We start from the raw sequence: 72089 nt of genomic DNA, 5'->3' as shown, positions 1-72089 counted from the left end.
AGTCATTATTTTTATATTCGTATCGGTTTTGAACTACAAAAACTATATTCAAATAATACAAATGAAATGTAACATATACGATGGTAATAATGCAAAAATAACCTTCAAATTTGGTTTGATACAAAAAAATACTCTAAAACTTATTTATAAAAGCAACAAGAAATAACAACGAACTTTCAAAAAGAAATTATTGCAACTAACTTTTAAAAACTATCAAGAATGTATAATATAGGATGATAATAATGCTTAAAAACACCGAGTTTGGTCTGATGCGAAAAAAGTAATTTTATATGAAAGTAGAATTGCAGTAATACTTAGAGAACCTATATGTTTTTTATCTGATACAAAAGTGGTCGAAACATACTTCTAAATTGGCAAGAAATAGCAATGAACTTTTAATTCATCTTGAATAACCATTTAATAGATATATGTGAAAGATATGAATACTCAGCAGTTAAAACCATAGACCTTACTCAAACGTCCGCAAATGTCTTGAAGTAAACATTCATTTTTCCATTATTTTATCATTGTCATAAAATAAAAATAAAAAATCATCATTTGTTTAAATTGTTTTAATTCGTCTCATAATAACAAGTAAGTTGTGTGCCAATTATGTATTTTGACATTTTCAATGAGTTATGGGCAATATCTAAATCGAGCAAGCATAAATGTTTTTATATTTCTTTGATAGAGTTTTTTTTATATTTAATATTGTATGTGTGTGTGTGTGTGTGGGGGGGGGGGGGGGGTTTATGTGGTTCATTTCAAATAAACATAAATAAGTTGCTATTTTTTAAAATAAACAATTCTATTTCGCAATATAACCATAAAATAACAATGTATTTTGAAAGTGCACTGTCAAACGTTGGATTATACTTGCGTAGACCCGTTTTGCGCATGGTTAATTATATATAGATGTTTTTGGTGTCACAAGTAAAAAAGGTTTGAAGGTACTTTATGAAAATGAAGGTCGTTTAACTAATAAAACAAAAAATATTGTATACAAAGAAGTCCTTCAACGAGTATATATATATTTACCAACCTTAGTGTATTTTATACACATTTCAATAATATCAATAACCCTTATTTTTTTATAATTATTCTGCAATATCTATATACATTTATATTTTATTTATGCGTTTCCCGCGTTTAACGCGGGTCATAATTTAGTTTTTACTAAACACCAAACCTTAAACTCTAACTCCATAACCGTAACTCATAAATGCGAAACATAAAATCTATACTCTCAATAAACTATTTGCTGATACACAACATATTCTGTAATTAACATGTTTCTAAAACATAATCATTTATCGAAAGAGGACTGCTTGCTAAAATAAATAAAACGTATGTTTTTTAATTTAAAAAGACGACATTAAAATTTAAAAAAAACAATACGACTTAATATTCAAAGTTAAAAGCTAACACCATTTTTAAATTAGATGAAACAATATTAAAATATTAAAAATGAGCAATATTTGACATAATTTTATGTTTATTTTGTTACAAAGCTAACTTATATTGGATTAGATAACTTATTTTTACTAAACACCAAACCTTAAACTCTAAGTCCATAACCGTAACTCATAAATGTGAAACACAAAATATATACTCTCAAAGAAAATATTTGTTAATGCTTGGAATCGAATATGTTATCATGAAACATAAATGATATATTTTTACACAATGGATCCAACATATGAAAACACATATCTCATTCCCATACACAAAAAACGATGAATACAATAAAAAGAATACATTGTTCGTAAAAGAAAAACAAATCATTGAATTGAAACTAATCACCATTTAATTTTTAAAAGAAAATTTTAATCATCCGTCGCTTCGCGCGGGTAAACGGCTAGTGTGTGTGTGTGTGTGTGTGTGTATATATATATATATATATATATATATATATATATTGGTCCAGAATCAATCATACATGCATACAATATATAATGAAAAAAAAATAACCTAACCATAAATATATATATATATATATATATATATATATATATATATATATATATATAGGGTTAGGTTCATTTGAGACCACCTATATTTTGTGAGACCGTGAGACACATTTTTTTTTATTTTATTTATTTATTATTTATTTATTTTTTAATTTTTTTTAGTTAATTCAAGTTCCGAAAATAATACTTTAAAAAAAAGAATTTTTGGATTTTACCATTTATTTTTCATTTTAAAATTATTTTTTAGAATATGTCAGTGTAATATTCTATTAAATATTTCACGTATTTTTCAAAAAAAAATGGAATTTATTTTTATTTATTTTTATTTATTTTTACTTTTTTTTAGTTAATTCAAGTTCCGAAAATAATATTTAAAAAAAGAATTTTTAGATTTTTCCATTTATTCTGCATTTTAAAATTATTTTTTAGAACATGTCAGTATAATATTCTATTAGAATATTTCACGTATTTTTCAAAAAAAATGGAATTTATTTTTATTTTTTAGTTAATTCAAGTTCCGAAAATAATATTTAAAAAAAGAATTTTTAGATTTTTCATTTATTCTGCATTTTAAAATTATTTTTTAGAATATGTCAGTGTAATATATTATTATAATATTTCATGTATTTTTCAAAAAAAAAAAAACGGAATTTTTTTTAGTTAATTCAAGTTTCAAAAATAATATTTAAAAAAGAATTTTTGGATTTTTCCATTTATTTTGCATTTTAAAATTATTTTTAGATTTGGTCTCACGGCCTCACAAAATTAGAATGGTTTCAAATGAACTTGAACCTATATATATATATATATATATATATATATATATATATATATATATATATAGGGTTAGGTTATATTGTTTCCAGTAACTATTGTGTGCCAGAATGCACAGATCTGGACCATCGGATGAATAGAATCAACAATCATGATCTGAGGGTCTATGATATTACAATAGGGTAGCATGTATCATATAATCACACAATTTTTATCAAAATGGTATTTTGGACAATTAACTACATTTATAAAAGGAAATTTTTGGAATTTTAGGGATGATTAATTATCCTAATTTATAAAATCTGAATTTTTTAATTAATTTAATTTGAAATTTTACCGATTTTATTCTATCAGAATATTTTTTTTGTTAGAATAATACTATTTCAGCATTTTATTCTAACAGAATATTACTGAAGAAAAACAAAATTCATGAATAAGATGGTCAAATAACAAACATTCTAATATATTCTTATACATCCGAACTTAAATACAAATTCATACATATTCTTACAGACTAAAAGTCTTATACATTTTAATATAGTTATAAAAATTCTAAAAAAATATAAACAAAAATGAATAACATTCTTAAAAAAAAATAACAACATTCCGCTAGAATACTATCGTGTGCCGTGTTTTTTTCTTGAATTCTTGAATTCTGAAAGAATATTGTTGTTTTTGGATGTTGAATCTTGAAATTCTGAAAGAATATTGTTGTTTTTCTTCATTCTTTGAGAATGAAGTATCATATATCTTTTTTTCATAAGTTTCCTCATCATTTCTGCTTCATCCTAGCAACTGCACCTTAAACATACAAATAATTAATTGAAATTCTTTCAGAATACAACAAAGATATTCTTACAGAATAAACTATTCTTGCATAATGGTTTTAAATATTCTAAACAGGAATAAAAGTAATTTAATAGGATACCTATAATCAACATGAACATAAGTGGAATTATCATAAGTTCACCTTGATGTAAACCAATGACATGAATCCATGTATCTTTCAGAATGTATCTCTACATTTGTTTATTCCTTTCTCTTTCCAGCAATCCAATAAATTAAAAGAAGTTCATACAACTATGATTTAAAAAATGAAACAACATGGATGAAAAACTTGAAATTGAAATACATACATATATGTGTGGGTTTAGATCAATTTCTAAAATGTCTCAAATTTGTGAAAATCTCTTATAAACCCTTAATCAAATCTTCACCCTAACTTGATTAAAAAAATCAAATACCAATAGCAAAGATTGATGTTACTCAGGTAATTAACAAATAAGGAGTTAATAAAACAACAAAAAAACATATCAAAAGGTTTAATGAAGAAAATAAAAGAAATACTCTTTGAGGCATTTCTACAAACACCTGGCGTGCAACATAGAAATCAAAATTTCTTTCAGACCATTTTTACAACAAAGCTGCCAAATTCTCTTTGAGGTATTTCTACAAACATCCATAGATTCTTAATCAAACGAACACCTATGTAATTCTGCCAAATCAAACAAGAACAAAAAGAAAAGAAGGAGCCTTTACCTATTGATTGAATCATTGTGATTACTCTTGATTCAACAAGATCAATTTTAATTTCATTTTAAGATATCAAGAGTCTTTAAAGCTTACTATGTGCGAAAATTATGGGGATAAAAGTTGAAGAATACAAACTGAAAAGGAGGCGATTACCTGTAGTAATATCTCTTTCGATGTTTCTTTTTCTTTCGATTTGTTGCCTGCAATGGTGGATTCTGGTAGGAAAAAACTTGGTAACGTCAACATTCTTAAAAGAATTTTGATTGTAAAATAAGAAATTAGGTTTAAAAAATAGAAATTGAGTTCAAGAACATACCAGGACTAGGATGTTGGTGTACGACGGAAGCTATAAACCTATTTCAGTGATGGAATACGAAGCCGACGATGGAGAGGGAGGAAGAAGGTGATGGTCGGCTGGCAAAGGAGCGGCAGTGAAGTTGCCTGTTGAGGTGAGGGTACAGATTTTTGAAACCGATCGTTTGAAGATAAAGATGGGAAAAGAATAGGGTTTAGGAAATTAAAGAATTACCATAATTAAATATGCATAGATTACTATAATACCCTTAAATTATTTATTTAATGATTTATTATTTCCTCAATTCCTATTGGTGCATTCAGTCACACAATAGTTATCAAAAACATTTGAACCTAGCTCTCTCTCTCTCTCTCTCTCTCTATATATATATATATATATATATATATATATATATATATATATATATATATATATCCTAATAAATGAAAATGACTTTGCCACATGTCCTATTCTCATTCATTTGGACACATGACATTTTCTAGAAATTTTAAAATTTTCTATTTTCCACTTGTCATTTTATTGTATTTTTGATTTTATTAAATTAAAATCCACATTTAATATATAAGGTAATATATATGTAAGGTATTTATTAGAAAATGGTTTATATATGTAATGTATCTAATGCATTAAAGTCTCATTAATTTTAATAATTCAAAAAATTTCTTATTTTTCTTATAAATTTAAAGTTTTCAAATTGTTAAAATTTTATATTTAATTTTTTTTTAAATAAACCCATGTAATACATTAAGGGTCAAACATTATCTAGTTTTCTTGATAAAACGGCCTCTTTGCCCTTTGCCTCCATGGTCTTGGACTTATACAAATGAAATGGGCCACTATGAAATGTACTTTATTTAACCCATATATATAAATAAGAAGCGCCCACAGCAACCCAAGCACACAACTAAAACCCTCTCCCCTCGTCATCGTTACTACGTTAGTTTTTCTCTTTTGCTCAGTCAAGATGGGGAGCAATCAAGCTGCATTCTCCTTCCTCACTAATATAGTACGTGCGACCTTTGGCCTCGGCACTGCCGTCACGGTTGTGAATTCATCCCTATATACCGTCGACGGAGGCCAACGTGCCGTACTTTTCGATCGTTTTCGTGGAGTCATTGACGACACCGCCGGTGAAGGCACTCATTTCCTCATTCCATGGCTCCAAACACCCTACATATTTGATATTCGTACGAGGCCCCACACTTTCTCTTCGATCTCTGGGACCAAGGATCTACAGATGGTTAACCTAACTCTTCGGGTGCTATCTCGCCCCGACGTAAACCGATTGCCCGCTATTTTTAAGACATTAGGTCTTGAATACGACGAGAAGGTTCTTCCGTCGACCGGAAACGAAGTTTTGAAGGCTGTTGTTGCTCAATTTAACGCCGATCAGCTTCTCACCGAACGTCCGCGCGTTTCGGCTTTGGTTCGTGATACTTTAATCCGCAGAGCTAAGGATTTTAACATCGTACTTGATGACGTTGCGATTACTCACTTATCGTATGGCGCTGAGTTCTCCAAGGCCGTGGAGCAGAAGCAAGTGGCGCAGCAAGAGGCTGAAAGATCAAAGTTTGTTGTCGCTAAGGCGGAGCAGGAGCGGAGGGCTGCCATTATCAGGGCGGAAGGAGAGAGTGAATCAGCCAAGCTGATTTCTGATGCTACAGCTGCTGCTGGTATGGGATTGATCGAGCTTAGGAGAATCGAGGCATCAAGGGAGATTTCTTCAACATTAGCCAGGAGCAACAGTATCATGTACCTTCCAAACAGTGGCAGCCAAATGCTTCTAGGGCTTAATCCTTCTCGTTGAATAAGTAATTTATTATACCATTAGTTTTGTTTAATTTGCTTCTAAGATTTGCTACAATCACTATTATCAGACTACTTTTAGAGCTTGTAGGTGCATCCAATTGAAGTTTTTCTTTTGAGTTCTTTTTTCATAAGAAGTTCGAATAAAAATCTCTACGTAAATTAATGACCCATGCAGCTCCTGCAAATCCAAGCTTTACTGTTAGTATGAATGTATTTTCACTGTTATTTGTTAGTTATATTAATTATATGACATATGCTCTCGTAATTTCCGTGTTGGCTGGGGATGTTTTCACGATTTTGTTGGTATAACATTTGTGATCTATTGTTATAGATAGCTCAGTGCTCATGTAGTTCCTGATTCTTCGGTTGAAATTATGTTGAATGTTCATGGCTTGCGTTTATTGTGTGCTGAATGCTGCTCAAAGGACTTGTTTTGTTTCAAGGCTTAGTGAGTTTTCTGCCTACATGGATTGGCCTATCACTTGCGGCACACTTTAGATCTAGTCGATGCATGTCATGTTTTTTTATGAGGTAAAATCTCTCAATCTCTCTCTCTCTTTATATATATATATATATATATATATATATATATATATATATATATATATATATATATATATATACAGAATAAGATTGGACCAAAAGTCTTTTCATGTCTTCGGTCTTCATAAAAAATGATTATTTTTTAAAGCCTTCGGCTACATAAATGGCGGAGTTTGTGGCGGCAACATTGCCGCTGAAAATTGTGGGAAAAAAAATATCACATTAAGGTTAAAACTTAAAAAACGTCTTATAAAATTAAAAATTATTTTTTTTTGTCTTATGGAAAAAATAGACAAAAAAACCATTTTATGTTCTTTGTCTTTTGATAAATGAATTGTCTTTTTTTTCCTCAAATGTGTCCACAAACATAAGAGGTTAATAAGCAACTTAAAAAAAAGGGATAATGACTTGAAAGGGTAACGAACTTTTGACTTTTGTCACATTTAGTCACTAAACTTTTTTTCGTTATCTATTTGCCATTAAACTATTGAAACTGTTCATATTTTACCCTTATGACCGGCTGTTACCGGTCATAAAGGTAAAATGTGAATAGTTTCAATAGTTTAGTGGCAAATAGATAATGAAAAAAAGTTTAGTGACTAAATGTGAACAAAATCGAAAGTTCGTTTCCCTCTAAAAAGTTCAATGACTAAATGTGAACAAACTTCCTATTATATTATGTTTTAGCAAATTATTTATTTTTGTTTAATTGTAGCAACATTTGTTGATGAAGAAATCTATGAAATAAAAAAACAAAATGTAACATCCGGATTTCCAGGTATCATAATTTAAGTATTTTTCTTTTGAGTTAAGAAGAGAGACTCGACGAGTTGACGCCTCAACTCGTCGATTAAGGTCGCGACTGATGACTCGGATTAATGAATGGACTCGACGAGTCCGCATTGTTGGCAGAAACCCTAAATCTTTGGGCCCGAGCCATATTTAAAGGCACTTATGACCTTCAATTGCGACTACCTTTCCCATAAGTGAGAGCCCTAGCGAGCTTGAGTGTGTAGAGTGAAAGGAAGAGCTATCTCGAGCTTTTTGGTGTGATATATCTGGACCCTTCTAGGTCCAGAGAGCCGAGAATATGAAGCTTTAGTAGAGTAAACCTTGGGGTTCGAAGTTAGGAAGCATTTATGGGATTTTTATGATATATATAGTTATTTTCATCTTACACATAAATATGAAGTATTTTATATAAATTACATGCTATGTATGCATATTATTTGAATACTTGTTGTCTATGTTGGATGAACGATTTTATACATGTTTTAAAAGATTTAAACGGTATATTTATTTTATATCTACAAATATGTTGCGGATGAAACATGGGTAGATGAAATAGTTGGTGTGTGATGAAATAAAATGATGAGAGATAGGTGATGATAGAAAAGTGATGATAATTAGGTAAATCGATGATGATGAATATGTGATGTAGGATGAAAGGAGATACCATAACCTTAACCGACAATGTGGCGATGTAGTCATCTATCAGAGTATAGATGGCGACCACGGACTATTCTAGACAACTCAGTGGAAACACCAGCAGGCCCATAACCTGTAGGTGATGAATTACGAGTTCAGGCGATGTTGTAACTACGTATTCATGTGATGATACTCTAACCCCTTACTATGAATTACGAGTTCAGACGATGTTGTAACTACATATTCATAGGATGTCACAAATTCCGCATGTCAAACTAATGGTCATAATTCACATCAGTGAGAATGATTCATTTTTTTGTAAAACCAAACAGATTGGAAATTTTGATTTTTTATTTTGGAAAATGTCAAACCATTGGTTTTTTATTTCGGTTTTGGTTTTTTGTTTTTTTTAAATATATTTTCAGGGTTCTGTTTTTTTTTTTTTTTTTTTTTTTTTATTTCATAGATTTCTTCATCAATAAATGTTGCTACAATTTAACAAAAACAAATAATTTGCTAAAACATAATACAAGAGAAAGTTTGTTCACATTTAGTCATTGAACTTTTTAGAGGGAAACGAACTTTCGATTTTGTTTATATTTAGTCACTAAACTTTTTTTCGTTATGTATTTGCCATTGAACTATTGAAACTGTTCACATTTTACCCTTATGACCGGCAACAGCCGGTCATAAGGGTAAAATATGAACAATTTCAATAGTTCAATGGCAAATAGATAACGAAAAAAAGTTTAGTGACTAAATGTGATAAAAATCGAAAGTTCGTTACCCTTTCAAGTCATTATCCCAAAAAAACCTCATAAGTGTTAGAAAGTGTTAACCTAGATCTTTAGTTATCAAATTTCGTGATAAATATGAGTTAAGTGAATGAACCATTGTAATGGTTCATGAAAAGTTGTGTCGGTTATACCCAACCGTTAGTTTATCATATATATATATATATATATATATATATATATATATATATATATATATATATATATATATATATTAGTCATATGTATTAATATGTGGTTGTTGTACGTATTGATCATATCAATAAAAAAGTCAATTTGGTGTGTATCTTATCTTCCATTTCAATTCCTTATCTTTATCCCCAACAAAGTGGTATCAGAACCGACAATTCTAAATCAAAGATATCTCGTTTCTTTCCTTAAAGATGGCTACAAACAATAGTCTTCATCAAACCCAATTACCACGATTGAGTGGTAAAAATTATCATCACTGGAGTATCTGGATGAAGGTTCTGTATGAATCCTTGGATCTATGGAGTATTGTGGATAAAGGCATCTCTCAACCAAAGACTCCTACTGCACATCAAGAAAACGATTTAAAGGAATTAGAAAAGAAGGGCAAGAATGCGTTATTTATGATTTACCAGTCAGTTGATGATCCTATCTTTGAAAGGATATCAGGGTCAAAATATTCTAAGGAAGCCTGGGATGCATTGCATAACACATATAGGGGACAAGATAGGGTCAAAGTAGTCTGTTTGCAAACCTTGTGGTGTGAGTTTGATGGGTAAAGAATGAAAGAATCAAAAATCATAGAAGAGTTTTACAATTGGGTGATCGCCTTGATGAATCAAATGAGATTGAATGAGGAAGATATTGAAGAGAAGAGGATTGTTTAGAAGATACTACGGAGCCTCACCCGCAAATTTGAATATGTGGTTGTAGCAGTAGACGCATCAATGGATTTATCTGCTTTATCATTGGAAAATCTCTTGGGGATACTTCAATCCCATGAATTTTGCATGCAAAACTTTGATGACAGGCCTGCAGAACAAGCTTTTCACTCACAAGTCTCTACAAAGGCAAAAGGTAAGGAGCATGCAAAATCTTTAGTAGAAACTCAATGTTTCTATTGTCATAAATTTTTAAATACAATGAAATACTGCAAGAAACGAATGGAGGATGAGAATGAGGATGTCAATTTCATATGTGGGAATGAAGTCAAGGAAGATGACAAAATGTTCATGGCTATTGAAGAACTTGAGATTTTGGTTGATGATGCATAGTGCAAAGATGGTGTATGTGACGATCTTGTGAAAGAAAGCAAGAGAGTATGTGTGCCCGTGGATGATAATTTCCATGGGGAAGTTCAAAATTTTGATGTTGAATGACGGATGATGCTTGAAGTTCAAATGCTTCAAGGTGTTGAATGCTTATGTAGATAATCTAGGTTAAGGGGGTGTGTTAGAAAGTGATAACCTAGATCTTTAGTTACTTAATTTCCTGATAAATATGTCAATTAAGTGAATGAACCATTGTGATGGTTCATGAAAAGTTGTGTTGGTTATACCCAACCGTTTGTTTCTCCTGTATATATATTAGTCATATGTATTAATATGTGGTTGTTGCACGTATTGATCATATCAATAAAAAAGTCAATTTTGTGTGTATCTTATCTTCCATTTCAAATCCTTATCTTTATCCCCAACAATAAGCCTTTTATTTTGTGAAATTTATCATTGAATAACTAAAATAGAGCAAATGATGCAATCGCTGATAGAGCTACTCCAATTCATTGCGATTACTTGTGAATTTAATCTTTTTGGCCTATTACAAATTATAATGTAATATAAAGTAATTCATTGTGATGCACATTTCCGGTTTTCAAACAAGGTTGGAACTGTTGGGTTTTATTAGTATCTATACTTTCTAATGGTAGCGGAAACAATCAAAGATTTACCTAAGTGTACATGTACCATAAGATCTAAGTTTTACTAATTAAAGTAACGAAATTTAAAAATACAAAAGAAGAATATTAACATCTTGGTTTTTCTTCTTGAGATCTTGTGAATGTCAGCATTTGCAATGCTCAAGTATTGCTCCAAATTAGTTTTCAAGTTGTCAATCTGGATCGCTATTCTACCTTTGTCATTGTAACACCCAGAATCAGAAAGACTAAGAAAGAAAGGAAAACCCTAAGTCAAGGGGTCAACTTGTCGAGTCCATAGGTGAACTCGACGAGTCGGAGCGGGATCCGGGTTATGGAATAAGTGACCGACTCGATGAGTCGGCAAGTGGACTCGGCGACTCTGGTCTGATCGAGGAAAGCCCTAATCCGAGGGTTTGCACCTTATTTAAAGGACCATATGTCCTCTCCTTAGTCCCCCTTGTCGGCCAGAAGCTTCTATACACGATTCCAAACCCTAAGTTGAGTGAGAGAAGGAAGAAAGTGAGTTTGGGGCTTTTGCAAGAGGAAGATTTAGAGGATTTGACCACTAAGGAGCTGGAGGATCCAACCCTTTTGTTGTGAGCATCAGTTTGAAGTTAACAATCTGTCACCTTGCCTTTGTTGCTTCTAGATCTTCTCATGGATGATGTTTTGGGGCCATTTTGGTATGATAAGGAGCCTTTTCGAGTTAGAAGTCCAGATCCGAGGTTGCTACTTTAGATCTAGGTGTGTCTTGGCCCAGAGACCCATAAAGTATCAGTTTTTGGTGTGTTGGTAAAGCATGTTTCCCCCAAACCCTAGCCCTAGAGTGTTTTAAGCCTATAGCTCCTAGGTTTCACGTAAAGTTTGCAACTTTACATGAGGAACAGACTTTGGAAGAGTGGATCTACAAGATGAAGCCCCTGTATGGCTCGAAAAGCCACGGTATGGATTAAGAACTGAAGCTACTCGGCGAGTCACATGGGTGGACTCGGCGAGTTGGATGAAGATAGGAAGGAACTCGACGAGTTGGAAGAGCAACTTGGCGAGTCTGTTGAATATTGTCATGGACTCGGCGAGTCTGTTCTTGGACTCGACGAGTTGGATCGCAGAACCTCAACCTTTTCTGGTTAAGACTTAGATCGGCGAGTTGAGTGGTGACTCAGTGAGTTGGACAGGATGGGACTCAGAGATCGTTGAACTCGACGAGTCAGCGGGGTGACTCGGCGAGTTGAGGTGTATTGTGAGAGTTTCAGAGCATAAGGACTCGGCGAGTCAACGGGTTGACTCGGCGAGTGGAGTCAGTCAAGAAGTTTGACTTTGACCAGGACTTTGACTTTGACAATAGTGGACTTAGTTGGCTTCTAGAGTTCTGTTTGGATCTAAGTGTTATGTATATTGATATTGGTAGCTCGGGGAGCTAGTGGAGCAGCGGTTCAGAGAATTGTTGGTCAGCGGTCAGAGGGTTATCAACAAAAGTTCAGCAATGCAGGTGAGTTTCCCTTTGTGTGAATGGGTATACGACCACAATGCCGACCCATGTAGTCATGAGTAGGAAGACCCGAGGGTTAGCCCTAGGCACTGTTTGCTTGTATGATATTCAGGACCAAGGTCCAATGTCGGGCGGGTGCCCAAGGAATGGTTTGCATGATAGAGTATACTTGTTGTCTATGTGATGCATGTATGTGCCTGGTAGGGAGGTGAGTGTGGGCAAGGTCCCGTATCTCACCAATAGCAGAGTATGGACGGCGTTCCATATCTCATTAGTAGCAGAGCAGGGGCAAGGCCCGAGATAGGTATGGAGTACGTGTGGGCGGGGGCCCGTATCTCATTTACAGTAGGAGCTTGGACGAGGTTCCATGACTCGCTAGTAACAGGATAGGGGCGAGGCCCAAGACAAGCGAGGCCTTAGGACAGGAATATAATAGGGTATGTTTAGTTATGTGTTATATGCTATTTTGTATTATGTGGTTAGTGGGCGGGGCCTAGAGACAGGCGGGGCCTAAAAGAAACAGATCTGTATCCGAGCGGGGCTCAAAGCCAAGCGGGGCCTGGAGTGGTGGGGCCGTTGTAGTGGGTGGGGCCCGAAGTAGCGGGCGAGGCCCGGAATAGCGGGCGTGGCCCAGTATGTGTAGTATGTGTTTATGCAGGGTATGTGGTAGGTTGGGGGAACTCACTAAGCTTCGTGCTTACGGTTTTCAGTTTTGGTTTCAGGTACTTCCGGTAGCGGAGGGAAGAGCTCGAGGTGATCGCATGACACACACCATTGATTAGTCAGTCTGGGATGTTTTACTCTGATAATGAAAATATGTTTTGGAAATGATACTCTGAATTTATGTTATGACTTATTATATGTTTTTATGAATATGGCTTTGGTAATGATTTTAAAGAAGAAATTTTGGTACGAATTTTTGGGACGTTACAGTCACTCGAACTATTTGCAACCTTTTTACCCTTTCGTTTTGCTTGGTCTTTTCCCATGAGAAGACTAGGTCTTGGAACCTCAATAGACCATTTTTTGTTGAGGTCCACCCTAACATGTGCATATGACGATTTGCTTTGAGTGGTTTTGAATGTTTTGGTTCTTTTAGAACCACTCGTGAATGATTCCAAAAAATGGTTAAAATTTTGAAGGAGGTTGTGTGTTAAAAAATTAAATAGTTGTTGGGATTTATAATGGTTGAAAAGGGGGTAAAATAAGATTTTAATGAAAGAAAAAATGAGTAAATTTTTGAAAATAAAAGGTATATTTGTTGAATTTTTGAAATATGGAATATTCTCTCTCATCGGAAAGTCGTTACCAAGTATAGGGTTCCAAGCGGCGAGTTCAAAGCCGGTTTTTGCTGAGTCCATTTCACACCTACCGAGCTTGTGTCGAGTCCATGTTACACCCGTCGAGCTTGTCCCTAATGACCATGCTACTAGAGGTTACAATTGTCGACCCAACTAGTAACCCGACAAGAAAATAAACAAGTCTGGGTTAAGATTTCTGACCTGCTAATCTATTTATTTTATGGGTTGGATTAGATGTTTGGGTTTGCGGGTCAACCCACCAACCCGACTATATATATTATTTTAAAAAATAAATTATATTTATGAATTAATAGAATCTAGTCGATATATGACGTTAGAATTTTTTTTTTTTCAAATATGTTGCTTATTAAGTTATTATGTTAGAGTGATATTTGGTTGTTCATTTCATTCTAATCAATGTAAAATGGTAATTATTAATTAATTTACAGACACGTATAATTCGTATAAATTTAACATGTGAAAAGTTACCCAAAAATAACCCATCGACTCTTTGACCAGAAATCGACCTGCGAATCCGCAAACCGATATACTTAAACAAATTATGTGGGTTGGATTGGGTTGATGTTTTCAACCTGCCAACCCATATATTATATAGGTTGGGTTGGATGAATGTATTTTGACCTGTCAACCCGAACCCAACCCCATTGCCATGCCTACATGCTACTCAACCCTTTGGACCTATGTATGTGTCGGAATCAGAGCTTGCTTAATTCTAAGGTTGCCTTGTAATTTTTTGAAAATTATTCTTCTCCTGGTACATGGGCTCTTGTTGTAGGGATCATGTGCATGAATTGTTTAGAGTCAAACTTGTGGAAAACTTATCCTTGGATGGAAAGGTTCTAAGTTGGTATGATGAATTTGTTGTTATTAACCAAGAGAACTAGGATCTATACGAGGAATTCTGTAACAACCATGATTTATGCCAATTTAAAACTTTTTAAACATCCAAAAACCATGAATTACAAAGTGTTTTCAAAATCTTTTCATATCAGAGTTCCCAAAAATCCCAAGTCGTAAAATGTGAGGATGTGTACATCACGTCTTTGCCTTCCCGCGATCCTCAGAAGTACCTGAAACAAAACTTATAAATGTAAGCTCGAAGGCTTAGTGAGTTACTCCCAGAATACCGATACACACATACAGTCCATATACAATGACAACAAACCTAGATATTTTGGCCTGATTGAAAGAAAATGAACCATAATTTTCGATTCTAACTGCTATGTCTTTGTTTTACCAACAATTTAAACTTCTACGACAACTTTGGAATCCATATTATTTTTCGTGGTAAGGTCATATCGAAATGAAGGTCATGGCTATTGTTGAATCAACGAAGGCATACGTTTGTTTAAGGATTATTTGAACAATGTTGAAAGGATACATAATTTATATGTTGAAGAATTCATACCTAAAGAAGCAATTACACTCGGGATACAAAAGTAGATGGTAGTGAAATTGAGGAGGACATCACCCAAAAATGTTTGGAATAAATAAACTCTGGTGGGAAGCTGCCGTCTTTGCAAACTAAAAATAAAGTATTTTCAATTTATGTGTCTATGTTATTGTATTTTTTTTCTCTACCGTTTTATTTTTTATTTAAAATTAATTATAACAAAAGTATAACTTTGATCATAATTAACTTAGATTTAAAAAAACCGGATATACAAATATCCCATTAAAAAAATATGTTTGTACCGTTATTCAAATTCGCACATAATAGATCCGGTTTTCCCTACTCCAAACCCGAATAATTAAAGAACAAATTTTTCAGTATAAAAAAAAAAAAAATTGAAAAAACAAAATTTTTAATTTCCAGGTTGGATATGATATTTGTACACATCTGATGTAGACATGCACAAAAAGACCGTCTCGGGTCGGACACGAAAAAAAAAAAAAAACAAGATCGAACCGGTCTAAAATGAGATTGGACCGAAAAAAGACTAATTCTGAAAAAGACCAACATCGAACTGACCCAAAACCGTCCGGGACTGTTTCGAGACCGACCCCAACAAAGTTTATAAATATATCATTTTTATTTTTATGTTAATTACAAAAATTTTAATCACACATTATCTAACTACTTTCATTTATTTTTATTTTATTAAACTTAAATGTATCATTTTTAATAAATCTTAATATATTATTTTGATGTTAATCACATATTTGCTAATGGAAAATTTGAAAAACGAAACAAAAAAAAAACACGGAAAAACTGTGAGTCCGAACCTTCAAAGATCAAGTTCAGCTGAAGAAAAAACCAAAAACCGATCCGTAACTTGCCTTTTACAAGACCTTCACAGGGAAAAAAAACGGACCGTTTTAAAGACAAACCTGAGAGTAGAGCTGACAAAAACTGACCCAACTCACTAACCCAACCCGAACCCAACCCAAAATTAGCAGGTTGGGTTGAGATTTTCAACCCATTTATGTTAAATGGATCAACCCGTCTAACCCATTTAATTAAATAGGTTGGGTCGGGTAAAAACTATCAACCCGTTTTCAACCCACCAACCCATTTAACTTTAATTTATATTAAATATAATAATTATTAAAATATTATCATGTATTAATCTATGTATTAGTTTATAAATTACAATGTTTGTATTATTATTTATGTTTTAAAAAAATAAAATCCTAATTTCTACCTTTTTGCTTGACACCGACAACACTAACCACTCTAAAAATCTTTTAGAAATTACATATCTTTAATGTTATTTGAATAATTTCTTTATATATGTGAATTGTGATTGTGCTTTTGTCATACATTGAAATTTTATTTAAGTCTATAACTAATTTAAGTGGTGTAATCTTTAGTTAAATTATTTATTCTTTTTATTTTAAATGGGTCAAACCAAATTTAACCAATTTATTTAATTGGTTGGTTTGGGAATTACATAAACGGGTCAACCCGGTGACAACCCATTTATCTGAAAGGTTGGGTTGGGTTGGAAATATCAACCCATTTAAATAAACTGGTTGGGTTGGGTTGAAATTTTCAACCCAATTAATAAATGGATTGAACCCGAACCCAACCCAAATCGACCCATTGCCACCTCTACCTGGTAGAGAGCCCGATATAAAAGTCTCTAATTTGATGGATAGACATTTTAGGTTTTTAGCCATGGCAGTATCGGCCCAAAAGGCCCAAAACCTCGTCCAAAGGACCGTTTAAAAAATCGAAGTTGACCTTGGCCGGCAATAATCTCTTTAAAGTGCACCCGCAGCGCACGTTAGAACGGAGGAGGCTTATTTGAAATTCTCCCGTCCGGCACAAACAAACGTGACAACCTTATGTAACAACCTGGTCCCACCACAAACATTTCAAAATTCAAAAGCACCCAAAAACGAGGGAGAAATCTGTAACATTTTTTATTTATCAAGGACCTGGTTTGAAAAAATATATAACTAAATCTTCTTAAGCAAAAATCAAATCTAGAGAGAGAGAGAGATGAGAACAAAGCTGTAGATGTAGAGAGAGAGGGAGATTATATGTACAGAGAGAGAAAGCGCATGGTTGATGACGATGGACCGAGAAAAGGAAAGAGAGACGGAGCTAGAAAGTGCGATGTATACCAACTGTTTGTTGTTAGGGCTTGATCCGTCGATCATCGGAGTCGGAGCAAATAACGGTACTCCTCGGGTGGGGTTATTTCGACACTCCAACCCTAAATTGGGTGAACAGCTTCTATACTTCATATTGTCCTCTCTCAGAGGTCCAAAAGTACGCTAACAAACGTTTCTCGTTTGGTTTCTAATTACATTTCATCTACAATTACGATCTGTAGCTTTTGGTTGATCTGACATTGAGATCGATCTTTCAGGATTTTGATAGAGTGTGGCCGATTTTTGATTCTACTCAATCTCGCGATTTTCGGAAGGTAATTTTCTTTTCAATTTTACGATTCAAGCAATTTAATAGTAGGTTTGATGTTACATTTTGGGGGGGGTTTTGTTTGTTATTAGGTCGTACAAAGCATCATAAGTGAGCTTGAATCACAAGGGGCGCTTCCGAGAAGTAATTCGAGGGTTTCATCGCTGGCTACATGTTGCGGACCAAGGTCGGTTGGCTACAAAATTTCCCTTCTGTCTCTCTATGGATGTAATTATAATTTCACTACGATTTAATTGTGCTCAATACATAAGACATGATATTAACCCTTTGATTATGTGCTATTCTCCACAAAGCTTATTGAAGAAATTGAGGGGCAGGGTTAGATAAGACAGATTATGCTATATATGTTGTGACTTGTGAGCACTTGTGGCAAAAGTGTGATGTTGGATTAAGCTATTGGCATTAGTCCCTTAACCCAAAAAGTTTGAATGAATACCATATCCAGCAATATCTTGCTGTGCTTGGTTGTTGTAATCGTGTGCCTAGCCTTCCTTTCTGTAATTCATACAGAGATATTTAGAGTGGACAAAATAAAGAGCAGAGAATTGTAATCGTATGTTCTGTGGGGGTGGAAATAAATGATAATCTTGCACTAGAAATAACTGTTAGCTAACTGCTATACATCATTACAAGCAGTGCCTCTCTCTTTATAAGGTATATCTGATATTATCTTCAGTTTCTTCAGAAGTAGTTGCATGGAAGACACTCTAATATTCTCTTAATCAAACCTTATAAAGTCATATTGTGTGGGTGCTAATTCAAATTTGTTAATGTCACTTCATCTGCATGGAAAAACAAAAATAGTAATCTGATATGATTAATGATAATTGCAGATTCGTGGAACTGTTATGGCAGCTTTCTTTGCATGCTTTGAGAGAAGTTCATAGACGTACATATGCAGCTGATGTAGTCTCAAATCCACTACCCGCTTCACTAACCGATGTAGCTTTCTCACATGCAGCCACTCTTCTTCCCGTAACAAAGGTACATTATACTTACATTTTCGATCTTATTATACATAAAGTTTATCTGAAAACACCTAAATTTACCTACTTTGATGGATTTTTTTTATCAAAGGTTTGATGTTCATTTTTAGCATCCTATTTTTATACCCAATATAATTCATAAGTGAGAATGTGGTAAGTCTTAAGTTTAAGTATTATGAGGTCAATGGTAAAATAAAAGCACAATACATGGTAGAGAAATGTTAACAATATAAATTTTCAACTATCTATACAAAAGGAGACAATTTTTCATATAAATTTATCAAACGAAACGATTCGGTATGGTCAACATAAATGTTGACTTCTACTCTGTTTGTATGACCACGACCTCTTCAGCCACAATCCACCCATTACACTCCTGCTTCAAAGAAGGTGCACATCCCTTCACCAAAAATAACACAATGTAAGAAATAGCAACCATTTGCTTATATTATGGCATCTTACTTTCTTTCATTTTTAGGGTTAATGTCATAAATGCTATTTCTTGCTTTTAACCTTTTTTCAATCTCCAAGAGTATGCGCCATTTTTGCTCTTCTCTTTCCGGGGAGATTGAATTACATTATCCCCCTAGACTATTGTACATTTTACCTGTAGTCCTCGGCTAGATGAATAATTACTATAAAGTTGTCTATTTAATTATTTTTATTTTAAATAATAAAATCCCTACATATTGGCCTTTTAATCGATTTAGTCCCTATATATATTTTTTATTCAACTAAGTCCCAAAAACCGGTAATCGTATTCAATTTAACCCCTTGACCCGGTCAACAAGTCATCCAACTTTCGAAAATTACATTTTTGGCCCAAATTTCAAAATTTATTACAAATTTGGTCCAAAATTTACACTTTTGGTCCAAATTTTAATTTTTTTTTACAGATTTGGTCTAAAATCGCAGATGGGCTTAATCCATCTCTGATTTTCATGGTTATATTTGTAATTTGGATTTTCTTTTTTACTATTTGCCACAAAGTAATTAAGAAATTTAGTTATATTTGCAATTTTTTTTCTTCAATAAAATATCAGGAAACACAATTATTTAGCCGAGGGACTAAAGGTGAAATTTTACAATAGTCTAGGGGGTTATGTAATTCAATGATTCCCCGGAAAGAAAAGAGTAAATGAGCGCATACTCTTCAGCCTTCTCGTACAACCCAACCCAACCCGTCGAGCTCGCGGCCGCCGCCACCGCCTTCTGATCTTGCTTTTATCCGTTCAAATTTCTTTCAGGAGAAGCATAGTTCGAAGATATATCCGTAAAGCTCCCAGCTGTTTTGGCATCTTCTCAATCACCCAAAACGGTATATGCTTATATCTTCATGGACCTCCAATTAGTTTACATTAAGTTAATTACTCTTCTGTTGACATTAGAACATCACATCTCTCTTAATTTCATAGGCGGTTTTCGTTTAGGGTTTTGTGCATGGACCACTGTATATTTTGCTCGTTCTTTACCATTACACATATTTTGGTGCTTGTTGATTCACAATTCACAAATCTTCTCAAGTTTCTATATTTGTACTAGTTCTCACTGTCGATTTAAGTTTGTCTACAGAATTACAATCGAAATTACATATTGAGTGATTATGCTTGTTCTTGTTCTAATTGTATCACGTCGCATTTACTTTGTTCAAGATGGGGGAAGTCATGCTAGGCATGCCAGGACTTTGGGCTGATGATAATTCTGAAGCAGCTGATCATTATACAACCAAAATTGGTGGAGTTCCTGTAAGTAAATCGAATACATTAGTGGGATTCATGTGATACGACAATTTATGCTGCTATATAACAAGTCTAATGCTTTTGCAGGATTGGCCTTTTCTCCATTCGATTATAAAACCTGATCTTCTTAAGTGTGATTCATGTGGAGAGAAACTATGTCTTGTGACTCAGGTTAATGTTAATTTCAAGTCATTGATTTTTATGATCTTAGATCTTTGAATGAAATTGAAGTGGTTTATAACTGTGCTTTATTTGCTTTAATTCCCAGATTTATGCTCCTATTTCCAGTACAACAATGACAACAGAAGAGCGTGTTATTTACATATTTTCTTGCATTGCAACAGCTTGTGAAACCAAGAGGTAGTTTATACTTATACAGTTATACTGTTTTGTTAAGTAAATATTAAATAATGCACAAATCATAATTACTCAAAAATCTTTCTTCATATACAGATGGCGTGCTCTTCGTGTTCAGAGATCTTCCACTGATAAAGATTTAAACCCTTCATCCCATGATTCTGTTGCATCACCATCAACCACTAAGTTGCAAGATGATCCATGGGCATTCAATGATGAAGAAGAAGATGATGATGATGAAATAGATCTTGATGCCATATGTAAGGCCCTTAATGAAGCCACAACATTAGCTTCAGCTTCCAAAACGAAAAAGCAGAATACTTTATCTGATTCAATTGAAAACCCCTCACCTATAAGCCTAAGTAGATCCATTGATGACAAGACACCAGGTATGACTACTTTTCCGAGAAAAATGTTAAAACTTTTATATTTTGGGTAAATAAAAGAATGGTTTTATCGGTTGCAGTGCTACCATGCTTTTATATATATCCTAAGGAGGAAAATTATTTAGAGGACGCTGCTGCTCTCAATAAGAGTGAATCTAAACATAAAATCGAAGAGAAGAAAGATGATGATAATGATGAGAAAGAATCATGGATAGGGGAAAGTTATGAGTATGATAGAACCCTACATGCTGACAAAACTTATCTTAAATTCAAGAAACGATTGGATGTGTATCCAGAGCATTGTTTCAGGTGTACTTAAATTGTTATGAAAGATGATGAAAAGGGTGTTTTTTTTTTTTAATTATTATAATTGTTGAGTTTGTGTGTGTGTGTGTAGATACTCATATGGTGGGAAGCCACTTTTGGCAACTTCAGAAGCAGGGGATCCTGGAAGATGTTTGTTGTGTGGTGAAATAAGGCACTATGAAATGCAGCTTATGCCTCCATTGTTATATTTTCTACAGGAAGCATCAAAGAATCAGTCATTGGAAAATTGGGATTGGACAAGTGTAATTGTGTATACTTGTTCTAAGGTAAGTTCACTTCATACAAAGTTTCTTTACCAAATTTGTATAGAAAAGGGAGATTGAAAAAAGGTTAAAAGCAAGAAATAGCATTTATGACATTAACCCTAAAAATGAAAGAAAGTAAGATGCCATAATATAAGCAAATGGTTGCTATTTCTTACATTGTGTTATTTTTGGTGAAGGGATGTGCACCTTCTTTGAAGCAGGAGTGTAATGGGTGGATTGTGGCTGAAGAGGTCGTGGTCATACAAACAGAGTAGAAGTCAACATTTATGTTGACCATACCGAATCGTTTCGTTTGATAAATTTATATGAAAAATTGTCTCCTTTTGTATAGATAGTTGAAAATTTATATTGTTAACATTTCTCTACCATGTATTGTGCTTTTATTTTACCATTGACCTCATAATACTTAAACTTAAGACTTACCACATTCTCACTTATGAATTATATTGGGTATAAAAATAGGATGCTAAAAATGAACATCAAACCTTTGATAAAAAAAATCCATCAAAGTAGGATACGTTTTTCTTCGGTTCTTAAATTATTTTGCAGAAAGTTGTTCAATTTGGTATTATTGATCTCACAAAAGGCAAGTCTCATGTCTCTTTTAGCATATCCATTGAGTTTAATAGTTTATTGTTCATATTTGTTTTTTTTTTAAATGTTAAATCTTGTTTTAATGAATGCAAGTCAGTAGGAAGTAAATGTGCAAAAAAAGAAAAATACTAAATATGGGATGATCATGGTTATTTCAAGTCAAAATAAAATTCTAAAGTAACAAATGCTAAATTTAAAAGATAAACACTTGTAATGCATAATACATATTATACTTCCCAAATAAGTAACCAAAAACTAACCTCATCCCCAAATAAATTACATATTAACTAACATCAATAAATTATGATTATAGTGTCTTGATTTTTAATTATACATTATAGAGAGTCGGTTAATATTTAGTCATTATTTTTATATTCGTATCGATTTTGAACTACAAAAACTATATTCAAATAATACAAATGAAATGTAACATATACGATGGTAATAATGCAAAAATAAGCTTCAAATTTGGTTTGATACAAAAAAATACTCTAAAACTTATTTATAAAAGCAACAAGAAATAACAACGAACTTTCAAAAAGAAATTATTGCAACTAACTTTTAAAAACTATCAAGAATGTATAATATAGGATGATAATAATGCTTAAAAACACCGAGTTTGGTCTGATGCGAAAAAAGTAATTTTATATGAAAGTAGAATTGCAGTAATACTTAGAGAACCTATATGTTTTTTATCTGATACAAAAGTGGTCGAAACATACTTCTAAATTGGCAAGAAATAGCAATGAACTTTTAATTCATCTTGAATAACCATTTAATAGATATATGTGAAAGATATGAATACTCAGCAGTTAAAACCATAGACCTTACTCAAACGTCCGCAAATGTCTTGAGTAAACATTCATTTTTCCATTATTTTATCATTGTCATAAAATAAAAATAAAAAATCATCATTTGTTTAAATTGTTTTAATTCGTCTCATAATAACAAGTAAGTTGTGTGCCAATTATGTATTTTGACATTTTCAATGAGTTATGGGCAATATCTAAATCGAGCAAGCATAAATGTTTTTATATTTCTTTGATAGAGTTTTTTTTATATTTAATATTGTATGTGTGTGTGTGTGTGGGGGGGGGGGGGGGGGGGGGTTATGTGGTTCATTTCAAATAAACATAAATAAGTTGCTATTTTTTAAAATAAACAATTCTATTTCGCAATATAACCATAAAATAACAATGTATTTTGAAAGTGCACTGTCAAACGTTGGATTATACTTGCGTAGACCCGTTTTGCGCATGGTTAATTATATATAGATGTTTCTGGTGTCACAAGTAAAAAAGGTCTGAAGGTACTTTATGGAAATGAAGGTCGTTTAACTAATAAAACAAAAAATATTGTATACAAAGAAGTCCTTCAACGAGTATATATATATTTACCAACCTTAGTGTATTTTATACACATTTCAATAATATCAATAACCCTTATTTTTTTATAATTATTCTGCAATATCTATATACATTTATATTTTATTTATGCGTTTCCCGCGTTTAACGCGGGTCATAATTTAGTTTTTACTAAACACCAAACCTTAAACTCTAACTCCATAACCGTAACTCATAAATGCGAAACATAAAATCTATACTCTCAATAAACTATTTGCTGATACACAACATATTCTGTAATTAACATGTTTCTAAAACATAATCATTTATCGAAAGAGGACTGCTTGCTAAAATAAATAAAACGTATGTTTTTTAATTTAAAAAGACGACATTAAAATTTAAAAAAACAATACGACTTAATATTCAAAGTTAAAAGCTAACACCATTTTTAAATTAGATGAAACAATATTAAAATATTAAAAATGAGCAATATTTGACATAATTTTATGTTTATTTTGTTACAAAGCTAACTTATATTGGATTAGATAACTTATTTTTACTAAACACCAAACCTTAAACTCTAGGTCCATAACCGTAACTCATAAATGTGAAACACAAAATATATACTCTCAAAGAAAATATTTGTTAATGCTTGGAATCGAATATGTTATCATGAAACATAAATGATATATTTTTACACAATGGATCCAACATATGAAAACACATATCTCATTCCCATACACAAAAAACGATGAATACAATAAAAAGAATACATTGTTCGTAAAAGAAAAACAAATCATTGAATTGAAACTAATCACCATTTAATTTTTAAAAGAAAATTTTAATCATCCGTCGCTTCGCGCGGGTAAACGGCTAGTGTGTGTGTGTGTGTGTGTGTGTGTGTATATATATATATATATATATATATATATATATATATATATATATATATATTGGTCCAGAATCAATCATACATGCACACAATATATAATGAAAAAAAAATAACCTAACCATATATATATATATATATATATATATATATATATATATATATATATATATATATATATATATATATATATATATATATATAGGGTTAGGTTCATTTGAGACCACCTATATTTTGTGAGACCGTGAGACACATTTTTTTTATTTTTTTTATTTATTATTTATTTATTTATTAATTTTTTTTAGTTAATTCAAGTTCCGAAAATAATATTTTAAAAAAAGAATTTTTGGATTTTACCATTTATTTTTCATTTTAAAATTATTTTTTAGAATATGTCAGTGTAATATTCTATTAAATATTTCACGTATTTTTCAAAAAAAATGGAATTTATTTTTATTTTTTTTTATTTTTTTTTACTTTTTTTTAGTTAATTCAAGTTCCGAAAATAATATTTAAAAAAAGAATTTTTAGATTTTTCCATTTATTTTGCATTTTAAAATTATTTTTTAGAATATGTCAGTGTAATATTCTATTAAATATTTCACGTATTTTTCAAAAAAAAATGGAATTTATTTTTATTTATTTTTATTTATTTTTACTTTTTTTTAGTTAATTCAAGTTCCGAAAATAATATTTAAAAAAAGAATTTTTAGATTTTTCCATTTATTCTGCATTTTAAAATTATTTTTTAGAATATGTCAGTGTAATATTCTATTAGAATATTTCACGTAGTTTTCAAAAAAAATGGAATTTATTTTTATTTTTTTAGTTAATTCAAGTTCCGAAAATAATATTTAAAAAAAGAATTTTTAGATTTTTCATTTATTCTGCATTTTAAAATTATTTTTTAGAATATGTCAGTGTAATATATTATTATAATATTTCATGTATTTTTCAAAAAAAAAAACGGAATTTTTTTTAGTTAATTCAAGTTTCAAAAATAATATTTAAAAAAGAATTTTTGGATTTTTCCATTTATTTTGCATTTTAAAATTATTTTTAGATTTGGTCTCACGGCCTCACAAAATTAGAATGGTTTCAAATGAACCTGAACCTATATATATATATATATATATATATATATATATATATATATATATATATATATATATATATATATATATATATATATATATATATATATATAGGGTTAGGTTATATTGTTTCCAGTAACTATTGTGTGCCAGAATGCACAGATCTGGACCATCGGATGAATAGAATCAACAATCATGATCTGAGGGTCTATGATATTACAATAGGGTAGCATGTATCATATAATCACACAATTTTTATCAAAAGGGTATTTTGGACAATTAACTACATTTATAAAAGGAAATTTTTGGAATTTTAGGGATGATTAATTATCCTAATTTATAAAATCTGAATTTTTTAATTAATTTAATTTGAAATTTTACCGATTTTATTCTATCAGAATATTTTTTTTGTTAGAATAATACTATTTCAGCATTTTATTCTAACAGAATATTACTGAAGAAAAACAAAATTCATGAATAAGATGGTCAAATAACAAACATTCTAATATATTCTTATACATCCGAACTTAAATACAAATTCATACATATTCTTACAGACTAAAAGTCTTATACATTTTAATATAGTTATAAAAATTCTAAAAAAAATATAAACAAAAATGAATAACATTCTTAAAAAAAAATAACAACATTCCGCTAGAATACTATCGTGTGCCGTGTTTTTTTCTTGAATTCTTGAATTCTGAAAGAATATTGTTGTTTTTGGATGTTGAATCTTGAAATTCTGAAAGAATATTGTTGTTTTTCTTCATTCTTTGAGAATGAAGTATCATATATCTTTTTTTCATAAGTTTCCTCATCATTTCTGCTTCATCCTAGCAACTGCACCTTAAACATACAAATAATTAATTGAAATTCTTTCAGAATACAACAAAGATATTCTTACAGAATAAACTATTCTTGCATAATGGTTTTAAATATTCTAAACAGGAATAAAAGTAATTTAATAGGATACCTATAATCAACATGAACATAAGTGGAATTATCATAAGTTCACCTTGATGTAAACCAATGACATGAATCCATGTATCTTTCAGAATGTATCTCTACATTTGTTTATTCCTTTCTCTTTCCAGCAATCCAATAAATTAAAAGAAGTTCATACAACTATGATTTAAAAAATGAAACAACATGGATGAAAAACTTGAAATTGAAATACATACATATATGTGTGGGTTTAGATCAATTTCTAAAATGTCTCAAATTTGTGAAAATCTCTTATAAACCCTTAATCAAATCTTCACCTTAACTTGATTAAAAAAATCAAATACCAATAGCAAAGATTGATGTTACTCAGGTAATTAACAAATAAGGAGTTAATAAAACAACAAAAAACCATATCAAAAGGTTTAATGAAGAAAATAAAAGAAATACTCTTTGAGGCATTTCTACAAACACCTGGCGTGCAACATAGAAATCAAAATTTCTTTCAGACCATTTTTACAACAAAGCTGCCAAATTCTCTTTGAGGTATTTCTACAAACATCCATAGATTCTTAATCAAACGAACACCTATGTAATTCTGCCAAATCAAACAAGAACAAAAAGAAAAGAAGGAGCCTTTACCTATTGATTGAATCATTGTGATTACTCTTGATTCAACAAGATCAATTTTAATTTCATTTTAAGATATCAAGAGTCTTTAAAGCTTACTATGTGCGAAAATTATGGGGATAAAAGTTGAAGAATACAAACTGAAAAGGAGGCGATTACCTGTAGTAATATCTCTTTCGATGTTTCTTTTTCTTTCGATTTGTTGCCTGCAATGGTGGATTCTGGTAGGAAAAAACTTGGTAACGTCAACATTCTTAAAAGAATTTTGATTGTAAAATAAGAAATTAGGTTTAAAAAATAGAAATTGAGTTCAAGAACATACCAGGACTAGGATGTTGGTGTACGACGGAAGCTATAAACCTATTTCAGTGATGGAATACGAAGCCGACGATGGAGAGGGAGGAAGAAGGTGATGGTCGGCTGGCAAAGGAGCGGCAGTGAAGTTGCCTGTTGAGGTGAGGGTACAGATTTTTGAAACCGATCGTTTGAAGATAAAGATGGGAAAAGAATAGGGTTTAGGAAATTAAAGAATTACCATAATTAAATATGCATAGATTACTATAATACCCTTAAATTATTTATTTAATGATTTATTATTTCCTCAATTCCTATTGGTGCATTCAGTCACACAATAGTTATCAAAAACATTTGAACCTAGCTCTCTCTCTCTCTCTCTCTCTCTATATATATATATATATATATATATATATATATATATATATATATATATATATCCTAATAAATGAAAATGACTTTGCCACATGTCCTATTCTCATTCATTTGGACACATGACATTTTCTAGAAATTTTAAAATTTTCTATTTTCCACTTGTCATTTTATTGTATTTTTGATTTTATTAAATTAAAATCCACATTTAATATATAAGGTAATATATATGTAAGGTATTTATTAGAAAATGGTTTATATATGTAATGTATCTAATGCATTAAAGTCTCATTAATTTTAATAATTCAAAAAATTTCTTATTTTTCTTATAAATTTAAAGTTTTCAAATTGTTAAAATTTTATATTTAATTTTTTTTTAAATAAACCCATGTAATACATTAAGGGTCAAACATTATCTAGTTTTCTTGATAAAACGGCCTCTTTGCCCTTTGCCTCCATGGTCTTGGACTTATACAAATGAAATGGGCCACTATGAAATGTACTTTATTTAACCCATATATATAAATAAGAAGCGCCCACAGCAACCCAAGCACACAACTAAAACCCTCTCCCCTCGTCATCGTTACTACGTTAGTTTTTCTCTTTTGCTCAGTCAAGATGGGGAGCAATCAAGCTGCATTCTCCTTCCTCACTAATATAGTACGTGCGACCTTTGGCCTCGGCACTGCCGTCACGGTTGTGAATTCATCCCTATATACCGTCGACGGAGGCCAACGTGCCGTACTTTTCGATCGTTTTCGTGGAGTCATTGACGACACCGCCGGTGAAGGCACTCATTTCCTCATTCCATGGCTCCAAACACCCTACATATTTGATATTCGTACGAGGCCCCACACTTTCTCTTCGATCTCTGGGACCAAGGATCTACAGATGGTTAACCTAACTCTTCGGGTGCTATCTCGCCCCGACGTAAACCGATTGCCCGCTATTTTTAAGACATTAGGTCTTGAATACGACGAGAAGGTTCTTCCGTCGACCGGAAACGAAGTTTTGAAGGCTGTTGTTGCTCAATTTAACGCCGATCAGCTTCTCACCGAACGTCCGCGCGTTTCGGCTTTGGTTCGTGATACTTTAATCCGCAGAGCTAAGGATTTTAACATCGTACTTGATGACGTTGCGATTACTCACTTATCGTATGGCGCTGAGTTCTCCAAGGCCGTGGAGCAGAAGCAAGTGGCGCAGCAAGAGGCTGAAAGATCAAAGTTTGTTGTCGCTAAGGCGGAGCAGGAGCGGAGGGCTGCCATTATCAGGGCGGAAGGAGAGAGTGAATCAGCCAAGCTGATTTCTGATGCTACAGCTGCTGCTGGTATGGGATTGATCGAGCTTAGGAGAATCGAGGCATCAAGGGAGATTTCTTCAACATTAGCCAGGAGCAACAGTATCATGTACCTTCCAAACAGTGGCAGCCAAATGCTTCTAGGGCTTAATCCTTCTCGTTGAATAAGTAATTTATTATACCATTAGTTTTGTTTAATTTGCTTCTAAGATTTGCTACAATCACTATTATCAGACTACTTTTAGAGCTTGTAGGTGCATCCAATTGAAGTTTTTCTTTTGAGTTCTTTTTTCATAAGAAGTTCGAATAAAAATCTCTACGTAAATTAATGACCCATGCAGCTCCTGCAAATCCAAGCTTTACTGTTAGTATGAATGTATTTTCACTGTTATTTGTTAGTTATATTAATTATATGACATATGCTCTCGTAATTTCCGTGTTGGCTGGGGATGTTTTCACGATTTTGTTGGTATAACATTTGTGATCTATTGTTATAGATAGCTCAGTGCTCATGTAGTTCCTGATTCTTCGGTTGAAATTATGTTGAATGTTCATGGCTTGCGTTTATTGTGTGCTGAATGCTGCTCAAAGGACTTGTTTTGTTTCAAGGCTTAGTGAGTTTTCTGCCTACATGGATTGGCCTATCACTTGCGGCACACTTTAGATCTAGTCGATGCATGTCATGTTTTTTTATGAGGTAAAATCTCTCAATCTCTCTCTCTCTTTATATATATATATATATATATATATATATATATATATATATATATATATATATATATATACAGAATAAGATTGGACCAAAAGTCTTTTCATGTCTTCGGTCTTCATAAAAAATGATTATTTTTTAAAGCCTTCGGCTACATAAATGGCGGAGTTTGTGGCGGCAACATTGCCGCTGAAAATTGTGGGAAAAAAAATATCACATTAAGGTTAAAACTTAAAAAACGTCTTATAAAATTAAAAATTATTTTTTTTTGTCTTATGGAAAAAATAGACAAAAAAACCATTTTATGTTCTTTGTCTTTTGATAAATGAATTGTCTTTTTTTTCCTCAAATGTGTCCACAAACATAAGAGGTTAATAAGCAACTTAAAAAAAAAGGATAATGACTTGAAAGGGTAACGAACTTTTGACTTTTGTCACATTTAGTCACTAAACTTTTTTTCGTTATCTATTTGCCATTAAACTATTGAAACTGTTCATATTTTACCCTTATGACCGGCTGTTACCGGTCATAAAGGTAAAATGTGAATAGTTTCAATAGTTTAGTGGCAAATAGATAATGAAAAAAAGTTTAGTGACTAAATGTGAACAAAATCGAAAGTTCGTTTCCCTCTAAAAAGTTCAATGACTAAATGTGAACAAACTTCCTATTATATTATGTTTTAGCAAATTATTTATTTTTGTTTAATTGTAGCAACATTTGTTGATGAAGAAATCTATGAAATAAAAAAACAAAATGTAACATCCGGATTTCCAGGTATCATAATTTAAGTATTTTTCTTTTGAGTTAAGAAGAGAGACTCGACGAGTTGACGCCTCAACTCGTCGATTAAGGTCGCGACTGATGACTCGGATTAATGAATGGACTCGACGAGTCCGCATTGTTGGCAGAAACCCTAAATCTTTGGGCCCGAGCCATATTTAAAGGCACTTATGACCTTCAATTGCGACTACCTTTCCCATAAGTGAGAGCCCTAGCGAGCTTGAGTGTGTAGAGTGAAAGGAAGAGCTATCTCGAGCTTTTTGGTGTGATATATCTGGACCCTTCTAGGTCCAGAGAGCCGAGAATATGAAGCTTTAGTAGAGTAAACCTTGGGGTTCGAAGTTAGGAAGCATTTATGGGATTTTTATGATATATATAGTTATTTTCATCTTACACATAAATATGAAGTATTTTATATAAATTACATGCTATGTATGCATATTATTTGAATACTTGTTGTCTATGTTGGATGAACGATTTTATACATGTTTTAAAAGATTTAAACGGTATATTTATTTTATATCTACAAATATGTTGCGGATGAAACATGGGTAGATGAAATAGTTGGTGTGTGATGAAATAAAATGATGAGAGATAGGTGATGATAGAAAAGTGATGATAATTAGGTAAATCGATGATGATGAATATGTGATGTAGGATGAAAGGAGATACCATAACCTTAACCGACAATGTGGCGATGTAGTCATCTATCAGAGTATAGATGGCGACCACGGACTATTCTAGACAACTCAGTGGAAACACCAGCAGGCCCATAACCTGTAGGTGATGAATTACGAGTTCAGGCGATGTTGTAACTACGTATTCATGTGATGATACTCTAACCCCTTACTATGAATTACGAGTTCAGACGATGTTGTAACTACATATTCATAGGATGTCACAAATTCCGCATGTCAAACTAATGGTCATAATTCACATCAGTGAGAATGATTCATTTTTTTGTAAAACCAAACAGATTGGAAATTTTGATTTTTTATTTTGGAAAATGTCAAACCATTGGTTTTTTATTTCGGTTTTGGTTTTTTGTTTTTTTTAAATATATTTTCAGGGTTCTGTTTTTTTTTTTTTTTTTTTTTTTATTTCATAGATTTCTTCATCAATAAATGTTGCTACAATTTAACAAAAACAAATAATTTGCTAAAACATAATACAAGAGAAAGTTTGTTCACATTTAGTCATTGAACTTTTTAGAGGGAAACGAACTTTCGATTTTGTTTATATTTAGTCACTAAACTTTTTTTCGTTATGTATTTGCCATTGAACTATTGAAACTGTTCACATTTTACCCTTATGACCGGCAACAGCCGGTCATAAGGGTAAAATATGAACAATTTCAATAGTTCAATGGCAAATAGATAACGAAAAAAAGTTTAGTGACTAAATGTGATAAAAATCGAAAGTTCGTTACCCTTTCAAGTCATTATCCCAAAAAAACCTCATAAGTGTTAGAAAGTGTTAACCTAGATCTTTAGTTATCAAATTTCGTGATAAATATGAGTTAAGTGAATGAACCATTGTAATGGTTCATGAAAAGTTGTGTCGGTTATACCCAACCGTTAGTTTATCATATATATATATATATATATATATATATATATATATATATATATATATATATATTAGTCATATGTATTAATATGTGGTTGTTGTACGTATTGATCATATCAATAAAAAAGTCAATTTGGTGTGTATCTTATCTTCCATTTCAATTCCTTATCTTTATCCCCAACAAAGTGGTATCAGAACCGACAATTCTAAATCAAAGATATCTCGTTTCTTTCCTTAAAGATGGCTACAAACAATAGTCTTCATCAAACCCAATTACCACGATTGAGTGGTAAAAATTATCATCACTGGAGTATCTGGATGAAGGTTCTGTATGAATCCTTGGATCTATGGAGTATTGTGGATAAAGGCATCTCTCAACCAAAGACTCCTACTGCACATCAAGAAAACGATTTAAAGGAATTAGAAAAGAAGGGCAAGAATGCGTTATTTATGATTTACCAGTCAGTTGATGATCCTATCTTTGAAAGGATATCAGGGTCAAAATATTCTAAGGAAGCCTGGGATGCATTGCATAACACATATAGGGGACAAGATAGGGTCAAAGTAGTCTGTTTGCAAACCTTGTGGTGTGAGTTTGATGGGTAAAGAATGAAAGAATCAAAAATCATAGAAGAGTTTTACAATTGGGTGATCGCCTTGATGAATCAAATGAGATTGAATGAGGAAGATATTGAAGAGAAGAGGATTGTTTAGAAGATACTACGGAGCCTCACCCGCAAATTTGAATATGTGGTTGTAGCAGTAGACGCATCAATGGATTTATCTGCTTTATCATTGGAAAATCTCTTGGGGATACTTCAATCCCATGAATTTTGCATGCAAAACTTTGATGACAGGCCTGCAGAACAAGCTTTTCACTCACAAGTCTCTACAAAGGCAAAAGGTAAGGAGCATGCAAAATCTTTAGTAGAAACTCAATGTTTCTATTGTCATAAATTTTTAAATACAATGAAATACTGCAAGAAACGAATGGAGGATGAGAATGAGGATGTCAATTTCATATGTGGGAATGAAGTCAAGGAAGATGACAAAATGTTCATGGCTATTGAAGAACTTGAGATTTTGGTTGATGATGCATAGTGCAAAGATGGTGTATGTGACGATCTTGTGAAAGAAAGCAAGAGAGTATGTGTGCCCGTGGATGATAATTTCCATGGGGAAGTTCAAAATTTTGATGTTGAATGACGGATGATGCTTGAAGTTCAAATGCTTCAAGGTGTTGAATGCTTATGTAGATAATCTAGGTTAAGGGGGTGTGTTAGAAAGTGATAACCTAGATCTTTAGTTACTTAATTTCCTGATAAATATGTCAATTAAGTGAATGAACCATTGTGATGGTTCATGAAAAGTTGTGTTGGTTATACCCAACCGTTTGTTTCTCCTGTATATATATTAGTCATATGTATTAATATGTGGTTGTTGCACGTATTGATCATATCAATAAAAAAGTCAATTTTGTGTGTATCTTATCTTCCATTTCAAATCCTTATCTTTATCCCCAACAATAAGCCTTTTATTTTGTGAAATTTATCATTGAATAACTAAAATAGAGCAAATGATGCAATCGCTGATAGAGCTACTCCAATTCATTGCGATTACTTGTGAATTTAATCTTTTTGGCCTATTACAAATTATAATGTAATATAAAGTAATTCATTGTGATGCACATTTCCGGTTTTCAAACAAGGTTGGAACTGTTGGGTTTTATTAGTATCTATACTTTCTAATGGTAGCGGAAACAATCAAAGATTTACCTAAGTGTACATGTACCATAAGATCTAAGTTTTACTAATTAAAGTAACGAAATTTAAAAATACAAAAGAAGAATATTAACATCTTGGTTTTTCTTCTTGAGATCTTGTGAATGTCAGCATTTGCAATGCTCAAGTATTGCTCCAAATTAGTTTTCAAGTTGTCAATCTGGATCGCTATTCTACCTTTGTCATTGTAACACCCAGAATCAGAAAGACTAAGAAAGAAAGGAAAACCCTAAGTCAAGGGGTCAACTTGTCGAGTCCATAGGTGAACTCGACGAGTCGGAGCGGGATCCGGGTTATGGAATAAGTGACCGACTCGATGAGTCGGCAAGTGGACTCGGCGACTCTGGTCTGATCGAGGAAAGCCCTAATCCGAGGGTTTGCACCTTATTTAAAGGACCATATGTCCTCTCCTTAGTCCCCCTTGTCGGCCAGAAGCTTCTATACACGATTCCAAACCCTAAGTTGAGTGAGAGAAGGAAGAAAGTGAGTTTGGGGCTTTTGCAAGAGGAAGATTTAGAGGATTTGACCACTAAGGAGCTGGAGGATCCAACCCTTTTGTTGTGAGCATCAGTTTGAAGTTAACAATCTGTCACCTTGCCTTTGTTGCTTCTAGATCTTCTCATGGATGATGTTTTGGGGCCATTTTGGTATGATAAGGAGCCTTTTCGAGTTAGAAGTCCAGATCCGAGGTTGCTACTTTAGATCTAGGTGTGTCTTGGCCCAGAGACCCATAAAGTATCAGTTTTTGGTGTGTTGGTAAAGCATGTTTCCCCCAAACCCTAGCCCTAGAGTGTTTTAAGCCTATAGCTCCTAGGTTTCACGTAAAGTTTGCAACTTTACATGAGGAACAGACTTTGGAAGAGTGGATCTACAAGATGAAGCCCCTGTATGGCTCGAAAAGCCACGGTATGGATTAAGAACTGAAGCTACTCGGCGAGTCACATGGGTGGACTCGGCGAGTTGGATGAAGATAGGAAGGAACTCGACGAGTTGGAAGAGCAACTTGGCGAGTCTGTTGAATATTGTCATGGACTCGGCGAGTCTGTTCTTGGACTCGACGAGTTGGATCGCAGAACCTCAACCTTTTCTGGTTAAGACTTAGATCGGCGAGTTGAGTGGTGACTCAGTGAGTTGGACAGGATGGGACTCAGAGATCGTTGAACTCGACGAGTCAGCGGGGTGACTCGGCGAGTTGAGGTGTATTGTGAGAGTTTCAGAGCATAAGGACTCGGCGAGTCAACGGGTTGACTCGGCGAGTGGAGTCAGTCAAGAAGTTTGACTTTGACCAGGACTTTGACTTTGACAATAGTGGACTTAGTTGGCTTCTAGAGTTCTGTTTGGATCTAAGTGTTATGTATATTGATATTGGTAGCTCGGGGAGCTAGTGGAGCAGCGGTTCAGAGAATTGTTGGTCAGCGGTCAGAGGGTTATCAACAAAAGTTCAGCAATGCAGGTGAGTTTCCCTTTGTGTGAATGGGTATACGACCACAATGCCGACCCATGTAGTCATGAGTAGGAAGACCCGAGGGTTAGCCCTAGGCACTGTTTGCTTGTATGATATTCAGGACCAAGGTCCAATGTCGGGCGGGTGCCCAAGGAATGGTTTGCATGATAGAGTATACTTGTTGTCTATGTGATGCATGTATGTGCCTGGTAGGGAGGTGAGTGTGGGCAAGGTCCCGTATCTCACCAATAGCAGAGTATGGACGGCGTTCCATATCTCATTAGTAGCAGAGCAGGGGCAAGGCCCGAGATAGGTATGGAGTACGTGTGGGCGGGGGCCCGTATCTCATTTACAGTAGGAGCTTGGACGAGGTTCCATGACTCGCTAGTAACAGGATAGGGGCGAGGCCCAAGACAAGCGAGGCCTTAGGACAGGAATATAATAGGGTATGTTTAGTTATGTGTTATATGCTATTTTGTATTATGTGGTTAGTGGGCGGGGCCTAGAGACAGGCGGGGCCTAAAAGAAACAGATCTGTATCCGAGCGGGGCTCAAAGCCAAGCGGGGCCTGGAGTGGTGGGGCCGTTGTAGTGGGTGGGGCCCGAAGTAGCGGGCGAGGCCCGGAATAGCGGGCGTGGCCCAGTATGTGTAGTATGTGTTTATGCAGGGTATGTGGTAGGTTGGGGGAACTCACTAAGCTTCGTGCTTACGGTTTTCAGTTTTGGTTTCAGGTACTTCCGGTAGCGGAGGGAAGAGCTCGAGGTGATCGCATGACACACACCATTGATTAGTCAGTCTGGGATGTTTTACTCTGATAATGAAAATATGTTTTGGAAATGATACTCTGAATTTATGTTATGACTTATGATATGTTTTTATGAATATGGCTTTGGTAATGATTTTAAAGAAGAAATTTTGGTACGAATTTTTGGGACGTTACAGTCACTCGAACTATTTGCAACCTTTTTACCCTTTCGTTTTGCTTGGTCTTTTCCCATGAGAAGACTAGGTCTTGGAACCTCAATAGACCATTTTTTGTTGAGGTCCACCCTAACATGTGCATATGACGATTTGCTTTGAGTGGTTTTGAATGTTTTGGTTCTTTTAGAACCACTCGTGAATGATTCCAAAAAATGGTTAAAATTTTGAAGGAGGTTGTGTGTTAAAAAATTAAATAGTTGTTGGGATTTATAATGGTTGAAAAGGGGGTAAAATAAGATTTTAATGAAAGAAAAAATGAGTAAATTTTTGAAAATAAAAGGTATATTTGTTGAATTTTTGAAATATGGAATATTCTCTCTCATCGGAAAGTCGTTACCAAGTATAGGGTTCCAAGCGGCGAGTTCAAAGCCGGTTTTTGCTGAGTCCATTTCACACCTACCGAGCTTGTGTCGAGTCCATGTTACACCCGTCGAGCTTGTCCCTAATGACCATGCTACTAGAGGTTACAATTGTCGACCCAACTAGTAACCCGACAAGAAAATAAACAAGTCTGGGTTAAGATTTCTGACCTGCTAATCTATTTATTTTATGGGTTGGATTAGATGTTTGGGTTTGCGGGTCAACCCACCAACCCGACTATATATATTATTTTAAAAAATAAATTATATTTATGAATTAATAGAATCTAGTCGATATATGACGTTAGAATTTTTTTTTTTTCAAATATGTTGCTTATTAAGTTATTATGTTAGAGTGATATTTGGTTGTTCATTTCATTCTAATCAATGTAAAATGGTAATTATTAATTAATTTACAGACACGTATAATTCGTATAAATTTAACATGTGAAAAGTTACCCAAAAATAACCCATCGACTCTTTGACCAGAAATCGACCTGCGAATCCGCAAACCGATATACTTAAACAAATTATGTGGGTTGGATTGGGTTGATGTTTTCAACCTGCCAACCCATATATTATATAGGTTGGGTTGGATGAATGTATTTTGACCTGTCAACCCGAACCCAACCCCATTGCCATGCCTACATGCTACTCAACCCTTTGGACCTATGTATGTGTCGGAATCAGAGCTTGCTTAATTCTAAGGTTGCCTTGTAATTTTTTGAAAATTATTCTTCTCCTGGTACATGGGCTCTTGTTGTAGGGATCATGTGCATGAATTGTTTAGAGTCAAACTTGTGGAAAACTTATCCTTGGATGGAAAGGTTCTAAGTTGGTATGATGAATTTGTTGTTATTAACCAAGAGAACTAGGATCTATACGAGGAATTCTGTAACAACCATGATTTATGCCAATTTAAAACTTTTTAAACATCCAAAAACCATGAATTACAAAGTGTTTTCAAAATCTTTTCATATCAGAGTTCCCAAAAATCCCAAGTCGTAAAATGTGAGGATGTGTACATCACGTCTTTGCCTTCCCGCGATCCTCAGAAGTACCTGAAACAAAACTTATAAATGTAAGCTCGAAGGCTTAGTGAGTTACTCCCAGAATACCGATACACACATACAGTCCATATACAATGACAACAAACCTAGATATTTTGGCCTGATTGAAAGAAAATGAACCATAATTTTCGATTCTAACTGCTATGTCTTTGTTTTACCAACAATTTAAACTTCTACGACAACTTTGGAATCCATATTATTTTTCGTGGTAAGGTCATATCGAAATGAAGGTCATGGCTATTGTTGAATCAACGAAGGCATACGTTTGTTTAAGGATTATTTGAACAATGTTGAAAGGATACATAATTTATATGTTGAAGAATTCATACCTAAAGAAGCAATTACACTCGGGATACAAAAGTAGATGGTAGTGAAATTGAGGAGGACATCACCCAAAAATGTTTGGAATAAATAAACTCTGGTGGGAAGCTGCCGTCTTTGCAAACTAAAAATAAAGTATTTTCAATTTATGTGTCTATGTTATTGTATTTTTTTTCTCTACCGTTTTATTTTTTATTTAAAATTAATTATAACAAAAGTATAACTTTGATCATAATTAACTTAGATTTAAAAAAACCGGATATACAAATATCCCATTAAAAAAATATGTTTGTACCGTTATTCAAATTCGCACATAATAGATCCGGTTTTCCCTACTCCAAACCCGAATAATTAAAGAACAAATTTTTCAGTATAAAAAAAAAAAAAAATTGAAAAAACAAAATTTTTAATTTCCAGGTTGGATATGATATTTGTACACATCTGATGTAGACATGCACAAAAAGACCGTCTCGGGTCGGACACGAAAAAAAAAAAAAAACAAGATCGAACCGGTCTAAAATGAGATTGGACCGAAAAAAGACTAATTCTGAAAAAGACCAACATCGAACTGACCCAAAACCGTCCGGGACTGTTTCGAGACCGACCCCAACAAAGTTTATAAATATATCATTTTTATTTTTATGTTAATTACAAAAATTTTAATCACACATTATCTAACTACTTTCATTTATTTTTATTTTATTAAACTTAAATGTATCATTTTTAATAAATCTTAATATATTATTTTGATGTTAATCACATATTTGCTAATGGAAAATTTGAAAAACGAAACAAAAAAAAAACACGGAAAAACTGTGAGTCCGAACCTTCAAAGATCAAGTTCAGCTGAAGAAAAAACCAAAAACCGATCCGTAACTTGCCTTTTACAAGACCTTCACAGGGAAAAAAAACGGACCGTTTTAAAGACAAACCTGAGAGTAGAGCTGACAAAAACTGACCCAACTCACTAACCCAACCCGAACCCAACCCAAAATTAGCAGGTTGGGTTGAGATTTTCAACCCATTTATGTTAAATGGATCAACCCGTCTAACCCATTTAATTAAATAGGTTGGGTCGGGTAAAAACTATCAACCCGTTTTCAACCCACCAACCCATTTAACTTTAATTTATATTAAATATAATAATTATTAAAATATTATCATGTATTAATCTATGTATTAGTTTATAAATTACAATGTTTGTATTATTATTTATGTTTTAAAAAAATAAAATCCTAATTTCTACCTTTTTGCTTGACACCGACAACACTAACCACTCTAAAAATCTTTTAGAAATTACATATCTTTAATGTTATTTGAATAATTTCTTTATATATGTGAATTGTGATTGTGCTTTTGTCATACATTGAAATTTTATTTAAGTCTATAACTAATTTAAGTGGTGTAATCTTTAGTTAAATTATTTATTCTTTTTATTTTAAATGGGTCAAACCAAATTTAACCAATTTATTTAATTGGTTGGTTTGGGAATTACATAAACGGGTCAACCCGGTGACAACCCATTTATCTGAAAGGTTGGGTTGGGTTGGAAATATCAACCCATTTAAATAAACTGGTTGGGTTGGGTTGAAATTTTCAACCCAATTAATAAATGGATTGAACCCGAACCCAACCCAAATCGACCCATTGCCACCTTTACCTGGTAGAGAGCCCGATATAAAAGTCTCTAATTTGATGGATAGACATTTTAGGTTTTTAGCCATGGCAGTATCGGCCCAAAAGGCCCAAAACCTCGTCCAAAGGACCGTTTAAAAAATCGAAGTTGACCTTGGCCGGCAATAATCTCTTTAAAGTGCACCCGCAGCGCACGTTAGAACGGAGGAGGCTTATTTGAAATTCTCCCGTCCGGCACAAACAAACGTGACAACCTTATGTAACAACCTGGTCCCACCACAAACATTTCAAAATTCAAAAGCACCCAAAAACGAGGGAGAAATCTGTAACATTTTTTATTTATCAAGGACCTGGTTTGAAAAAATATATAACTAAATCTTCTTAAGCAAAAATCAAATCTAGAGAGAGAGAGAGATGAGAACAAAGCTGTAGATGTAGAGAGAGAGGGAGATTATATGTACAGAGAGAGAAAGCGCATGGTTGATGACGATGGACCGAGAAAAGGAAAGAGAGACGGAGCTAGAAAGTGCGATGTATACCAACTGTTTGTTGTTAGGGCTTGATCCGTCGATCATCGGAGTCGGAGCAAATAACGGTACTCCTCGGGTGGGGTTATTTCGACACTCCAACCCTAAATTGGGTGAACAGCTTCTATACTTCATATTGTCCTCTCTCAGAGGTCCAAAAGTACGCTAACAAACGTTTCTCGTTTGGTTTCTAATTACATTTCATCTACAATTACGATCTGTAGCTTTTGGTTGATCTGACATTGAGATCGATCTTTCAGGATTTTGATAGAGTGTGGCCGATTTTTGATTCTACTCAATCTCGCGATTTTCGGAAGGTAATTTTCTTTTCAATTTTACGATTCAAGCAATTTAATAGTAGGTTTGATGTTACATTTTGGGGGGGGTTTTGTTTGTTATTAGGTCGTACAAAGCATCATAAGTGAGCTTGAATCACAAGGGGCGCTTCCGAGAAGTAATTCGAGGGTTTCATCGCTGGCTACATGTTGCGGACCAAGGTCGGTTGGCTACAAAATTTCCCTTCTGTCTCTCTATGGATGTAATTATAATTTCACTACGATTTAATTGTGCTCAATACATAAGACATGATATTAACCCTTTGATTATGTGCTATTCTCCACAAAGCTTATTGAAGAAATTGAGGGGCAGGGTTAGATAAGACAGATTATGCTATATATGTTGTGACTTGTGAGCACTTGTGGCAAAAGTGTGATGTTGGATTAAGCTATTGGCATTAGTCCCTTAACCCAAAAAGTTTGAATGAATACCATATCCAGCAATATCTTGCTGTGCTTGGTTGTTGTAATCGTGTGCCTAGCCTTCCTTTCTGTAATTCATACAGAGATATTTAGAGTGGACAAAATAAAGAGCAGAGAATTGTAATCGTATGTTCTGTGGGGGTGGAAATAAATGATAATCTTGCACTAGAAATAACTGTTAGCTAACTGCTATACATCATTACAAGCAGTGCCTCTCTCTTTATAAGGTATATCTGATATTATCTTCAGTTTCTTCAGAAGTAGTTGCATGGAAGACACTCTAATATTCTCTTAATCAAACCTTATAAAGTCATATTGTGTGGGTGCTAATTCAAATTTGTTAATGTCACTTCATCTGCATGGAAAAACAAAAATAGTAATCTGATATGATTAATGATAATTGCAGATTCGTGGAACTGTTATGGCAGCTTTCTTTGCATGCTTTGAGAGAAGTTCATAGACGTACATATGCAGCTGATGTAGTCTCAAATCCACTACCCGCTTCACTAACCGATGTAGCTTTCTCACATGCAGCCACTCTTCTTCCCGTAACAAAGGTACATTATACTTACATTTTCGATCTTATTATACATAAAGTTTATCTGAAAACACCTAAATTTACCTACTTTGATGGATTTTTTTTATCAAAGGTTTGATGTTCATTTTTAGCATCCTATTTTTATACCCAATATAATTCATAAGTGAGAATGTGGTAAGTCTTAAGTTTAAGTATTATGAGGTCAATGGTAAAATAAAAGCACAATACATGGTAGAGAAATGTTAACAATATAAATTTTCAACTATCTATACAAAAGGAGACAATTTTTCATATAAATTTATCAAACGAAACGATTCGGTATGGTCAACATAAATGTTGACTTCTACTCTGTTTGTATGACCACGACCTCTTCAGCCACAATCCACCCATTACACTCCTGCTTCAAAGAAGGTGCACATCCCTTCACCAAAAATAACACAATGTAAGAAATAGCAACCATTTGCTTATATTATGGCATCTTACTTTCTTTCATTTTTAGGGTTAATGTCATAAATGCTATTTCTTGCTTTTAACCTTTTTTCAATCTCCAAGAGTATGCGCCATTTTTGCTCTTCTCTTTCCGGGGAGATTGAATTACATTATCCCCCTAGACTATTGTACATTTTACCTGTAGTCCTCGGCTAGATGAATAATTACTATAAAGTTGTCTATTTAATTATTTTTATTTTAAATAATAAAATCCCTACATATTGGCCTTTTAATCGATTTAGTCCCTATATATATTTTTTATTCAACTAAGTCCCAAAAACCGGTAATCGTATTCAATTTAACCCCTTGACCCGGTCAACAAGTCATCCAACTTTCGAAAATTACATTTTTGGCCCAAATTTCAAAATTTATTACAAATTTGGTCCAAAATTTACACTTTTGGTCCAAATTTTAATTTTTTTTTACAGATTTGGTCTAAAATCGCAGATGGGCTTAATCCATCTCTGATTTTCATGGTTATATTTGTAATTTGGATTTTCTTTTTTACTATTTGCCACAAAGTAATTAAGAAATTTAGTTATATTTGCAATTTTTTTTCTTCAATAAAATATCAGGAAACACAATTATTTAGCCGAGGGACTAAAGGTGAAATTTTACAATAGTCTAGGGGGTTATGTAATTCAATGATTCCCCGGAAAGAAAAGAGTAAATGAGCGCATACTCTTCAGCCTTCTCGTACAACCCAACCCAACCCGTCGAGCTCGCGGCCGCCGCCACCGCCTTCTGATCTTGCTTTTATCCGTTCAAATTTCTTTCAGGAGAAGCATAGTTCGAAGATATATCCGTAAAGCTCCCAGCTGTTTTGGCATCTTCTCAATCACCCAAAACGGTATATGCTTATATCTTCATGGACCTCCAATTAGTTTACATTAAGTTAATTACTCTTCTGTTGACATTAGAACATCACATCTCTCTTAATTTCATAGGCGGTTTTCGTTTAGGGTTTTGTGCATGGACCACTGTATATTTTGCTCGTTCTTTACCATTACACATATTTTGGTGCTTGTTGATTCACAATTCACAAATCTTCTCAAGTTTCTATATTTGTACTAGTTCTCACTGTCGATTTAAGTTTGTCTACAGAATTACAATCGAAATTACATATTGAGTGATTATGCTTGTTCTTGTTCTAATTGTATCACGTCGCATTTACTTTGTTCAAGATGGGGGAAGTCATGCTAGGCATGCCAGGACTTTGGGCTGATGATAATTCTGAAGCAGCTGATCATTATACAACCAAAATTGGTGGAGTTCCTGTAAGTAAATCGAATACATTAGTGGGATTCATGTGATACGACAATTTATGCTGCTATATAACAAGTCTAATGCTTTTGCAGGATTGGCCTTTTCTCCATTCGATTATAAAACCTGATCTTCTTAAGTGTGATTCATGTGGAGAGAAACTATGTCTTGTGACTCAGGTTAATGTTAATTTCAAGTCATTGATTTTTATGATCTTAGATCTTTGAATGAAATTGAAGTGGTTTATAACTGTGCTTTATTTGCTTTAATTCCCAGATTTATGCTCCTATTTCCAGTACAACAATGACAACAGAAGAGCGTGTTATTTACATATTTTCTTGCATTGCAACAGCTTGTGAAACCAAGAGGTAGTTTATACTTATACAGTTATACTGTTTTGTTAAGTAAATATTAAATAATGCACAAATCATAATTACTCAAAAATCTTTCTTCATATACAGATGGCGTGCTCTTCGTGTTCAGAGATCTTCCACTGATAAAGATTTAAACCCTTCATCCCATGATTCTGTTGCATCACCATCAACCACTAAGTTGCAAGATGATCCATGGGCATTCAATGATGAAGAAGAAGATGATGATGATGAAATAGATCTTGATGCCATATGTAAGGCCCTTAATGAAGCCACAACATTAGCTTCAGCTTCCAAAACGAAAAAGCAGAATACTTTATCTGATTCAATTGAAAACCCCTCACCTATAAGCCTAAGTAGATCCATTGATGACAAGACACCAGGTATGACTACTTTTCCGAGAAAAATGTTAAAACTTTTATATTTTGGGTAAATAAAAGAATGGTTTTATCGGTTGCAGTGCTACCATGCTTTTATATATATCCTAAGGAGGAAAATTATTTAGAGGACGCTGCTGCTCTCAATAAGAGTGAATCTAAACATAAAATCGAAGAGAAGAAAGATGATGATAATGATGAGAAAGAATCATGGATAGGGGAAAGTTATGAGTATGATAGAACCCTACATGCTGACAAAACTTATCTTAAATTCAAGAAACGATTGGATGTGTATCCAGAGCATTGTTTCAGGTGTACTTAAATTGTTATGAAAGATGATGAAAAGGGTGTTTTTTTTTTTTAATTATTATAATTGTTGAGTTTGTGTGTGTGTGTGTAGATACTCATATGGTGGGAAGCCACTTTTGGCAACTTCAGAAGCAGGGGATCCTGGAAGATGTTTGTTGTGTGGTGAAATAAGGCACTATGAAATGCAGCTTATGCCTCCATTGTTATATTTTCTACAGGAAGCATCAAAGAATCAGTCATTGGAAAATTGGGATTGGACAAGTGTAATTGTGTATACTTGTTCTAAGGTAAGTTCACTTCATACAAAGTTTCTTTACCAAATTTGTATAGAAAAGGGAGATTGAAAAAAGGTTAAAAGCAAGAAATAGCATTTATGACATTAACCCTAAAAATGAAAGAAAGTAAGATGCCATAATATAAGCAAATGGTTGCTATTTCTTACATTGTGTTATTTTTGGTGAAGGGATGTGCACCTTCTTTGAAGCAGGAGTGTAATGGGTGGATTGTGGCTGAAGAGGTCGTGGTCATACAAACAGAGTAGAAGTCAACATTTATGTTGACCATACCGAATCGTTTCGTTTGATAAATTTATATGAAAAATTGTCTCCTTTTGTATAGATAGTTGAAAATTTATATTGTTAACATTTCTCTACCATGTATTGTGCTTTTATTTTACCATTGACCTCATAATACTTAAACTTAAGACTTACCACATTCTCACTTATGAATTATATTGGGTATAAAAATAGGATGCTAAAAATGAACATCAAACCTTTGATAAAAAAAATCCATCAAAGTAGGATACGTTTTTCTTCGGTTCTTAAATTATTTTGCAGAAAGTTGTTCAATTTGGTATTATTGATCTCACAAAAGGCAAGTCTCATGTCTCTTTTAGCATATCCATTGAGTTTAATAGTTTATTGTTCATATTTGTTTTTTTTTTAAATGTTAAATCTTGTTTTAATGAATGCAAGTCAGTAGGAAGTAAATGTGCAAAAAAAGAAAAATACTAAATATGGGATGATCATGGTTATTTCAAGTCAAAATAAAATTCTAAAGTAACAAATGCTAAATTTAAAAGATAAACACTTGTAATGCATAATACATATTATACTTCCCAAATAAGTAACCAAAAACTAACCTCATCCCCAAATAAATTACATATTAACTAACATCAATAAATTATGATTATAGTGTCTTGATTTTTAATTATACATTATAGAGAGTCGGTTAATATTTAGTCATTATTTTTATATTCGTATCGATTTTGAACTACAAAAACTATATTCAAATAATACAAATGAAATGTAACATATACGATGGTAATAATGCAAAAATAAGCTTCAAATTTGGTTTGATACAAAAAAATACTCTAAAACTTATTTATAAAAGCAACAAGAAATAACAACGAACTTTCAAAAAGAAATTATTGCAACTAACTTTTAAAAACTATCAAGAATGTATAATATAGGATGATAATAATGCTTAAAAACACCGAGTTTGGTCTGATGCGAAAAAAGTAATTTTATATGAAAGTAGAATTGCAGTAATACTTAGAGAACCTATATGTTTTTTATCTGATACAAAAGTGGTCGAAACATACTTCTAAATTGGCAAGAAATAGCAATGAACTTTTAATTCATCTTGAATAACCATTTAATAGATATATGTGAAAGATATGAATACTCAGCAGTTAAAACCATAGACCTTACTCAAACGTCCGCAAATGTCTTGAGTAAACATTCATTTTTCCATTATTTTATCATTGTCATAAAATAAAAATAAAAAATCATCATTTGTTTAAATTGTTTTAATTCGTCTCATAATAACAAGTAAGTTGTGTGCCAATTATGTATTTTGACATTTTCAATGAGTTATGGGCAATATCTAAATCGAGCAAGCATAAATGTTTTTATATTTCTTTGATAGAGTTTTTTTTATATTTAATATTGTATGTGTGTGTGTGTGGGGGGGGGGGGGGGGGGGGGGGGGGGTTATGTGGTTCATTTCAAATAAACATAAATAAGTTGCTATTTTTTAAAATAAACAATTCTATTTCGCAATATAACCATAAAATAACAATGTATTTTGAAAGTGCACTGTCAAACGTTGGATTATACTTGCGTAGACCCGTTTTGCGCATGGTTAATTATATATAGATGTTTCTGGTGTCACAAGTAAAAAAGGTCTGAAGGTACTTTATGGAAATGAAGGTCGTTTAACTAATAAAACAAAAAATATTGTATACAAAGAAGTCCTTCAACGAGTATATATATATTTACCAACCTTAGTGTATTTTATACACATTTCAATAATATCAATAACCCTTATTTTTTTATAATTATTCTGCAATATCTATATACATTTATATTTTATTTATGCGTTTCCCGCGTTTAACGCGGGTCATAATTTAGTTTTTACTAAACACCAAACCTTAAACTCTAACTCCATAACCGTAACTCATAAATGCGAAACATAAAATCTATACTCTCAATAAACTATTTGCTGATACACAACATATTCTGTAATTAACATGTTTCTAAAACATAATCATTTATCGAAAGAGGACTGCTTGCTAAAATAAATAAAACGTATGTTTTTTAATTTAAAAAGACGACATTAAAATTTAAAAAAACAATACGACTTAATATTCAAAGTTAAAAGCTAACACCATTTTTAAATTAGATGAAACAATATTAAAATATTAAAAATGAGCAATATTTGACATAATTTTATGTTTATTTTGTTACAAAGCTAACTTATATTGGATTAGATAACTTATTTTTACTAAACACCAAACCTTAAACTCTAGGTCCATAACCGTAACTCATAAATGTGAAACACAAAATATATACTCTCAAAGAAAATATTTGTTAATGCTTGGAATCGAATATGTTATCATGAAACATAAATGATATATTTTTACACAATGGATCCAACATATGAAAACACATATCTCATTCCCATACACAAAAAACGATGAATACAATAAAAAGAATACATTGTTCGTAAAAGAAAAACAAATCATTGAATTGAAACTAATCACCATTTAATTTTTAAAAGAAAATTTTAATCATCCGTCGCTTCGCGCGGGTAAACGGCTAGTGTGTGTGTGTGTGTGTGTGTGTGTGTATATATATATATATATATATATATATATATATATATATATATATTGGTCCAGAATCAATCATACATGCACACAATATATAATGAAAAAAAAATAACCTAACCATATATATATATATATATATATATATATATATATATATATATATATATATATATATATATATATATATATATAGGGTTAGGTTCATTTGAGACCACCTATATTTTGTGAGACCGTGAGACACATTTTTTTTATTTTTTTTATTTATTATTTATTTATTTATTAATTTTTTTTAGTTAATTCAAGTTCCGAAAATAATATTTTAAAAAAAGAATTTTTGGATTTTACCATTTATTTTTCATTTTAAAATTATTTTTTAGAATATGTCAGTGTAATATTCTATTAAATATTTCACGTATTTTTCAAAAAAAATGGAATTTATTTTTATTTTTTTTTATTTTTTTTTACTTTTTTTTAGTTAATTCAAGTTCCGAAAATAATATTTAAAAAAAGAATTTTTAGATTTTTCCATTTATTTTGCATTTTAAAATTATTTTTTAGAATATGTCAGTGTAATATTCTATTAAATATTTCACGTATTTTTCAAAAAAAAATGGAATTTATTTTTATTTATTTTTATTTATTTTTACTTTTTTTTAGTTAATTCAAGTTCCGAAAATAATATTTAAAAAAAGAATTTTTAGATTTTTCCATTTATTCTGCATTTTAAAATTATTTTTTAGAATATGTCAGTGTAATATTCTATTAGAATATTTCACGTAGTTTTCAAAAAAAATGGAATTTATTTTTATTTTTTTAGTTAATTCAAGTTCCGAAAATAATATTTAAAAAAAGAATTTTTAGATTTTTCATTTATTCTGCATTTTAAAATTATTTTTTAGAATATGTCAGTGTAATATATTATTATAATATTTCATGTATTTTTCAAAAAAAAAAACGGAATTTTTTTTAGTTAATTCAAGTTTCAAAAATAATATTTAAAAAAGAATTTTTGGATTTTTCCATTTATTTTGCATTTTAAAATTATTTTTAGATTTGGTCTCACGGCCTCACAAAATTAGAATGGTTTCAAATGAACCTGAACCTATATATATATATATATATATATATATATATATATATATATATATATATATAGGGTTAGGTTATATTGTTTCCAGTAACTATTGTGTGCCAGAATGCACAGATCTGGACCATCGGATGAATAGAATCAACAATCATGATCTGAGGGTCTATGATATTACAATAGGGTAGCATGTATCATATAATCACACAATTTTTATCAAAAGGGTATTTTGGACAATTAACTACATTTATAAAAGGAAATTTTTGGAATTTTAGGGATGATTAATTATCCTAATTTATAAAATCTGAATTTTTTAATTAATTTAATTTGAAATTTTACCGATTTTATTCTATCAGAATATTTTTTTTGTTAGAATAATACTATTTCAGCATTTTATTCTAACAGAATATTACTGAAGAAAAACAAAATTCATGAATAAGATGGTCAAATAACAAACATTCTAATATATTCTTATACATCCGAACTTAAATACAAATTCATACATATTCTTACAGACTAAAAGTCTTATACATTTTAATATAGTTATAAAAATTCTAAAAAAAATATAAACAAAAATGAATAACATTCTTAAAAAAAAATAACAACATTCCGCTAGAATACTATCGTGTGCCGTGTTTTTTTCTTGAATTCTTGAATTCTGAAAGAATATTGTTGTTTTTGGATGTTGAATCTTGAAATTCTGAAAGAATATTGTTGTTTTTCTTCATTCTTTGAGAATGAAGTATCATATATCTTTTTTTCATAAGTTTCCTCATCATTTCTGCTTCATCCTAGCAACTGCACCTTAAACATACAAATAATTAATTGAAATTCTTTCAGAATACAACAAAGATATTCTTACAGAATAAACTATTCTTGCATAATGGTTTTAAATATTCTAAACAGGAATAAAAGTAATTTAATAGGATACCTATAATCAACATGAACATAAGTGGAATTATCATAAGTTCACCTTGATGTAAACCAATGACATGAATCCATGTATCTTTCAGAATGTATCTCTACATTTGTTTATTCCTTTCTCTTTCCAGCAATCCAATAAATTAAAAGAAGTTCATACAACTATGATTTAAAAAATGAAACAACATGGATGAAAAACTTGAAATTGAAATACATACATATATGTGTGGGTTTAGATCAATTTCTAAAATGTCTCAAATTTGTGAAAATCTCTTATAAACCCTTAATCAAATCTTCACCTTAACTTGATTAAAAAAATCAAATACCAATAGCAAAGATTGATGTTACTCAGGTAATTAACAAATAAGGAGTTAATAAAACAACAAAAAACCATATCAAAAGGTTTAATGAAGAAAATAAAAGAAATACTCTTTGAGGCATTTCTACAAACACCTGGCGTGCAACATAGAAATCAAAATTTCTTTCAGACCATTTTTACAACAAAGCTGCCAAATTCTCTTTGAGGTATTTCTACAAACATCCATAGATTCTTAATCAAACGAACACCTATGTAATTCTGCCAAATCAAACAAGAACAAAAAGAAAAGAAGGAGCCTTTACCTATTGATTGAATCATTGTGATTACTCTTGATTCAACAAGATCAATTTTAATTTCATTTTAAGATATCAAGAGTCTTTAAAGCTTACTATGTGCGAAAATTATGGGGATAAAAGTTGAAGAATACAAACTGAAAAGGAGGCGATTACCTGTAGTAATATCTCTTTCGATGTTTCTTTTTCTTTCGATTTGTTGCCTGCAATGGTGGATTCTGGTAGGAAAAAACTTGGTAACGTCAACATTCTTAAAAGAATTTTGATTGTAAAATAAGAAATTAGGTTTAAAAAATAGAAATTGAGTTCAAGAACATACCAGGACTAGGATGTTGGTGTACGACGGAAGCTATAAACCTATTTCAGTGATGGAATACGAAGCCGACGATGGAGAGGGAGGAAGAAGGTGATGGTCGGCTGGCAAAGGAGCGGCAGTGAAGTTGCCTGTTGAGGTGAGGGTACAGATTTTTGAAACCGATCGTTTGAAGATAAAGATGGGAAAAGAATAGGGTTTAGGAAATTAAAGAATTACCATAATTAAATATGCATAGATTACTATAATACCCTTAAATTATTTATTTAATGATTTATTATTTCCTCAATTCCTATTGGTGCATTCAGTCACACAATAGTTATCAAAAACATTTGAACCTAGCTCTCTCTCTCTCTCTCTCTCTCTATATATATATATATATATATATATATATATATATATATATATATCCTAATAAATGAAAATGACTTTGCCACATGTCCTATTCTCATTCATTTGGACACATGACATTTTCTAGAAATTTTAAAATTTTCTATTTTCCACTTGTCATTTTATTGTATTTTTGATTTTATTAAATTAAAATCCACATTTAATATATAAGGTAATATATATGTAAGGTATTTATTAGAAAATGGTTTATATATGTAATGTATCTAATGCATTAAAGTCTCATTAATTTTAATAATTCAAAAAATTTCTTATTTTTCTTATAAATTTAAAGTTTTCAAATTGTTAAAATTTTATATTTAATTTTTTTTTAAATAAACCCATGTAATACATTAAGGGTCAAACATTATCTAGTTTTCTTGATAAAACGGCCTCTTTGCCCTTTGCCTCCATGGTCTTGGACTTATACAAATGAAATGGGCCACTATGAAATGTACTTTATTTAACCCATATATATAAATAAGAAGCGCCCACAGCAACCCAAGCACACAACTAAAACCCTCTCCCCTCGTCATCGTTACTACGTTAGTTTTTCTCTTTTGCTCAGTCAAGATGGGGAGCAATCAAGCTGCATTCTCCTTCCTCACTAATATAGTACGTGCGACCTTTGGCCTCGGCACTGCCGTCACGGTTGTGAATTCATCCCTATATACCGTCGACGGAGGCCAACGTGCCGTACTTTTCGATCGTTTTCGTGGAGTCATTGACGACACCGCCGGTGAAGGCACTCATTTCCTCATTCCATGGCTCCAAACACCCTACATATTTGATATTCGTACGAGGCCCCACACTTTCTCTTCGATCTCTGGGACCAAGGATCTACAGATGGTTAACCTAACTCTTCGGGTGCTATCTCGCCCCGACGTAAACCGATTGCCCGCTATTTTTAAGACATTAGGTCTTGAATACGACGAGAAGGTTCTTCCGTCGACCGGAAACGAAGTTTTGAAGGCTGTTGTTGCTCAATTTAACGCCGATCAGCTTCTCACCGAACGTCCGCGCGTTTCGGCTTTGGTTCGTGATACTTTAATCCGCAGAGCTAAGGATTTTAACATCGTACTTGATGACGTTGCGATTACTCACTTATCGTATGGCGCTGAGTTCTCCAAGGCCGTGGAGCAGAAGCAAGTGGCGCAGCAAGAGGCTGAAAGATCAAAGTTTGTTGTCGCTAAGGCGGAGCAGGAGCGGAGGGCTGCCATTATCAGGGCGGAAGGAGAGAGTGAATCAGCCAAGCTGATTTCTGATGCTACAGCTGCTGCTGGTATGGGATTGATCGAGCTTAGGAGAATCGAGGCATCAAGGGAGATTTCTTCAACATTAGCCAGGAGCAACAGTATCATGTACCTTCCAAACAGTGGCAGCCAAATGCTTCTAGGGCTTAATCCTTCTCGTTGAATAAGTAATTTATTATACCATTAGTTTTGTTTAATTTGCTTCTAAGATTTGCTACAATCACTATTATCAGACTACTTTTAGAGCTTGTAGGTGCATCCAATTGAAGTTTTTCTTTTGAGTTCTTTTTTCATAAGAAGTTCGAATAAAAATCTCTACGTAAATTAATGACCCATGCAGCTCCTGCAAATCCAAGCTTTACTGTTAGTATGAATGTATTTTCACTGTTATTTGTTAGTTATATTAATTATATGACATATGCTCTCGTAATTTCCGTGTTGGCTGGGGATGTTTTCACGATTTTGTTGGTATAACATTTGTGATCTATTGTTATAGATAGCTCAGTGCTCATGTAGTTCCTGATTCTTCGGTTGAAATTATGTTGAATGTTCATGGCTTGCGTTTATTGTGTGCTGAATGCTGCTCAAAGGACTTGTTTTGTTTCAAGGCTTAGTGAGTTTTCTGCCTACATGGATTGGCCTATCACTTGCGGCACACTTTAGATCTAGTCGATGCATGTCATGTTTTTTTATGAGGTAAAATCTCTCAATCTCTCTCTCTCTTTATATATATATATATATATATATATATATATATATATATATATATATACAGAATAAGATTGGACCAAAAGTCTTTTCATGTCTTCGGTCTTCATAAAAAATGATTATTTTTTAAAGCCTTCGGCTACATAAATGGCGGAGTTTGTGGCGGCAACATTGCCGCTGAAAATTGTGGGAAAAAAAATATCACATTAAGGTTAAAACTTAAAAAACGTCTTATAAAATTAAAAATTATTTTTTTTTGTCTTATGGAAAAAATAGACAAAAAAACCATTTTATGTTCTTTGTCTTTTGATAAATGAATTGTCTTTTTTTTCCTCAAATGTGTCCACAAACATAAGAGGTTAATAAGCAACTTAAAAAAAAGGGATAATGACTTGAAAGGGTAACGAACTTTTGACTTTTGTCACATTTAGTCACTAAACTTTTTTTCGTTATCTATTTGCCATTAAACTATTGAAACTGTTCATATTTTACCCTTATGACCGGCTGTTACCGGTCATAAAGGTAAAATGTGAATAGTTTCAATAGTTTAGTGGCAAATAGATAATGAAAAAAAGTTTAGTGACTAAATGTGAACAAAATCGAAAGTTCGTTTCCCTCTAAAAAGTTCAATGACTAAATGTGAACAAACTTCCTATTATATTATGTTTTAGCAAATTATTTATTTTTGTTTAATTGTAGCAACATTTGTTGATGAAGAAATCTATGAAATAAAAAAACAAAATGTAACATCCGGATTTCCAGGTATCATAATTTAAGTATTTTTCTTTTGAGTTAAGAAGAGAGACTCGACGAGTTGACGCCTCAACTCGTCGATTAAGGTCGCGACTGATGACTCGGATTAATGAATGGACTCGACGAGTCCGCATTGTTGGCAGAAACCCTAAATCTTTGGGCCCGAGCCATATTTAAAGGCACTTATGACCTTCAATTGCGACTACCTTTCCCATAAGTGAGAGCCCTAGCGAGCTTGAGTGTGTAGAGTGAAAGGAAGAGCTATCTCGAGCTTTTTGGTGTGATATATCTGGACCCTTCTAGGTCCAGAGAGCCGAGAATATGAAGCTTTAGTAGAGTAAACCTTGGGGTTCGAAGTTAGGAAGCATTTATGGGATTTTTATGATATATATAGTTATTTTCATCTTACACATAAATATGAAGTATTTTATATAAATTACATGCTATGTATGCATATTATTTGAATACTTGTTGTCTATGTTGGATGAACGATTTTATACATGTTTTAAAAGATTTAAACGGTATATTTATTTTATATCTACAAATATGTTGCGGATGAAACATGGGTAGATGAAATAGTTGGTGTGTGATGAAATAAAATGATGAGAGATAGGTGATGATAGAAAAGTGATGATAATTAGGTAAATCGATGATGATGAATATGTGATGTAGGATGAAAGGAGATACCATAACCTTAACCGACAATGTGGCGATGTAGTCATCTATCAGAGTATAGATGGCGACCACGGACTATTCTAGACAACTCAGTGGAAACACCAGCAGGCCCATAACCTGTAGGTGATGAATTACGAGTTCAGGCGATGTTGTAACTACGTATTCATGTGATGATACTCTAACCCCTTACTATGAATTACGAGTTCAGACGATGTTGTAACTACATATTCATAGGATGTCACAAATTCCGCATGTCAAACTAATGGTCATAATTCACATCAGTGAGAATGATTCATTTTTTTGTAAAACCAAACAGATTGGAAATTTTGATTTTTTATTTTGGAAAATGTCAAACCATTGGTTTTTTATTTCGGTTTTGGTTTTTTGTTTTTTTTAAATATATTTTCAGGGTTCTGTTTTTTTTTTTTTTTTTTTTTTTATTTCATAGATTTCTTCATCAATAAATGTTGCTACAATTTAACAAAAACAAATAATTTGCTAAAACATAATACAAGAGAAAGTTTGTTCACATTTAGTCATTGAACTTTTTAGAGGGAAACGAACTTTCGATTTTGTTTATATTTAGTCACTAAACTTTTTTTCGTTATGTATTTGCCATTGAACTATTGAAACTGTTCACATTTTACCCTTATGACCGGCAACAGCCGGTCATAAGGGTAAAATATGAACAATTTCAATAGTTCAATGGCAAATAGATAACGAAAAAAAGTTTAGTGACTAAATGTGATAAAAATCGAAAGTTCGTTACCCTTTCAAGTCATTATCCCAAAAAAACCTCATAAGTGTTAGAAAGTGTTAACCTAGATCTTTAGTTATCAAATTTCGTGATAAATATGAGTTAAGTGAATGAACCATTGTAATGGTTCATGAAAAGTTGTGTCGGTTATACCCAACCGTTAGTTTATCATATATATATATATATATATATATATATATATATATATATATATATATATATATATATATATATTAGTCATATGTATTAATATGTGGTTGTTGTACGTATTGATCATATCAATAAAAAAGTCAATTTGGTGTGTATCTTATCTTCCATTTCAATTCCTTATCTTTATCCCCAACAAAGTGGTATCAGAACCGACAATTCTAAATCAAAGATATCTCGTTTCTTTCCTTAAAGATGGCTACAAACAATAGTCTTCATCAAACCCAATTACCACGATTGAGTGGTAAAAATTATCATCACTGGAGTATCTGGATGAAGGTTCTGTATGAATCCTTGGATCTATGGAGTATTGTGGATAAAGGCATCTCTCAACCAAAGACTCCTACTGCACAGCAAGAAAACGATTTAAAGGAATTAGAAAAGAAGGGCAAGAATGCGTTATTTATGATTTACCAGTCAGTTGATGATCCTATCTTTGAAAGGATATCAGGGTCAAAATATTCTAAGGAAGCCTGGGATGCATTGCATAACACATATAGGGGACAAGATAGGGTCAAAGTAGTCTGTTTGCAAACCTTGTGGTGTGAGTTTGATGGGTAAAGAATGAAAGAATCAAAAATCATAGAAGAGTTTTACAATTGGGTGATCGCCTTGATGAATCAAATGAGATTGAATGAGGAAGATATTGAAGAGAAGAGGATTGTTTAGAAGATACTACGGAGCCTCACCCGCAAATTTGAATATGTGGTTGTAGCAGTAGACGCATCAATGGATTTATCTGCTTTATCATTGGAAAATCTCTTGGGGATACTTCAATCCCATGAATTTTGCATGCAAAACTTTGATGACAGGCCTGCAGAACAAGCTTTTCACTCACAAGTCTCTACAAAGGCAAAAGGTAAGGAGCATGCAAAATCTTTAGTAGAAACTCAATGTTTCTATTGTCATAAATTTTTAAATACAATGAAATACTGCAAGAAACGAATGGAGGATGAGAATGAGGATGTCAATTTCATATGTGGGAATGAAGTCAAGGAAGATGACAAAATGTTCATGGCTATTGAAGAACTTGAGATTTTGGTTGATGATGCATAGTGCAAAGATGGTGTATGTGACGATCTTGTGAAAGAAAGCAAGAAAGTATGTGTGCCCGTGGATGATAATTTCCATGGGGAAGTTCAAAATTTTGATGTTGAATGACGGATGATGCTTGAAGTTCAAATGCTTCAAGGTGTTGAATGCTTATGTAGATAATCTAGGTTAAGGGGGTGTGTTAGAAAGTGATAACCTAGATCTTTAGTTACTTAATTTCCTGATAAATATGTCAATTAAGTGAATGAACCATTGTGATGGTTCATGAAAAGTTGTGTTGGTTATACCCAACCGTTTGTTTCTCCTGTATATATATTAGTCATATGTATTAATATGTGGTTGTTGCACGTATTGATCATATCAATAAAAAAGTCAATTTTGTGTGTATCTTATCTTCCATTTCAAATCCTTATCTTTATCCCCAACAATAAGCCTTTTATTTTGTGAAATTTATCATTGAATAACTAAAATAGAGCAAATGATGCAATCGCTGATAGAGCTACTCCAATTCATTGCGATTACTTGTGAATTTAATCTTTTTGGCCTATTACAAATTATAATGTAATATAAAGTAATTCATTGTGATGCACATTTCCGGTTTTCAAACAAGGTTGGAACTGTTGGGTTTTATTAGTATCTATACTTTCTAATGGTAGCGGAAACAATCAAAGATTTACCTAAGTGTACATGTACCATAAGATCTAAGTTTTACTAATTAAAGTAACGAAATTTAAAAATACAAAAGAAGAATATTAACATCTTGGTTTTTCTTCTTGAGATCTTGTGAATGTCAGCATTTGCAATGCTCAAGTATTGCTCCAAATTAGTTTTCAAGTTGTCAATCTGGATCGCTATTCTACCTTTGTCATTGTAACACCCAGAATCAGAAAGACTAAGAAAGAAAGGAAAACCCTAAGTCAAGAGGTCAACTTGTCGAGTCCATAGGTGAACTCGACGAGTCGGAGCGGGATCCGGGTTATGGAATAAGTGACCGACTCGATGAGTCGGCAAGTGGACTCGGCGACTCTGGTCTGATCGAGGAAAGCCCTAATCCGAGGGTTTGCACCTTATTTAAAGGACCATATGTCCTCTCCTTAGTCCCCCTTGTCGGCCAGAAGCTTCTATACACGATTCCAAACCCTAAGTTGAGTGAGAGAAGGAAGAAAGTGAGTTTGGGGCTTTTGCAAGAGGAAGATTTAGAGGATTTGACCACTAAGGAGCTGGAGGATCCAACCCTTTTGTTGTGAGCATCAGTTTGAAGTTAACAATCTGTCACCTTGCCTTTGTTGCTTCTAGATCTTCTCATGGATGATGTTTTGGGGCCATTTTGGTATGATAAGGAACCTTTTCGAGTTAGAAGTCCAGATCCGAGGTTGCTACTTTAGATCTAGGTGTGTCTTGGCCCAGAGACCCATAAAGTATCAGTTTTTGGTGTGTTGGTAAAGCATGTTTCCCCCAAACCCTAGCCCTAGAGTGTTTTAAGCCTATAGCTCCTAGGTTTCACGTAAAGTTTGCAACTTTACATGAGGAATAGACTTTGGAAGAGTGGATCTACAAGATGAAGCCCCTGTATGGCTCGAAAAGCCACGGTATGGATTAAGAACTGAAGCTACTCGGCGAGTCACATGGGTGGACTCGGCGAGTTGGATGAAGATAGGAAGGAACTCGACGAGTTGGAAGAGCAACTTGGCGAGTCTGTTGAATATTGTCATGGACTCGGCGAGTCTGTTCTTGGACTCGACGAGTTGGATCGCAGAACCTCAACCTTTTCTGGTTAAGACTTAGATCGGCGAGTTGAGTGGTGACTCAGTGAGTTGGACAGGATGGGACTCAGAGATCGTTGAACTCGACGAGTCAGCGGGGTGACTCGGCGAGTTGAGGTGTATTGTGAGAGTTTCAGAGCATAAGGACTCGGCGAGTCAACGGGTTGACTCGGCGAGTGGAGTCAGTCAAGAAGTTTGACTTTGACCAGGACTTTGACTTTGACAATAGTGGACTTAGTTGGCTTCTAGAGTTCTGTTTGGATCTAAGTGTTATGTATATTGATATTGGTAGCTCGGGGAGCTAGTGGAGCAGCGGTTCAGAGAATTGTTGGTCAGCAGTCAGAGGGTTATCAACAAAAGTTCAGCAATGCAGGTGAGTTTCCCTTTGTGTGAATGGGTATACGACCACAATGCCGACCCATGTAGTCATGAGTAGGAAGACCCGAGGGTTAGCCCTAGGCACTGTTTGCTTGTATGATATTCAGGACCAAGGTCCAATGTCGGGCGGGTGCCCAAGGAATGGTTTGCATGATAGAGTATACTTGTTGTCTGTGTGATGCATGTATGTGCCTGGTAGGGAGGTGAGTGTGGGCAAGGTCCCGTATCTCACCAATAGCAGAGTATGGACGGCGTTCCATATCTCATTAGTAGCAGAGCAGGGGCAAGGCCCAAGATAGGTATGGAGTACGTGTGGGCGGGGGCCCGTATCTCATTTACAGTAGGAGCTTGGACGAGGTTCCATGACTCGCTAGTAACAGGATAGGGGCGAGGCCCAAGACAAGCGAGGCCTTAGGACAGGAATATAATAGGGTATGTTTAGTTATGTGTTATATGCTATTTTGTATTATGTGGTTAGTGGGCGGGGCCTAGAGACAGACGGGGCCTAAAAGAAACAGATCTGTATCCGAGCGGGGCTCAAAGCCAAGCGGGGCCTGGAGTGGTGGGGCCGTTGTAGTGGGTGGGGCCCGAAGTAGCGTGCGAGGCCCGGAATAGCGGGCGTGGCCCAGTATGTGTAGTATGTGTTTATGCAGGGTATGTGGTAGGTTGGGGGAACTCACTAAGCCTCGTGCTTACGGTTTTCAGTTTGGTTTCAGGTACTTCCGGTAGCGGAGGGAAGAGCTCGAGGTGATCGCATGACACACACCATTGATTAGTCAGTCTGGGATGTTTTACTCTGATAATGAAAATATGTTTTGGAAATGATACTCTGAATTTATGTTATGACTTATGATATGTTTTTATGAATATGGCTTTGGTAATGATTTTAAAGAAGAAATTTTGGTACGAATTTTTGGGACGTTACAGTCACTCGAACTATTTGCAACCTTTTTTCCCTTTCGTTTTGCTTGGTCTTTTCCCATGAGAAGACTAGGTCTTGGAACCTCAATAGACCATTTTTTGTTGAGGTCCACCCTAACATGTGCATATGACGATTTGCTTTGAGTGGTTTTGAATGTTTTGGTTCTTTTAGAACCACTCGTGAATGATTCCAAAAAATGGTTAAAATTTTGAAGGAGGTTGTGTGTTAAAAAATTAAATAGTTGTTGGGATTTATAATGGTTGAAAAGGGGGTAAAATAAGATTTTAATGAAAGAAAAAATGAGTAAATTTTTGAAAATAAAAGGTATATTTGTTGAATTTTTGAAATATGGAATATTCTCTCTCATCGGAAAGTCGTTACCAAGTATAGGGTTCCAAGCGGCGAGTTCAAAGCCGGTTTTTGCTGAGTCCATTTCACACCTACCGAGCTTGTGTCGAGTCCATGTTACACCCGTCGAGCTTGTCCCTAATGACCATGCTACTAGAGGTTACAATTGTCGACCCAACTAGTAACCCGACAAGAAAATAAACAAGTCTGGGTTAAGATTTCTGACCTGCTAATCTATTTATTTTATGGGTTGGATTAGATGTTTGGGTTTGCGGGTCAACCCACCAACCCGACTATATATATTATTTTAAAAAATAAATTATATTTATGAATTAATAGAATCTAGTCGATATATGACGTTAGAATTTTTTTTTTTCAAATATGTTGCTTATTAAGTTATTATGTTAGAGTGATATTTGGTTGTTCATTTCATTCTAATCAATGTAAAATGGTAATTATTAATTAATTTACAGACACGTATAATTCGTATAAATTTAACATGTGAAAAGTTACCCAAAAATAACCCATCGACTCTTTGACCAGAAATCGACCTGCGAATCCGCAAACCGATATACTTAAACAAATTATGTGGGTTGGATTGGGTTGATGTTTTCAACCTGCCAACCCATATATTATTTAGGTTGGGTTGGATGAATGTATTTTGACCTGTCAACCCGAACCCAACCCCATTGCCATGCCTACATGCTACTCAACCCTTTGGACCTATGTATGTGTCGGAATCAGAGCTTGCTTAATTCTAAGGTTGCCTTGTAATTTTTTGAAAATTATTCTTCTCCTGGTACATGGGCTCTTGTTGTAGGGATCATGTGCATGAATTGTTTAGAGTCAAACTTGTGGAAAACTTATCCTTGGATGGAAAGGTTCTAAGTTGGTATGATGAATTTGTTGTTATTAACCAAGAGAACTAGGATCTATACGAGGAATTCTGTAACAACCATGATTTATGCCAATTTAAAACTTTTTAAACATCCAAAAACCATGAATTACAAAGTGTTTTCAAAATCTTTTCATATCAGAGTTCCCAAAAATCCCAAGTCGTAAAATGTGAGGATGTGTACATCACGTCTTTGCCTTCCCGCGATCCTCAGAAGTACCTGAAACAAAACTTATAAATGTAAGCTCGAAGGCTTAGTGAGTTACTCCCAGAATACCGATACACACATACAGTCCATATACAATGACAACAAACCTAGATATTTTGGCCTGATTGAAAGAAAATGAACCATAATTTTCGATTCTAACTGCTATGTCTTTGTTTTACCAACAATTTAAACTTCTACGACAACTTTGGAATCCATATTATTTTTCGTGGTAAGGTCATATCGAAATGAAGGTCATGGCTATTGTTGAATCAATGAAGGCATACGTTTGTTTAAGGATTATTTGAACAATGTTGAAAGGATACATAATTTATATGTTGAAGAATTCATACCTAAAGAAGCAATTACACTCGGGATACAAAAGTAGATGGTAGTGAAATTGAGGAGGACATCACCCAAAAATGTTTGGAATAAATAAACTCTGGTGGGAAGCTGCCGTCTTTGCAAACTAAAAATAAAGTATTTTCAATTTATGTGTCTATGTTATTGTATTTTTTTTCTCTACCGTTTTATTTTTTATTTAAAATTAATTACAACAAAAGTATAACTTTGATCATAATTAACTTAGATTTAAAAAAACCGGATATACAAATATCCCATTAAAAAAATATGTTTGTACCGTTATTCAAATTCGCACATAATAGATCCGGTTTTCCCTACTCCAAACCCGAATAATTAAAGAACAAATTTTTCAGTATAAAAAATAAAAAAATTTGAAAAAACAAAATTTTTAATTTCCAGGTTGGATATGATATTTGTACACATCTGATGTAGACATGCACAAAAAGACCGTCTCGGGTCGGACACGAAAAAAAAAAAAACAAGATCGAACCGGTCTAAAATGAGATTGGACCGAAAAAAGACTAATTCTGAAAAAGACCAACATCGAACTGACCCAAAACCGTCCGGGACTGTTTCGAGACCGACCCCAACAAAGTTTATAAATATATCATTTTTATTTTTATGTTAATTACAAAAATTTTAATCACACATTATCTAACTACTTTCATTTATTTTTATTTTATTAAACTTAAATGTATCATTTTTAATAAATCTTAATATATTATTTTGATGTTAATCACATATTTGCTAATGGAAAATTTGAAAAACGAAACAAAAAAGAACACGGAAAAACTGTGAGTCCGAACCTTCAAAGATCAAGTTCAGCTGAAGAAAAAACCAAAAACCGATCCGTAACTTGCCTTTTACAAGACCTTCACAGGGAAAAAAAAACGGACCGTTTTAAAGACAAACCTGAGAGTAGAGCTGACAAAAACTGACCCAACTCACTAACCCAACCCGAACCCAACCCAAAATTAGCAGGTTGGGTTGAGATTTTCAACCCATTTATGTTAAATGGATCAACCCGTCTAACCCATTTAATTAAATAGGTTGGGTCGGGTAAAAACTATCAACCCGTTTTCAACCCACCAACCCATTTAACTTTAATTTATATTAAATATAATAATTATTAAAATATTATCATGTATTAATCTATGTATTAGTTTATAAATTACAATGTTTGTATTATTATTTATGTTTTAAAAAAATAAAATCCTAATTTCTACCTTTTTGCTTAACACCGACAACACTAACCACTCTAAAAATCTTTTAGAAATTACATATCTTTAATGTTATTTGAATAATTTCTTTATATATGTGAATTGTGATTGTGCTTTTGTCATACATTGAAATTTTATTTAAGTCTATAACTAATTTAAGTGGTGTAATCTTTAGTTAAATTATTTATTCTTTTTATTTTAAATGGGTCAAACCAAATTTAACCAATTTATTTAATTGGTTGGTTTGGGAATTACATAAACGGGTCAACCCGGTGACAACCCATTTATCTGAAAGGTTGGGTTGGGTTGGAAATATCAACCCATTTAAATAAACTGGTTGGGTTGGGTTGAAATTTTCAACCCAATTAATAAATGGATTGAACCCGAACCCAACCCAAATCGACCCATTGCCACCTCTACCTGGTAGAGAGCCCGATATAAAAGTCTCTAATTTGATGGATAGACATTTTAGGTTTTTAGCCATGGCAGTATCGGCCCAAAAGGCCCAAAACCTCGTCCAAAGGACCGTTTAAAAAATCGAAGTTGACCTTGGCCGGCAATAATCTCTTTAAAGTGCACCCGCAGCGCACGTTAGAACGGAGGAGGCTTATTTGAAATTCTCCCGTCCGGCACAAACAAACGTGACAACCTTATGTAACAACCTGGTCCCACCACAAACATTTCAAAATTCAAAAGCACCCAAAAACGAGGGAGAAATCTGTAACATTTTTTATTTATCAAGGACCTGGTTTGAAAAAATATATAACTAAATCTTCTTAAGCAAAAATCAAATCTAGAGAGAGAGAGAGATGAGAACAAAGCTGTAGATGTAGAGAGAGAGGGAGATTATATGTACAGAGAGAGAAAGCGCATGGTTGATGACGATGGACCGAGAAAAGGAAAGAGAGACGGAGCTAGAAAGTGCGATGTATACCAACTGTTTGTTGTTAGGGCTTGATCCGTCGATCATCGGAGTCGGAGCAAATAACGGTACTCCTCGGGTGGGGTTATTTCGACACTCCAACCCTAAATTGGGTGAACAGCTTCTATACTTCATATTGTCCTCTCTCAGAGGTCCAAAAGTACGCTAACAAACGTTTCTCGTTTGGTTTCTAATTACATTTCATCTACAATTACGATCTGTAGCTTTTGGTTGATCTGACATTGAGATCGATCTTTCAGGATTTTGATAGAGTGTGGCCGATTTTTGATTCTACTCAATCTCGCGATTTTCGGAAGGTAATTTTCTTTTCAATTTTACGATTCAAGCAATTTAATAGTAGGTTTGATGTTACATTTTGGGGGGGGTTTTGTTTGTTATTAGGTCGTACAAAGCATCATAAGTGAGCTTGAATCACAAGGGGCGCTTCCGAGAAGTAATTCGAGGGTTTCATCGCTGGCTACATGTTGCGGACCAAGGTCGGTTGGCTACAAAATTTCCCTTCTGTCTCTCTATGGATGTAATTATAATTTCACTACGATTTAATTGTGCTCAATACATAAGACATGATATTAACCCTTTGATTATGTGCTATTCTCCACAAAGCTTATTGAAGAAATTGAGGGGCAGGGTTAGATAAGACAGATTATGCTATATATGTTGTGACTTGTGAGCACTTGTGGCAAAAGTGTGATGTTGGATTAAGCTATTGGCATTAGTCCCTTAACCCAAAAAGTTTGAATGAATACCATATCCAGCAATATCTTGCTGTGCTTGGTTGTTGTAATCGTGTGCCTAGCCTTCCTTTCTGTAATTCATACAGAGATATTTAGAGTGGACAAAATAAAGAGCAGAGAATTGTAATCGTATGTTCTGTGGGGGTGGAAATAAATGATAATCTTGCACTAGAAATAACTGTTAGCTAACTGCTATACATCATTACAAGCAGTGCCTCTCTCTTTATAAGGTATATCTGATATTATCTTCAGTTTCTTCAGAAGTAGTTGCATGGAAGACACTCTAATATTCTCTTAATCAAACCTTATAAAGTCATATTGTGTGGGTGCTAATTCAAATTTGTTAATGTCACTTCATCTGCATGGAAAAACAAAAATAGTAATCTGATATGATTAATGATAATTGCAGATTCGTGGAACTGTTATGGCAGCTTTCTTTGCATGCTTTGAGAGAAGTTCATAGACGTACATATGCAGCTGATGTAGTCTCAAATCCACTACCCGCTTCACTAACCGATGTAGCTTTCTCACATGCAGCCACTCTTCTTCCCGTAACAAAGGTACATTATACTTACATTTTCGATCTTATTATACATAAAGTTTATCTGAAAACACCTAAATTTACCTACTTGGCTCATGAACAGGCTAGAATAGCTCTTGAGAGAAGAAGGTTTCTGAAAAATGCTGAAACAGCAGTTCAGAGACAGGCAATGTGGTCAAACTTGGCTCATGAAATGACAGCAGAGTATCGTGGTCTTTGTGCTGAAGAGGTAAATGCGACTGTTTAACTAATCTTTAAAGATCATGTACAGTTTGTGTAATAGATGCATCATAATCATACTTTCTTTGGATCTTTTGAAGCTCAGGCATATTTGCAGCAAGAGTTGGAGAAGTTACATGACCTGAGAAACAAAGTGAAGATGGAAGGTGAACCTTGGGATGAACTTGTATCTAGCTCAAGTCAAAACTCTCACCTTGTTCAAAGAGCTACTCGCTTGTGGGATTCTTTATTATCATGTAAAAGTAAGTTCAAACATCTCATACTTTTTATGTGTTTCACTTTTATTTAATCTTTAAATTGACTTGCATTTCAGGTCAACATGAAGTTCTTGCTTCAGGCCCCATTGAGGATCTGATAGCACATAGGGAGCATCGGTAGTTCACCCTGAAATCTTTTCTTATGTGCCTTTTTTTGTTGGATTTGTTTATATATATATTTTTATGTTTACTTGTCAGATATCGTATCTCTGGATCATCTCTTCTTGCAGCCATGGATGAAAGTACCCAAGTTTCTTCTGGTGATTTAGATAAGGAACAAGCTGATAGATCACAAGTAAATAGAGAAAATTTGAAAGAAAATATAAGTTCTTCTCAACCTGGGGATGATCGAAGTGGAAGAGGTCAGCCCACAGTTGATATAGCAGAAGTTTTAAGGCGATGGACTCATGCCTTACAGCGTATACATAAACAGTCACTTCACCTGGTATTTTTTTTTTTTAATATCATATGTACCTACCTTTCTTATTTTTGTAATAATAATTGTTTTTATGGGTAAAAAATAAAGTACACTGCTTATATTGGTAAAAAGAGTGAAGTATGTTGCTATTTCCTGCAATTTGAATAAAATTTGAGTTGATGATAGGCAAAGGCGAATGGTGGTGAAGGTCCGGATCTTCTTCGAAGTGCAAGTGATGGTGGTACGAGTGGCCATGCTGAATCTTTAGCTACAACACTTGCTGAACATCGACAGCATTTAGCTAGCATACAGGCATGTTAATGTTAATAATACTCGCTGCTTTTCCTTATAATCAAGAGCCATATAGTATTTACAGTTTTGCCCTTTGTTATCTTATGCAGGTGCTTGTTAATCAACTGAAAGGTGTCGCCCCCACAATACAAAATTCAATATCAGAGCTTAGTGAGGAAGTCAACACTATCTCAGCCAACCTTCCTCAAATGACAAATCACCATGGTAGATCCACCTCACCCGTTCAACCACAAAGCACCGGAAGGAAAACGGTATCTTTTTTTTTCTTTGTTTTGTTGTATATTTTACGCATTTAAAAAAAAAATACCAAGTTATCCTAAACATACATTTGATGTCCAGGAAAGTAGCAGTGATGATGTAACGGAGATTTCTTCAAGATTATCAACGGTTCAGATTGATAATAAAGTTTCATCTGCTCTAAAACTACCGCCTCTATTTAGTTTGACACCAAATTCAACTGCAAAAACTGGGAATTTTTATAAAAGACAGGCTCAACTTCATACCAACGTATCTGAAAACCTGCCTCTCGAACAAACTGCATCGAATAGCCAAGTAAATACACCACAAACAGGTTATATATGGTTCTTTTCCTCTTTTACTTGTCTATCAGATAAGGAATGGAATGGTTCTGTTCATTCGATTGGAAAGGAAAAAGTTGTTTGTTTTGCTTGATGAAATGGAATAGAGAATTCCTGAAGGATTCTGATTCATTCCATTTTGTTAGTGTTCATTCCTTAGGGGTACTTTTTTCTCATTCCATCAATGAGTTAAATACATATCACTCATTTTTATTTATCGGATATTTAATGACACAAATATTTTTTTAAGATTTTCATGGTAATTAAATTATTATTTTCTAAAAACAACTAGAACTTTTTTTTTTTGGATTAAATGGTTATCACAAAAATGGCTAAAATAGAACAAAACGACCACCTTTTCCACATATAACACAAAATGACCACCCATTTCACAGTATGAATTTTGCTAAATTGTGAAATTGCTTTATGAATTGTTCCCACCACAAAAATCATTTAAATCTTTTTTTGTGAAATTAATTTTTTTCTCAAAAAGAAATATATACTTTTTACTTATTTAGTTATTTTGTGGTGGGGACCATTCATAAATCAATTTTGCAATTTGCAAAATCCATATTGCGAAATGGGTGGTTAATTTGAGTTATTATGCGCCTCCTATTTTGGTCATTGTTTTTTATTTGGGTTTTAATGAGCTTATAATAATATTATGTTTAATTTTTATTTTGTAGATAATAATAAGTTGTGGGTTTTAACTATATGCAAAATTCATTTCAGTAGCTTATTTTGTGATTGAATTCCATCCTCCAACGAAAGTGCTGTAATTTGTAACTCCAAATCTTTCATGTGTGCAACTGCAGATAATGAGAATGATTATGTTCGTAACATGAAGAAATCCGTGAGAGAAGCAGCTTTAGCAACGCGATCAAGCAACACAGCCCAATCACAACAGGATACTCACTCTGTCTCTGATGATGGCTCTGAACACTTCTTTGTTCCCCTTTCAGGAACCGGGTTTTCTCGTGTGGGCCCAGGTCCAGAAAAGAAACAACACACTTCAACTAGAAGTAAACAGTTGTTTGCATCTGAAGCAAACACCACTTCCTCATCCTCAGATGGAATCAATAAGTATAACGAATCACACGACACATTCAGTCACAGTAACTTGGATTTACTTAATGACTTGGATGCAATAAACATAAACGGTTTCATGTCTGCTGCTGCTTCAAATTATGCAGAATCTGAAGGACGATTGTCTTTCTATGATGTTGATGAAACTCACGATCAAGTCTTCTCACCCCCTTTTCTCATGGAGGCAGACTCATTTGAGGATTTACTTGGTATGAATATTTTCTAAATAAACATTTTCATCCTCATTCTTCTATTTTTGTTGCTTACTTTCAAGTTTCATAACAGTTATCGTCTAAGTTAAAGTTAATGTGTTTTTTTTTTGAGTAAATTACACGAATGGTCCCTATGGTTTATGATAATTTACACGTTTGGTCCCTAACTTATTTTTTTAACTCGGAAGGTCCCTGTTGTTTGTTTTTGTTATACGCTTGGTCCCTGTCTTACCTAAAAAGACTATTTTTTCCTTGATTTTTTAATTTATTTAAATAAATACGCCCACAACCACATCCCCTCACCTTACCTTACCTACCCCATCATTTTTCTCTATTTAAATAATAGCCTTTTTAGGTAAGATAGGGACCAAGCGCGTAATGAAAACAAATAGTAGGGACCAAGCGCGTGACAAAAACAAACAGTAGGGACCTTCCGAGTTAAAAAAATAAGTTAGGGACCAAATGCGCAAATTAACCCTAACCATAAGGACCATTAGTGTAATTTACTCTTTTTTTTTTTAAATGACCATTTGGCCCTTGGATCTAAACTGAAAAAAGAAAAACAGTATACTACTTGTAATTCTCCCTTATTTTTCTTTTTTTTAATTAAGGTTTCAAACATTTTATATTAAGTCTGCAATGTTTTTGAATGAGTACTTCTATTCACTGCAACGTAATATTTTAAAGTTATAAATGTTATAAACCTTAATTGAAAAATTAGAGAATATCACAAATAGGTTTTATTTTAAGTTTTGATCCAAGGTGGTCATTTAAAAAAAAAAAAAAAGTTAACTTAGACGACACATGGACCAAATTTGTTATGAAACTTCAAAAGAAGGACCAAAATTTATAGAGAATTTCTAAAATCCGGGGACCAAAAAAGTTAGTTTACCCAAATAATGAAGTGAGTATTATTCTTATATTAAGTTTTGTTACACATTCACAGCACCACTATCAGAAACTGAAACAGCCTTGATGGAGCATCATTAGTAGCTGCTGGTGTTTTATGTTTGGCTTGCTGGGGTTAAGGCCTGACAAGCAACCGTCTTGGTTGGATCTGATCTGGTAACAAGGAGTGGCAATGTAGTGTTATGAATGATGATACAGAAACTAGTTAGCAGCTGATGTTGGTGGTGGTGGTCAACAGGCTAGATGATTGTATAATTCTTTTGTTGGGTTTGGGTAATGATTATTACGTTACAAGTTGTAAAACAAGAGAAATGGTATTCATTCCCATTCTTTGTTTCTTTTTTTATTTTTTCCTTTGCCCATTATATGTATGATTTGTATGATTTAGAGAGTGCGTGGGAGTGAAGTTATGCCCTTTTGTGCTTGGTTTCCACTTGTCATTTTTTGTATTTTAATTGGTTGACGCTTGTACGTGTTTACCTAAAAGCTGTACCTACCCATTGGTTTTGGAAGTGCTTTACGAAATCTTTGAATTGTGAAAATTTGAGATCATGTACAGGGTATTACCTCTTGGAGTAGAAGCCCCAAGTATGGAGATTCTAACTAAGGACTATACTAACATACTAACCAACTTGTATAAGCCGGTGCGTGGGTAAGGAGGAGTTAAATGTAAAAAAATTTACCTTCATCTATGGTAGAGGGTTGTTTCCAAAAATATGATGGCGTTTGCCATAGTTTTAGGTAAAAGTCTTTTGGCATGCAATTGTTAAGCAAGTTCCACATGTCCTCCATAAATCTGCGTAAGTGCATATTTTTTCAGCTTTTCACTTTTTCTATTTTAATTTTTTTGCCTTAGGCTATGGGGAGGGGTTCGCTTGTGCTAAGGGGGCTCGCTAAAAGCATTCGTCAGCCGGCTAACGAGAGGAGAGAGGCAAGAGAGGGTGGATTGGTGGCTTCCGATTGGTTATTGGCTATTGTTTTCCCTTTTTTCCCCCTCCAAAAAACTAAAAAACCAACGTGTCAGTGTGTTAGGAGTTTTATCACATTCTTCAACTTTATATCTTGTCTCTTTTTTTATCCCCCGAAAGACCCAATTTTACTTATTATTTTTTATTTTAGTCACCACTCACCAAGCCGGTTACCAATAGGAATAGTTGTCAACTTTTAACTTTTACTTTTGTGACTTAAAATCCTATATTTTTAATTGTGGCTCGTAACCCAACTCATAAGAGTCAAAATTCATGACACTAAAATTTATACACAAAGTATTATATACAAAATATAAATCAACTATATAAGCATATAATATGTTACAAATTCGCTAGTTAGGATTCATACTAACAATTCATTGTCATATACACCTCAAAAGTATAAAAAAAACATATATAGCAATTAAATATCAAATAACTAGAAATTAAGTAAAAATGCAAATAACTAAAGACCTGTAGTGTTAAAATATCAAATAACTAGAAATTAAGTAAAAAAGCAAATAACAAAAGACCTATAATGTTAGAATCATAAGACTAACGACTATTTAGTGAGGACTACATGGAGAATGAAGGTTAAAGTACAAAGTCTAGGGTTGTAAACGAACCAAACGAACACCAACGAGGCTTGTTTATGTTCGTTTGTTTAAGTAAGCTGAACAAATAAACGAACACGAACAGATAAACAAACGAGTTTTCTTGTTCATGTTCGTTCGTTTATGTTCGTGAACATGTTAAACGAACATAAATGAACAAAGATAAAAAAAAATATAACTGAAGATATATGAACATATAAACACTAATGTAATCAAACACAATTAAACATATGTGAACATAAAATGAACTTATATGAACGAACCTAAATGAACGTAAACGAACAACATAAACGAACGTTCACGAACATAATTGAACGAATCAGACCATTGTTCATGTTCGTTCGTTTAACTAAACAAATGATAATTTGTGTTCATGTTCGTTCGTCTATTAAATAAACAAACATAAACGAACCTCCCGCCGATCGGTTCACAAACAGGTCGCTCAACGTCCAGTTCGTTTACAGCCATAACAAAGCCTATAACCTTCCATTTTTTTAGTTGACACATATGTTGTCATGCTCAAAGAAATAAAAGAACAATAAGAAAGTAAAGAAAAGAAAAACAATAAAAACACAAACGTACAACTTTTATTCTTTAGAACCACCGATTTGAAAACCTTTCCACCCTTTTTGGTTTCCCAACAAAAAGATATCAAAATCTTTTCTTACATTGCTTTTCCATTAAAGATAAACAAAAGAATATAAACTCAACAAACAAAAAATGGAAACCAAAAGAAAAAAACTGAAAGAGAAACATGAAGGAGAATACTCTCTCTCTTCATTTTTTTTAAAGATAGTATTGATAAACTCAACATTGTACAAAAAATGAAGTTATTAACCTCTAGATAATCTGATTACCTGCTTGATCATGATATTACTTATGGGATACATGGCTTTTCTGAATCACAAGTTAACTCGACTCTGTACGAGTCATGCAGTGAAATAGAAATTTTAACCTAGTCAGACCCAAATTGAGTCACACTACGAGACACCTCATTTTAGGTTACAAATGGCTCTGTTCGTACAGTTTAACAACTATGCCAACATGCAAGTTGACTTTTTTTCTTCTTCATAAAAGACCCTTTTTTTGTTTTAGACTTATTTTTTTTCAATACAAACTCAAATTTAACATATTCTTTATTATTTCCTTAACAGAATTGGTTACCAACATGTAACTCTATATCCCCCTAACTCACATGTACCTTAAGCATCGATCACCTAAGAGAATAAACGATTCTAAAACCTTAGGTCACATTTTTACTTCTTCTTGTACACCATATTGAATCCCTTGAAATGGTTTATTCTTCAAGTTAGTAAAATAAACTTTGTAACAACTGATTTCCAGGTATAAGTTATTGTGCTTTTGCAATGTTTTAGTTTGGGATTTTCCGCGTCACCATGACGTATTGGAGATTGGGCCACGACGCGGTGGTTATTTAAAGACCACAACATGGCCAGCCCCTTACCACGACGCGGTGGCAGATAGGGCTCAAAACCCTAGATCTTGGGCCTTGGACCCTATTTAAAGGATGTGATGGTTAGGGTTCCTTCCACCCTCAACCTTCATCACTCCAAAATCAAAACCCTAGCCTCTTTTTCCTCTTCTCCATTCATTTGTTGTCAAAGTGTGCCATTTGCGTGTCTTAAAGGAAGGATATTGTTCATTGGAGCTTGTGTGTGCATTCCAGAAGAGATCCGACAAGTTTCACACCTTTTGAAACTCTATAAGTGTTCAAGTTCTCTACTTTGTAGCTTAAGCTTCCTAGATCTAGTTTTCTATGGATTTTATGT

The 72089-nt window shown here is 33.3% G+C and overlaps 6 protein-coding genes across 6 annotated transcripts; all 6 read left to right on the top strand.

The window, feature by feature from the left end:
• The first annotated feature begins 5324 nt into the window (after positions 1-5324).
• Positions 5325-13401, top strand: LOC111889340 (prohibitin-3, mitochondrial). Its single transcript, XM_023885482.3, has 2 exons — positions 5325-6933; positions 13267-13401. The coding sequence occupies exon 1, from the start codon at positions 5558-5560 to the stop codon at positions 6398-6400; it is 843 nt and encodes a 280-aa protein (XP_023741250.1). The 5' UTR covers positions 5325-5557; the 3' UTR covers positions 6401-6933; positions 13267-13401.
• A 3879-nt stretch (positions 13402-17280) lies between these two features.
• Positions 17281-22246, top strand: LOC111889326 (uncharacterized). Its single transcript, XM_023885463.2, has 11 exons — positions 17281-17587; positions 17688-17744; positions 17830-17924; positions 18592-18742; positions 20397-20489; positions 20571-20654; positions 20752-20843; positions 20937-21229; positions 21307-21535; positions 21624-21819; positions 21996-22246. Exons 1-11 carry the CDS (start codon positions 17384-17386, stop codon positions 22071-22073), a joined length of 1572 nt encoding a protein of 523 aa, XP_023741231.2. The 5' UTR covers positions 17281-17383; the 3' UTR covers positions 22074-22246.
• Positions 22247-28362: 6116 nt separating this feature from the next.
• LOC128132101 (prohibitin-3, mitochondrial-like) lies at positions 28363-36464 on the top strand. Its single transcript, XM_052768139.1, has 2 exons — positions 28363-29971; positions 36289-36464. Exon 1 carries the CDS (start codon positions 28596-28598, stop codon positions 29436-29438), a length of 843 nt encoding a protein of 280 aa, XP_052624099.1. The 5' UTR covers positions 28363-28595; the 3' UTR covers positions 29439-29971; positions 36289-36464.
• Positions 36465-40303: 3839 nt separating this feature from the next.
• LOC128132225 (uncharacterized) lies at positions 40304-45269 on the top strand. The gene is made up of 11 exons (XM_052768558.1): positions 40304-40610; positions 40711-40767; positions 40853-40947; positions 41615-41765; positions 43420-43512; positions 43594-43677; positions 43775-43866; positions 43960-44252; positions 44330-44558; positions 44647-44842; positions 45019-45269. Exons 1-11 carry the CDS (start codon positions 40407-40409, stop codon positions 45094-45096), a joined length of 1572 nt encoding a protein of 523 aa, XP_052624518.1. The 5' UTR covers positions 40304-40406; the 3' UTR covers positions 45097-45269.
• Positions 45270-51327: 6058 nt separating this feature from the next.
• LOC128132100 (prohibitin-3, mitochondrial-like) lies at positions 51328-59426 on the top strand. Its single transcript, XM_052768138.1, has 2 exons — positions 51328-52936; positions 59251-59426. Exon 1 carries the CDS (start codon positions 51561-51563, stop codon positions 52401-52403), a length of 843 nt encoding a protein of 280 aa, XP_052624098.1. The 5' UTR covers positions 51328-51560; the 3' UTR covers positions 52404-52936; positions 59251-59426.
• A 3843-nt stretch (positions 59427-63269) lies between these two features.
• On the top strand, positions 63270-69224 carry LOC111889347 (AUGMIN subunit 6). The gene is made up of 13 exons (XM_023885492.3): positions 63270-63569; positions 63670-63726; positions 63812-63906; positions 64574-64724; positions 64809-64934; positions 65031-65187; positions 65259-65319; positions 65401-65647; positions 65807-65932; positions 66022-66183; positions 66272-66503; positions 67326-67805; positions 68755-69224. The coding sequence occupies exons 1-13, from the start codon at positions 63366-63368 to the stop codon at positions 68796-68798; spliced, it is 2142 nt and encodes a 713-aa protein (XP_023741260.1). The 5' UTR covers positions 63270-63365; the 3' UTR covers positions 68799-69224.
• Positions 69225-72089: the final 2865 nt, after the last annotated feature.

Source organism: Lactuca sativa, chromosome 2 (assembly GCF_002870075.4).
Source record: "Lactuca sativa cultivar Salinas chromosome 2, Lsat_Salinas_v11, whole genome shotgun sequence".
In the NCBI taxonomy this organism is placed as follows: Eukaryota; Viridiplantae; Streptophyta; class Magnoliopsida; order Asterales; family Asteraceae; genus Lactuca; species Lactuca sativa.
This window is presented reverse-complemented; position numbering and strand designations above follow the sequence as displayed.

What these genes read in the sequence shown, in the direction of transcription:
- LOC128132225 (XM_052768558.1), top strand. Translation starts at nt 40,407, where the DNA reads ATGACGATGGACCGAGAAAAGGAAAGAGAGACGGAGCTAGAAAGTGCG. An exon ending in CCTCTCTCAGAGGTCCAAAA is followed by an intron (nt 40,611 to 40,710) that starts GTACGCTAACAA and finishes TCGATCTTTCAG; the next exon opens with GATTTTGATAGAGTGTGGCC. An exon ending in AATCTCGCGATTTTCGGAAG is followed by an intron (nt 40,768 to 40,852) that starts GTAATTTTCTTT and finishes GTTTGTTATTAG; the next exon opens with GTCGTACAAAGCATCATAAG.
- LOC111889347 (XM_023885492.3), top strand. Translation starts at nt 63,366, where the DNA reads ATGACGATGGACCGAGAAAAGGAAAGAGAGACGGAGCTAGAAAGTGCG. An exon ending in GTGGTCTTTGTGCTGAAGAG is followed by an intron (nt 64,935 to 65,030) that starts GTAAATGCGACT and finishes TTTGAAGCTCAG; the next exon opens with GCATATTTGCAGCAAGAGTT. An exon ending in TTCTTTATTATCATGTAAAA is followed by an intron (nt 65,188 to 65,258) that starts GTAAGTTCAAAC and finishes CTTGCATTTCAG; the next exon opens with GTCAACATGAAGTTCTTGCT.
- LOC111889340 (XM_023885482.3), top strand. Translation starts at nt 5,558, where the DNA reads ATGGGGAGCAATCAAGCTGCATTCTCCTTCCTCACTAATATAGTACGT.
- LOC128132101 (XM_052768139.1), top strand. Translation starts at nt 28,596, where the DNA reads ATGGGGAGCAATCAAGCTGCATTCTCCTTCCTCACTAATATAGTACGT.
- LOC111889326 (XM_023885463.2), top strand. Translation starts at nt 17,384, where the DNA reads ATGACGATGGACCGAGAAAAGGAAAGAGAGACGGAGCTAGAAAGTGCG. An exon ending in CCTCTCTCAGAGGTCCAAAA is followed by an intron (nt 17,588 to 17,687) that starts GTACGCTAACAA and finishes TCGATCTTTCAG; the next exon opens with GATTTTGATAGAGTGTGGCC. An exon ending in AACTATGTCTTGTGACTCAG is followed by an intron (nt 20,655 to 20,751) that starts GTTAATGTTAAT and finishes TTTAATTCCCAG; the next exon opens with ATTTATGCTCCTATTTCCAG.
- LOC128132100 (XM_052768138.1), top strand. Translation starts at nt 51,561, where the DNA reads ATGGGGAGCAATCAAGCTGCATTCTCCTTCCTCACTAATATAGTACGT.